The sequence below is a fragment of the Bidens hawaiensis genome, unplaced genomic scaffold (genome assembly GCF_021521415.1).
Source record: "Bidens hawaiensis isolate Kalapana, Puna unplaced genomic scaffold, B.hawaiensis_p1.1 tig00023454_1, whole genome shotgun sequence".
Lineage (NCBI taxonomy): Eukaryota > Viridiplantae > Streptophyta > Magnoliopsida > Asterales > Asteraceae > Bidens > Bidens hawaiensis.
In genome coordinates, this window is record NW_027493688.1 from 33566 (window position 1) to 105654 (window position 72089).

The 72089-nt window shown below is 36.1% G+C and overlaps 5 protein-coding genes across 7 annotated transcripts; 4 read left to right on the forward strand and 1 right to left on the reverse strand.

The window, feature by feature from the left end:
• The first annotated feature begins 1206 nt into the window (after positions 1-1206).
• On the forward strand, positions 1207-14142 carry LOC143567594 (histidine kinase 1-like). Its single transcript, XM_077053979.1, has 14 exons — positions 1207-1341; positions 1749-1919; positions 2333-2575; positions 6216-7010; positions 10497-10744; positions 10847-11006; positions 11103-11229; positions 11339-11428; positions 11583-11768; positions 11844-11913; positions 11986-12028; positions 12115-12255; positions 12892-13806; positions 13901-14142. The coding sequence occupies exons 1-14, from the start codon at positions 1207-1209 to the stop codon at positions 14114-14116; spliced, it is 3540 nt and encodes a 1179-aa protein (XP_076910094.1). The 3' UTR covers positions 14117-14142.
• Positions 7177-59921, reverse strand: LOC143567599 (protein MID1-COMPLEMENTING ACTIVITY 1-like). 3 transcript variants are annotated; one of them, XM_077053984.1, is made up of 8 exons: positions 59500-59921; positions 58242-58639; positions 58054-58169; positions 57816-57887; positions 57536-57642; positions 56910-57003; positions 56667-56751; positions 7177-7186 (listed from the first exon to the last, which is right to left on the reverse strand). In XM_077053984.1, exons 1-7 carry the CDS (start codon positions 59908-59910, stop codon positions 56699-56701), a joined length of 1251 nt encoding a protein of 416 aa, XP_076910099.1. In that variant the 5' UTR covers positions 59911-59921; the 3' UTR covers positions 7177-7186; positions 56667-56698. The 3 variants fall into 3 exon arrangements, with proteins under 3 accessions (XP_076910099.1, XP_076910098.1, XP_076910100.1); XM_077053983.1 differs by lacking the exon at positions 7177-7186 and having other exon boundaries at positions 56609-56751; XM_077053985.1 differs by lacking the exon at positions 7177-7186 and having other exon boundaries at positions 56664-56764; positions 56913-57003.
• On the forward strand, positions 28119-29875 carry LOC143567591 (proteasome subunit alpha type-7-like; the record flags this gene model as incomplete). The annotated part of the gene is made up of 2 exons (XM_077053977.1): positions 28119-28508; positions 29654-29875. Coding segments are annotated over 2 exons (549 nt in total), but the record flags the coding sequence as incomplete, so codon positions are not given.
• LOC143567595 (uncharacterized) lies at positions 29882-33972 on the forward strand. The gene is made up of 5 exons (XM_077053980.1): positions 29882-30137; positions 32436-32554; positions 32682-32739; positions 33271-33348; positions 33626-33972. Exons 1-5 carry the CDS (start codon positions 29882-29884, stop codon positions 33817-33819), a joined length of 705 nt encoding a protein of 234 aa, XP_076910095.1. The 3' UTR covers positions 33820-33972.
• On the forward strand, positions 50706-55238 carry LOC143567596 (la-related protein 1C-like). Its single transcript, XM_077053981.1, has 6 exons — positions 50706-50867; positions 51549-51942; positions 52014-52137; positions 52230-52320; positions 52561-52632; positions 54906-55238. Exons 1-6 carry the CDS (start codon positions 50706-50708, stop codon positions 55047-55049), a joined length of 987 nt encoding a protein of 328 aa, XP_076910096.1. The 3' UTR covers positions 55050-55238.
• Positions 59922-72089: the final 12168 nt, after the last annotated feature.

Consider the following 72089-nt stretch of genomic DNA (forward strand, 5'->3'; position numbering starts at 1 on the left):
AATTATTAATTTATATATTAATTAATATTTTATTAATTTATAGTAGAATACTTAGTTCACATTGAATAATTTCTTGTTGAGCTATGAGAAAACAACACCAGAAGTTCTTACCATGCTAAGGAAAATTAGAGACGAGATTCAGGGGGAAATTGATTTCAACAAAAAACAAAAGACAATTGAGTCATTTTTTAAGAAACCTTCATAAATCATTCATGTAATATGCTATATATAAGGAATTATTAATTTATATTTTATATGGGGTCTAAAGAAATTATCAAAAATGTATTATCTTATAATTTTAGCGAATTATTAATTTAGCACCCTATCCCCGAGTCGGGACCGGCAAAAAATATTATCTTAAAGAGTTTATTAAATAATCGAGTATTAATTTATCGAGTTTCTACTGTACTCGTTAATACACATAAAAAGATAAATTGAAAAATGCTTTTAAAAATGATAATGATAATAAAAGATAATAAAATGACAAAAAAAAAACAACAAAAATGTTTGAATCGTATTAATGTAAAACTTGAGAGAATTGTATGTTTAGTAAAAACTAATGAGAGCGGGGTACGATTAGCAACACCAAAAAGGGTAAGCATAATTTAGTGGATTTAGGATAGCAATTAACTCTAACGATATAAAAATACTTAGTGGTGGAATCACTAATTCTATCAAGATCTTAGCTTTATGAATGATGATCTCCATAATCCTTTAATTAGGTTTCACCGACAAGGTATTCTAGACGTATCAAAACATTATTATGATTTATAAATATGCATTGCGCACCAATGGTTTTTTGACTGTTGGGGACATAAAGAGAAAAGCTTTATAACCTTAAAAATAATCATGTGAAAATGATTTGCACATAGAAGGCAAACCGTACCCTCCTATAGGTTAGAGGCATGTTGTTTATTGAAAGGGCCTACCAACTAACAACAAAGGTCTCTAGTCATATCCTTTCTTTCGATAGATAAAAAAAAATAACTTTGGTAAAAATCATTGTTGATTGGTCAGTTACGACTTACGACGGCTCAACCATTTTGAAGGTCTTAAACGAAAAAAAAAATCCGTCTAGGTTAATCCCATAGCTATCCAGATTCGAAAAAAGTAGTTGTCGCATGTTTTGAAAATTAACTGGGTAACGCCTAGAAAAATCCAGTAGCAGCCTGGATGCGAAAATGTAGTTGCATGCTTCATTTTGAAATGACTGGGTGCCGCTGGCAACATTCTTGTCAGGCTGTCAAAAAAGCGGGCGACTCGCCAGGAACATTTTTGTCAGGTATCACACAAGCTAGCGTCGGTTGTTTATCGGTGTACAATAATCAGGCGGACCGAGTGGTTTTGCAAAGGACTAGATGAAACCGGATGGATTTTGATGATTATTTTGGGGATTGCTTCTCTTTTAATTTTATTATCTTGCTATTTTGTTTGGATCATACTCCAAACATAAACATGCGCCCATCATAATTAAGTCATCAATTCGTATCCGTATCCGTATCCGTAAGTTCAAAAGGTGGAAATATAAATATATATGACTAAAAAGAAACCCACCTTGTCCTATTATCCCCTTAGAAAATTCGATGGTGCCTTCCAATTAACACACCCAAATTATTAAATATATGTGCAAGTGTGTGTGCGTGCACAATCCACATCACCCCACTGATCATGTCACGTGTAAGATTCGATCCTTAATATTGAGACTAGTGATCAAATACCTTAGCAAACTACATGCATGATCACCCTAGCTAGTTGGCATGGCATCCGCTGTTACACGAATGCTCGGTCAAATTTCTGCAATTGCGAGTTCATCGGGAAGAAACCATGTGTCTGCTCGTCGGAGAAGAAGCTCAAATAGCAATATTAATCAAGAAGAGTTCCCATGCTACAGTGTTTGTGTAGCGCGCATAGCTATCATGGTAAAAAAAATAACTAGTTCATGTTTTGGATTAGTTGGTGGTTTGCGGTTCAGTTAACTACTTCTTTTGACATTTTTTAAAATTAGCTTATTTTACCTTTAACTACTTTTATGCGAACTCACGCAAATTCTTGCAATTTGTTTTAGAGTTTACTAATGTGGTAAATGAACTCGGCAAGTTTGTTTGGTGACAAGTGAGCTCTTTAAAGTTTTTCACCAAACTCTATAGGGTTCACTTGCCAACCAAGCAAGCTTGATAGTTCGCGCAAGGAGCGTAGCGAAGTGTCTAAAAGCACAAAAACTTCCATAAAATGCTTAGAAATATTTAGTTGAATCCTATATGAACCACTAATGAATGGTGTAAAAGCTTGTTAATTTTCATATATATGTATAATTTTTTTTTATAATTTTCAGGTGATGCTGGCAATTCTTATAGGTCTACTAACACTTCTCACGTGGCATTTCACCAAAGTTTACACAAGAACGTCACTAAATTCTTTGGCACATGGCCTTCGATACGAGCTTTTGCAGCGTCCCTTATTACGTATGTGGAAGATCTTGAACTCAACAGTTGAAATAACCACATCTCAAGTTAGACTTTCAGAATATGTGATCAGAAAATATGGCAAAGCTGAAAACCAAGCACAAGAAATAGAGGTTTGTAATCTAATATTCTAATATTACTAAAGTTTCTTGAGTGTCAAGAATTTATTACTATTATTTGGTTTGTAATTTGCTTTTAAGTTTGTATCATTGTTCTATCTCTAGTTTGAATATTAGAATAATTAACTTTTTATAATTATCAACAAATTAGTTGATAAGTCTTATCAAATTTGAATTTCAGTGATTCAAAAGTAAATATAAATAAATAAATAAATAAATATATATATATATATATATATATATAAGGAGAGATATTTTAAAAACCTTGTTGAGTTTTAAGAATTTAGAGCATTCTCAATGGATTCTCTAAATTATGTGAGGGGATTCTTCAATTTTTAGAGATAGTTAAAAGTGGTAGTAAGAATAGAAGAGAGAAAATGTTACTGTTTATGATTAAATTTGGAGAAGCACACTGTTCATCTCTATAATTTTTTAATGTTTTTAAAAGTGATTGTTAGTGAATGAGAGAAAAGGTAATAATAAAAGTATAAAAAAGTATTATTTAATTGAAAATAAGAGATAAAAGATGATGTTTTTAATGTAATTATAGAGATGGAGAACGGATTAAGAATGATCTTAAGAACTCTATTATTGGCCACACAATTAATTAAATGGATTAAATTATGTAGTTGAGATTAAATCTTATTACAAAAATTAAAGTAGGAGAGGGAATAAATATATAAGTGATTACACTAATTTTTGCGTTCGTTACAAATATGTAAAAAGTCGACTCGGTGCGTAAAAAATTCTGTAATTTTTTTTACGTATATATAACCTACATATATTACGCATGTGTAAAAAAAATTCAAAAAAAATTGTTACATTGAGTTTCTTAAAACTTAAAGTGGATCTCATTTGAAACCTCCACTATATATATATATATATATATATATATACTAGGTTTTGCAGACGCTTTTTAGCATATTAACAAAATTAAATTTTTTTTTTAGTTTGATGTTTTAAGTTGTAAATATATTTTCAAGAACCATTTAATAAAAATTTCACAATTTGGATGTTTTAATATAAATATGTCTTACTAAATGCTTTTTTCAATATTATCGTATGCTTTAACTAACAATTTATATCATATCTTAATCTTTTATTACTCAATTTGTCTTTACATGTTACTTTGGTTTAGAAAACACAGGAATTGTATGGATGTAGTTTCAATTTAAACTAATGCAATAGCCTTTTCATTAATATTCATATTAGTAATATCTTATAATTATTAAATTCAAAAGTACAAATTAATAAATTTTCATCTATGGTCATCTTTTTTTTTATTTTGATAGACTTATGTAAAATAATCCGTTTATTGAAAAACCAGTATCATTATATTTCTTCAAATAGTTATATAATGTGTGTGTGTGTGTTTTCAATTGACGAATTTTCTATTTTCACCTGTGTAGCACACGGGTTGGCTAGGATTCTATACTTGGTGAATATTTTATGTATATCATAAATACTTTTTTGTAAAGAAAAAACTTAGCCAAATTTATTAGGAGCTTAAAGGTTATCCAATCTTGAATATTAAATTTTATTTTTCATTTATTAGATTAGGAGAAAATTCTAAGAATGCATTCTTATTTATGAAAATTACTAAGATCACTCCAATAAGAATGTAGTAAAATGAATTGCTTTAATAGATATATAGATATATAGGATGAATATTAGAACTCTTAAATTATTTAAAAACCTGAATGAACTCTTAATAATTAAAGTTTTTTATAAAAAAAAATTGTAGTTATAATTCAAAACTTTGAATTTTTGAATAATATATCACATTTATTCATCCTTTATCTGCTTATTTTGCTTAATTTCTCTCAAACCTTAGAAACGTTAATCCCTCAAACTCTTTTAACTACAAAACTACAACCATATTTGTGTGATCTGATCCAATAAATATATATATATATAACCTGTTTGTTATTGAATATTGATATGTTTGTTATGTTAGTAAATAAAAATAACATATGTTTGACTAAAACGTTAATACGTTTTTGGATTGTAAAATGACTTTGATTTTTGTTCCTTTATGAACTCACTTGAATACATGTATAAACATATGTTAGTGACGTGTACAACAGAGGTCTCAATTAGATCTATTAATTATTCATTTTATTTTGTAACCATAACTGTATCATTATGAATAAATATTATCAAGATTGGTTCGGAAAAGAGATGTTGAACTTAAAGTATCTTCTAACTGTTAAAATATAATAATAAAGAATATTTATTTTTTGTTAAAGCAACCATAAGATGTAGCTAAACTTAATGGTGATATGCATAACTCCGATTATATACAAATAACATTATGCTTAGTGGATATATATATATATATATTTATTAAATAAATAAATAAATATCTTAAATATATATAAACGAAACCTTTAAAAGCTTTTTGGTTGTTCCCTACATTCTGTCAAACCACTAGATTGCTTAATTTGTAAATAGAGTCTTCTCATGCTTTTGACCTAAATTCACGGGTATGAGCCTCACCAAATCCAGATAGCCCTTAAACAGGTTATAACATCTCATTAAATTAAAAATTAATCTCACCAAATATTTGATATGAAAATTCTATAACATAGAGATATACTAAAAATTAATATCTTGTTTTTTTTAAAGATATAATTTATAACTAAGATACAATTATAGTAAAAAAAAATAACGGGTCATGGGTCTCACCAAACCTATAAAGCTTTTAAACCGGGTTATAACATCTCAGTTATTTATGAAATCCTTTCATTATCAAATATTACGTATATTATTAAATTACTTTATAATAAATTAAATTAAAATAAAAAAACATATAAATATTATAAATGAATAATGTAAAACAACCATGTAATACGGAGGATAAAAACTAATGTGTGTGTGTGTGTGTATAGGGGTGGGTTATAGTGAAAACTCCTCTTAAAGAGAAAACTTAAAAACTCCTAAAAACTTCTAAAAAACTATTTTTAACTTTTTAAAAAAAAAAATTTTGAAGTTTCTTTTTCCATTATTCTTATATGTTGTTATTGGTTCAAAAAAAAAACATTGTCGGTAACCTCGTCGGTATAGTGCGCATGTGTAATACTGTGCATTGCATATATGCAAAAATGTTTGTATTGCATAGAATACAACACTATTGCACATATTTGATACACACTATTGTATATATGCAATATAAGACTAATACACACATTGAATACACATTAGTACGTATGTGTAATACAACATTAACGCACATGTGCACCACATCGACTGTTATTTTATTATTATTTTTTTTTCCATATAATACAACACTATTACACATATATAATACACAAATATTGAATATATGCAATAAAACACTATTAAACTCAAAAATACATAGTAATACACATGTGTAATACAACGGTATCGCACAGTAATATGTATGTGCATTACAACAGTTTTTTTTTGTTTTTTTTTATTTTTTTATATTTTTCGAGTGAAATATAAGAATAATGGCTAAAACATAATTTTGAAAATATTTTTTTATTTTTAATTAAAAATAATTCTTTAGGAGTTTTTTAGTTTTCTCTCTAAAGATGAGTTTTCTCTTGATCCTCTCTCTATATATGTATGTGTGTGTATTCATCATGCTTATGTCTAAATCATGTTTCAGTTGTATGAAGTTATGAGGGATGTCACATGGGCACTTTTCTCAAGCCGCAAAGCTCTCAACTCAATGTCGATAAAGTACCGAAACGGGTTCGTTCAGGCATTTCATCGAGACCTAAGAGACAAGAACACATATTATATATACTCTAATTTAGATAACTACACCATGGTTGAACCTTATAGCATGAACAGATCTTCACCTCATGATCAAGGGTGGAATGATCAGATGATACACGGTAATGTATCTGCAGTCTGGTATCGAGAACCGTTGGATCCCGACACAGGTAGAAAGACAGGAAAACAGAAGGAGATCCCACCTGATGAGCTGATTAATATTGCAGGGATATCTCAGGTTCCTGATGGTGCAGCTTCTTGGCATGTGGCTGTGAGTAAATTTACAAACTCGCCCTTGCTTTCGGCTGCTTTGCCGGTCTGGGATGAGGATAGGGGAAGTATAGTAGCGGTTGTGGGTGTTACTACCGCTTTGTATAGCGTCGGTCAGTTAATGAAAGAGCTAGTGGATCTTCATGGTGGACATATTTATTTGACTTCTCAAAAGGGGTGGTTGCTTGCAACTTCTTCAAGTACACCCTTGTTGAGAAACTCATCAAGTGGGCCCACACTCACAATGGCTGAAGATTCTCAAGATGAAATCATACAGTCTGCAGCCAAGTGGTTGAACAAAACCTATCATGATAAGCTGCCACTGAATCATGAGGTTCTATCGGCTAACGCCATCCTTGGCGACCAACGCTATTATATAGATTCATTTTTCTTAAACTTAACAAGACTCCCAATGGTATGCCATTTCATTTTTTTGGCAAATTAGATTTTACTAATGCAAACTATATATAATTACCTATTTGACGGATAGTAATCCGTACCGGCAATGTGACTAATGACAATCCCGGTTTCACTGGCAAGGACAATCAATCAATCAATCATGCCCAGTACAATCCCACCGACAGCAAAGCTATAAGTAGGGTCTGGGGAGGGTGGGATGTAGGCACACTGTACCTCTATCCAAAGGAATAAAGAGGTGGCTTCCAGAGAGACCCTCGGCTCTAAGTACATGTGTATGAAGCAAAATAAAGGAAATCAAAGTTTAACAGTTATATAAAAACTACTACTAATTATAATAATATTAATAATAAGATCACAGTTTAACAGCTATATAAAAACTAATAATAATTATAATAATATATGTAAGGGAAATACCATTATGGTATGTGACCTAAATAAATTAAGTCTAAGCCCTAAGGTATTCAAATCTCTCTAAAAATCCTTAACTTTAATTCTACTTCTCCACGAATTCCTATCCTCAACCATGTCCTCGGAGAGGTTTAGGTCTATCAAATCATGTCTAATCCTCTCATCCCAAGTCAATTTCGGTCGTCCTCTACCCCTCCTCCCCTCTATAGTAATGTTTTCTACGGATCTAACAGGATTCGTCGTCTGTCTTCTCTTTACATGTCCAAACCATCTCAATCTCCACTCTCTTATCTTGTCTGCTATGTTCGCCACCCCTAATCTCTCGCGAAACACAACGTTTCTTATTCGGTCTAGCCTTGTGTGCCCACACATCCAACGTAGCATTCTCATTTCTACTACCTCCATCTTCCGCACTTGTGCCTTCTTGATGGCCCAACAATCTGTTCCATATAGCATTGCAGGTCTAACTGCCACCCTATAGAATTTTCCCTTTAGTTTAGTCGGGAAACTCTTGTCGCACAATATACCTGTGGCTGCTTTCCATCTACACCATCCTACCTGAACTCGGTGGGTCACATCACTGTCTAATTCCCCATCGCTCTGTACAAATGATCCTAAATACTTGAACTTCGTTACCTGCGGGACCACCTGCCCTTCAATTGTGATCTGTGCGTCTTCATTGTCGTTTATCCCACCAAAATCACAGTGGAGGTACTCCGTCTTAGATCGGCTAATCTTTAAACCTTTTGTCTCTAAGGTTGTTCGCCACTCCTCAAGCCTCATGTTTAGATCTTGTTTTTTCTCAGCAAGTAACACAATATCGTCTGCGAACATCATGCACCACGGGAGAGTCCCCTGAATCGACTTTGACAACTCATCCAAGACTACTGCAAAAAGAAACGGGCTCAACGCTAACCCCTGGTGAAGACCTACCTCTACAGGAAAGAAATCAGTATCCCCTACTGGCGCACGGACACTTGTTTCACTCCTAGTATACATATCCATAATTATCTCTATGTATTTCCTGGGCACTCTTCTACCCTCCAAGCACTCCCAGAGCACCTGTCGTGGCACACTGTCGTATGCCTTTTCTAGGTCAATAAACACCATATGTAGATCACGCTTCTTCTCCCTATACTTTTCCATCAATCTTCTTATAAGGTGTATTGCCTCTGTGGTGGAACGCCCCGGCATGAAGCCAAATTGGTTGACCGTAACCTGAGTTTCTCGTCTAAGTCTAACCTCAATCACTCTTTCCCATAGCTTCATAGTATGACTTAGTAGTTTGATTCCTCGGTAGTTACCACAACATTGGGCGTCTCCTTTGTTCTTATAGATAGGGACTACAACGCTCCTCCTCCACTGGTCTGGCATCTTACCTGATTTGAGAATACTATTGAACAGAGTAGTTAACCACATGACTCCTTCCTCCCCCAGACACTTCCACACCTCGATTGGTATGTTGTCTGGGCCAACCGCGTTAGACCTTCCCATCCTCCTAAGTGCATCCTTCACCTCTTCTCGTGTGATCCGTCGGCAGTAGCAGTTATTCGATTGTTGTCGTTGAAAGTTTGTGTTGTCATGTTCTTCTTGGTAAGCTCTCCCATTGTTAAAAAGATTGTGGAAGTAGGTTTGCCATCTTAGCTTGATGTCCTGCTCCTTGACCAGTACATGCCCATCTGTATCCTTTATGAACTTCACCGGTCCTAGATCTTGCCTTCTACGCTCCCTGGCTTTGGCAATCTTAAACATAGCATGTTCCCCCTCTTTTGTTTCTAGACTTTCATACATCCGTTTAAAGGCCGCCTTCTTTGCTTCCGCCACTGCCTTCTTCGCCTCTATCTTGGCCGTTTTGTAGTTGTCCCTCAATTCCACTCGCTCCTCCTCATTCGTGCACCTCATTAGCTCCCTAAAACATCCTTGTTTGTCCCTTATCTTGTCTTGCACTGCGTCATTCCACCACCAAGACTCCTTATGCCCACTTGTCTTTCCTGTTGTGACCCCGAGAGTCTCCTTTGCTACTTGGATGATCTTTGTCTCCATAGCTTCCCATATATGAGTTGAGTCCCCATTTAGTCGAGCCCGCGTATGCAGTATGAGTTTATCCTTAAACAGTAGGAGATTTTCGTCCTTCAAATTTCCCCATCGAATTCTCGGTGCACCTTTCTTCTCTCGAACAGTCAGCTTATTTCTGAAGGCTATATCTGTCACTAGTAGTCGATGTTGAGTCACAACTGCCTCCCCAGGTATGACTTTGCAGTCCTTCCACCAACGTCGGTCTCCTTGCCTCATCAAAAGGTAGTCAATTTACGTGTCGCGTCCGCCACTGCTAAAAGTGATTAAATGAGAATCTTGTTTCACTGGCAAGGACAATTCTACTAAAAACAAATCAACTTTGTTTGTTCTTAACTTTCAATTTTGTTGTTTCGAAACTTAACAATGCATAGCATGTATAGACTATATTTACTAATTTAATTAAGGGAGTGTATATGTATTTTTAAGGGAGCTAGTGCTACCTTTTCTTATATCTTTACTCTATAATCTTTCTAGTATAGTTTACTCACCACCTTATGATAGCTGTAACTACCATTATGGGTACTTCTATTTGGTTGTTCCTTTAACTATCTTAGCTTAGCTACATTTGTTGTTAAGTGGGTTGCTATATTGTACACATCAAAAAAGGCTTATGTAGTCGAGGGTCTCACAGGAACAACTTATCTATCCTATGAGATAAAGAAAACGTTTACCCTCATTTCACACTACCAATTATAGCTATGCTATTAGTAGGGTTTTGCTGGGTAAGTTTGTTTAATTGATTGAGATAAAATCAAACTATTGTTGAATAAAAGGCACGCCGCATGCGGAGTTACTTTTATAAAGTTATGTGAGATTGTCCTTGTCCACGAACATGAAAGTTAGGAGTGTCACTACATTGCTCATTTGCGAGTATGTATTATTTTTGGTTAATTGGTCATTTCTCGAATTATTAAAATTCAATTTTCCTAAATCATTTTATTCAAAATTTTGATCATTATTTCAATGATATTGCCCATATTTACAAGAGATTATGTAGGTGGGAGTTCTATGTATTCCACGGAAGAACATAATGGGGAAGGTGGATGCAAGGGAAATCAAAACATTCATCATATTAATATCTGCATCTGTGTGCATACTAGTTGTGGGATGCATTTGTATTTTTATATTAACAAATGGAGTATCAAAAGAAATGAAACTACGTGCAGAACTAATTAGCCATTTAGATGCTCGAAGGAAGGCAGAAGCATCAAGCAATTTCAAAAGTCAGTTTTTAGCCAACATGAGGTCTGCTCTACTTGTAATCTTTCAGTCTGTATGTTCTTCAAAACTTCATCCATGATGGTCAAATGATATGGACTCTAATATGAGCATTTGTGTTTGAAACAGTCATGAACTTAGAACACCAATGGCTGCCGTCATAGGATTGCTTGATATTCTTCTATGTGATGATTCTCTAACAAACGAACAATACGCTACAATCACTCAAATCCGTAGATGCTCAACAGCTCTCCTAAGACTTCTCAACAACATTTTGGATATTAGTAAGGTAAAAGTGTAAAACCACCTAACAAATTGCATGTTTTTCAGCTAATATAGCTTAAATTTTTATAGAAACTTTAGTTGATAGTTTAATAAATAACAGGTTGAATCTGGAAAACTGGTTCTAGAAGAAGCCGAGTATGATTTGGGGCGAGAACTTGAAGGACTTGTGGATATGTTTTCTGTGCAATGCAAGAACCGCAATGTGGAAGCCATCATAGATCTCTCCGGTACTAATTTAACAGTATCATAAAATCTAATACTAAAAAAGAATTTGGTAGATGAGTTCATTACGTTAATGGTTAATAATATGTTTTGATGTTTGTTGGATGCCATCAGATGATATGCCAAAAGTAGTTCGTGGAGACTCGGGTAGAGTTGTACAAATATTTGCAAATTTAATCAGTAACTCAATCAAGTTTACAACATGTAAGTGTAATTTTCAGTTTCAAGAATAGTTCTAATTAATTGTCACATATATAACCTTCAAGGGTTGGCTGAGTCAGATTTGAATCCAGCTTTCACTAGTTTTCTGCTTTTATCAGAAACATAAAAACGATTAATATTTGCATTTGACTTACAGCGGGATACATTATTCTGAGAGGATGGTGCGAGAATCTTAACTCTTTCAGTCCTAACGAGAACTTCTATGTCGATCAGAGAGCTTTATGGTCTGCATACCAAAAAAAGATAAAAAGGAATGAGAAAAAAAGCTGCAAGAATGACAACACAATGATTCTTTTCTTTGAAGTTGAAGATACTGGCTGTGGTATGAACCTTAATTCATACCAACCCACAAGACCATTTATATCCTTTGTTCTCATTCATCTTTATTGACATATAGGGATCGATCCGAGCAAATGGGAATCAGTATTTGAAAGTTTTGAACAGGCAGACCCCTCAACAACTAGACTGTAAGCAGCACCTGAATACACCTTTTTTTATAGTTCTACATACAAATTAATGAATCTACTTAACGATTTCAGGCATGGTGGAACGGGTCTTGGGTTATGCATAGTTCGAACCTTGGTGAGAAATATGCCACAATGAGATTGAACCTATTTGGTTTTGGTTTTAAAACTTAATATTTTTCACAAAGAGAATTGTATTAACAGGTTGACAAGATGGGTGGAGAAATAAGAGTTGTCAAGAAAAATGGATCAGGGACTCTGATGCAACTATATCTTCTACTCAACACACCGACAGATATACCAAGAGAAAGCTATAGACTTAAATTTGCACAGCATAACTTGAAGGTGAAGTACTTATCTTGTACAAAGTGGTATTATGTGAGAAGTGGTTCTATTAATCATGATTTCTCATATTTATTATCTTTCACGCTATAAAACCAACATATTCTCTTATTTTAGATGAAAGAGTTGTTCAATCTAATTTTATTTTATTAAAGTCTTTAAACTTGTCAAAAATGCATGAAAAAGTCACGTATGTTAAAGTCTCAAAATTGTCTAAAATACAAGTGATTTCTAAAGAAAAATTAAAATAATTACTTGTTTATTTCAGATTTCAAGTATGTAAAAACATGATATGTATGATTATTTTATTGTATAAGATGGCATAAACTTTTTTATAAAAAAATTTCAATGGTAAAAATTTTTTTACGCAAAAAGTTGAAGGGTATTTCATTAAAGTTTTTGGCCCCTAGAACACATTATTTTAATATTCTTTCACAAATGTTTAGGGAATTTAACATATCCATCAATATTGAGTTTAGTGACTTGTGTGTATATTTTTTTTACAAATTTGGCATAGGAAAAGTGGGCTCAAGAAAAACATGAACTTGCAATAACTACAACTTCATAGAACCATTAAACATAACTAACTAAAAGTGTGGGCTCTAAAGAAGATAATTTTTCATTGTAACTGAAACACAGGTGGTGCTAGCACTCAATGGAAAAACAAGTAGATCAATTCTTTCGTGCTGGCTACTTAAACACGAAGTGCCCATCTGGGAAGCAAACGAGTGGAATGAGCTGACACACGTACTTCAGGAACTCTTTAAACCCACATACACGCAAAACTTGACATACGAGCCTTTAGAAGCAGAATTCTTAAGAAAGGAAGGGGCAAAAATGGCAATTTTCATCATAGTAATTGATATTGGAATGCTTAACATTACCACAGACATATGGAAGGAACAGCTCAACTTCCTAGATGCAATCAACACAAGGGCAAAGTTTGCTTGGATACTAAACCACGACACTTCTAATACAATCAAGATTGAGCTTCGAAGACGAGGGCATTTGTTAATGGTAAATGGGCCATTATACAAGACAAAAATGACGCACATCATTGAAGCTGTTATTAAAGAAAGCAGCCTTGACCAGTCGAAAAAGAATATCATGTGGACTGATGCACACGCTACTATTCAAATCGATACTACACACACAAAGAGTTCAAATGATTCTGAAATACCAGAAACTAATTCAGTCGGAAGCTCGCATATTGAAGAAACAAACCAAGAAAACTTTGCAGTATATGGAGTGGTTAGCAATTTCTTCCCTGAGCTAACTGAAGTCGGGTCAGAGTGGGGCCGAGTGACATCTTTTCCAAATGATAACTCGAACTCTGAGCAACAAGTAGATCAGAAAGTCAAGACTGGTCAAAAGGATCTTGAAGGGTTATACATCTTGTTGGCAGAAGACCAACCAATACTGCAGAGAGTAGCAACTATGATGCTTGAGCAGATGGGTGCTAAGGTTGTGGTTGTCGGAGATGGTGTGCAGGCAGTTGAAGCTCTTAATACTCAGAAAGAAACGCGATATGACTTGATACTCATGGACTGTCAGGTACACGGGTCGTTGACTGCAATTGGATAAGCAAAATGTGGCTAGATTGGTGTTTTCTAAGTTCTAACTTGTGTTTATCTATTTGTCATGCCAGATGCCAAAGATGGACGGCTATGAAGCAACGAAAGCAATACGAAAAGCAGAAACGGAATCGGTATCACATATTCCCATCGTCGCGCTGACAGCACATGCCATGTCATCAGATGAAGCAAAGTGTTTAGAAGTGGGAATGGATGCATATCTAACAAAGCCAATAGACTGCAAGCTTATGGTTTCCACCATTTTGTCCTTAACTAAGTGTAGGACCTAGAAGCAGAAAACAATCAACAAGTGATGACACAATGTAGTAGAAAACAATCAACAAGCACTACTAGAAAAGAGACCTTTAATGGCACGCGAATTATGATACACACTGATTTTATTACATGTAAAAAATGTGTGTCATAAACAAATGTCATCTTTTATAAAACACGAAGAAACGATGACACACATTTTTGTGTGTCAATAATTTTGTGTCATAAGTATAAAAGAAAAAAAAAACATGGGCTACACTTAGAATATTTGTGTGTCATCCTTTTTGTGTCACTTTATAATTTAAAAAACACGCGATACCAATTAGGGAACGAGAATTGATTGATTGGAGACATAATCATCGATGCTCACTGATTTACGATTCATGATTTTTGGTCAACCTATGGACGATTCATGATTTTTCACCGATTGATGCCTTCGAATCAATTTGTTCAATCCTTTCAAAATTGTAAGGCCCCGAGCCCGGGTGCCCTGCTTTAGCATTGGATTTACTCACAAACTTAGTTTGTTATAGCGGAAGTTTATTCAAATTGCAGCGGAATTTAAAACTTTTACTTAACAACTTTCTTCTCTATCTATTCTTCAATATGGATAGCCTCGTACGCGCCTCGATCTTGCCACATCATCACAATACCTGCATGCATACTAAAAGCCAGCTATACGCTGAGTGAGCTCTAACATTTCTTTACTGTTCATAACATACGGTTTGTAAATACATCACATCATTTATATATTTATACATAACATAATGTTTATAGTCTTTGTTTACTTTCTCTATGTCTGTCTATCAATCATTGCATAACTATCTTCATATATGCTTGCTCATAACCGAGCCTCCTATTCTTGCTCATAACTGAGCCATCTTTCCTTGCTCATAGCCGAGCCGTCTATTCTTGCTCATAACCTAGCCATATAAGTTAGAGGGATTTGCTATCCTGACTTATTGTGCATGCATGAGGCCCGAAGGCTCTACGCATGAACATATACACATTCTTCTATGCATAGCATTCATACTCATTTATATTCATATAACATTCTACGCAAGCGTTAGTAGGGTTTGTTCCCTAACTCTTTGTATTCTATAAACTACCATTCAAACACTCAAATACATATTAATATATAATCACGTCCTTATAAGATATATATAATTAACTAAAATTACATATATCTATTCTTTCACATACGAGTATGCATACAGCCCCAAAAATGTTTAAAGGAAAAAGGGGGCTAGAACTCACCTGTAGACGATTCCTTTTTGAGTTAATCGTAATGCCTTTCTTCAACTGAGCTCGACTAACTTATGGATTTGGATATATTAGATCTTGTTTACTTTAAAATCTTAAACGAATCTTCTTAAATCTTGAATGAATGAAAAGGAATGTTGTAGGTATGTATGAGCAGGAGGTGTGTGTGTGTGTCTGTGTGATGGTGAAGATGATGAAATAAGGATGATTAGGGTTTTTGGTTTCTTTATATAGGCTAGGCCCAAAATCCCTCTTAAGCCCGTAATCGTTTCAAGCCCACTATCCACCTTAACATTATCCTTTCCCTAGTGTTATTTAATTTGATTAAATAACGATACACTACACTTATTTAAATAAAAATTATATTATTTTATTTAATAACTCAAAAATGAAAAGTGTGGACGTTACAAGTCTTCCCCCCTTAAAAGGGTTTCGTCCCCGAAACCTGCTTAATCCTTGCAAAACGAGCGCTCCTTGTATTCACACTTGTTCTTGAACCGCCCTAGCTTTCTAGCTTACCGGTTCATCCTTCTTACTCTTGAACTTGCAGTCACCGAGTGGTGTTCATGAGTGTTAGCTGTTCAAGGTAGCTTGTCCATGAAGCCCTTGATGATAGGCTTCTTGTCCTGACTTTACAAGTCTCGTCTTTTAACAAACATGGTATTATACGATTCTAACACTGCCACTCCCTTCAAATATTGGTCATTTAGCGTGATTATAGCGGTATTTAGGGTTTTCTATTTTTATTTCATTTAGCGTCATTTAGCGTGATTATAGTGCTATGCACTAAATATTGGTCATTTTATCGCTATTCGCTATTGACAGCTATGGGTGGGGACTATGTCTTGGTATTGATTTGGATCAGAAATGGAGTTGGAGACACTTCTATTTTTGGATTACCCGGTTGGTATTTTGATAGTTTGAATAATGGTTTAACTGATGTAGTTGTTGGAGCTTACTAGCTACTTAATAATGGTACCTTTTTGTTCTTTTCCTTGTAATGGCTTTTTTAAGAAACAAAAGGGTGAAAGGGAAAAGGTGACCCACAGAGACACGTGGAAGGGGAAAGGTGACTCACAAGGACACGTGGAAAGGTTGATATGTGTAACCAACAAATATGAAAGGCTCAATCCAAAGAAAAATGTACAACAACAAAATTAACCATAAGTACAACTTTTAGTTCATAATTCACTACATTAACAGCAAGAAGTACAACACTTTATGCACATAACAGTGAAAAGATGTTGCAAATTAATATATAACTAGGTTTTATAACCCGTGCGTTACGCAAGTTTGTGTTTAGTAAACCGCCACGGGTATTACGGCGGTTTCATTCTAACAACCTTACATTTTACCCATTTGACCCATAATCTCATTTAAATTACACCATTTGGACCCAAAATTATGTGTTGTTTTGACCAATAACTATAACCATTCAAGAAGTGTTTCTAGAAACTTCGAATTCCATGTAGTTTATTTTAAACTTGCTAGTTCATGAGATTTGTTAAGGATGCACAAAAGTTGGAATTTAGCTAATGTTTCGCTTAGTCTAACAACATCATTATCATATCAGGCACAACTTGCTGCCTTAGCTTCTTGTTAGAAGTCTGAACAGCCCTCTTTTACTTCTTTTTAAAATACGTAGCTCTTTGTTGTGTTTCGCCCCTCAAATCTGTGCATTTCTACAAAGAATAAAAAAGAAACCTTACCTAATTACAATTATGATCATTGTTGAATGTGTCACACCCCAACCTAAGGCGGAAATGCCGGGGCGTGATTCGATTGCTCACGGCTCGAAGATAATATCATACATAAAAGGTGACAATATCTAATTAATTATTTTATGACAAGATTACACACAATATCCAAATATTACAAACAATTTTAACACATGAGTGGAATCTCAAATAATGTTAGTCTTATTTATATCCTAAGGTCTTGTCTAAGTGTCCAACTTCAAAATTCAATTACAAGCAACCTGCATATGCGTAGAAAATGGAGTTTGTCAACAACACATGTTGAGTGAGATGATCACCAATTTTAACACAACAATAATATATATAATAGATAAATGATAAATGATAAGTGTTAATGCGCAAACCAATCTATGTGGTAATAATCAATCAAACCTTAACAAACCAAAATCAAGTTGTACTAGTGTGCCAATGAATCGTTGCCAAGCGAATCGGGCAATGATTACAATGACTAAAATTGTCGATTTACCTTCGCCAAACGAATCGGGCTCCGGTTACTAAAATGGTCGTATGATCATACTAATGAGATCCCTATACAAAAATGATATGTTGGACCTCTCCGAATGTTGTTGATATAGTCTAAAATATACATATTATTATATAAATATTTCTATACTATTAAATACTTTTGAGCCATGTTTTTATTGAATATTATTCTTAATTGGTTCATAGTAAAAATTCATTCTTAAATGTGTATTAATGGTCTTCAAAGAATTAATTCCATATATTTGAAAGTGTCGTATAATTCATGAATTAAAGTTTGGATGTTATTGTTAATTAATGGTTATTATTATTAATTATGAATTTAAATTGTTATAGAATGTCAAAATCAAATAATATGAGCACGTGAGCTGTTAAGGAGATTTTATGAATTAAATGGACTTTGGCCTCACCTATTTTATGATTGGTTGAATGAGTCGGTAAAGAAAATTTGAAGAAAAAGGAAATAAACATAATTAAAGGAAGGAACAACTATTTTTGGAGGATCCTTAAGACGCAAGAGAAGGAACGACTATAATATAAATATTATTATCTTTTGTGTTGAGGGATTATTATTGAAGGGGAGAGCAACCATGAACAATAGGAGGCCATAAGCAGTTTTGAAGGCTTGGAATCATACGGTGAAGTGCTTAATATTCAAGGACGAAGACTCCGGATTTTATCACCTTTATTCTTCCGTTCTTATTTATTGTCGCCATGATTTCGTCTATTATTGTTTTGTTTAATTATATGATGCTAGGCTAAACTTTATAGACTGCCTAGGTTATGATGAACTTACTTTGACGTTGTATTTTGATTTGGGATTCATTTATCGTTATGGTTTTATGAACTAGTAAAATGTTTAGTTATATTAAATTGATGCATATGGATATTTAGGATTGTTTGATTAATTATTATTATTCCATAGTTGCCTTGATTATTGTTTGTCATTATGATAGGTTGCTATTAGGTCAATTACTTTGTGTTTTTAGATATTGTTGTTTTTGTCGCTTCCATTCGTGTGTGAGAGAAAGGGATATTTGTTTGATGCGCACGTTCGGAGTTAGAGGGCAGCTTTGGAAGAAGACTTTAGCATCAATTTTCATGTGCATATTACCAGCTAAGTCTTTTCCATTATCTATCTTGCTTGTTTATTTTTATTTTTATTTTTTGTTTTTGTTTTTTTGTATTCCAATTTTATTTTTATTTTTCGTCCTTATCCTTGCATTGAGGACAATGCAAAATTTAAGTGTGGGGATAGGACATTTGAGTCATAACTAAAAAAAATGAAAAAATTTTGAAGTCCCTTGTTTTTGTTTCTTTTTGCAAATAAATGGGAGATGAGGATACTTATCGGGAATCGGTTTTTCAAACTACTAATAATATGAGATAATATAAAATAAAGAGTACTTAACTTGAGATGTATCGGTAGGCCCAACTAGTCTTGAAAGGTTTTTCAATGCATATTCTTAATAAACCTAATTAATCTTTGATTTTGTGGGTTCTCATCCTATGGGGGATAGTGAAGCTGAAATTCGATAAGGCATAGGGAGTATTACCATAGGATGATTACCTTAAGGTGACGAGAATTGAATGCACTATAAAATTAGCACGCCACTCCGTTTTATGAAAATAAATAAAGAGTGGTGGCGCCCGCAAATGTCCAATTTTATACGAGCTTTAGTCTATTAGTTATATATTTTTAGGTTAAAGATGCCTAAGTGCACACAAAAAAATAAATAATAAATAATAAATAAAAAGTAATCCAAACGTTGATCTGAAAAGAAAAAGTGAGAAAAGTTATGTAATGAAAAATGTCAAAGAAGCATTCTCAAAAATAGAAAAAGAGGCCAAAGTGCACATACTAGACGAGACTGAGAGTTTACGTGTTACCAAGGGGATGGCGACTCCGATGATACACTATTGGGGCTCGAAAGTTTCTAGTCAATAAATATTTTCTTAGGCATACATAGGACAAAGTCCAATAATATTTAGGGCATGCTCGTACGACCTCACTTGACCTATCATCAATTAATTCCATCTAAGTGCATTTTCTTCTTACCATTAAGGGGTTGTTATCTTACGGTGATATGTTGAACCAGTTTGCTTCAACTCGATTATTTTTAATAGCCTTTACTATGCTTGAGATGGGGTAGGTGGATCTTAACTCTAAGGATGTGAGACCCATAGGTTTTTGATATCACATGAACTTAAATGCTTAATGTGCGTGGGAGCTTGATAGGCTGGTGGCTGGGTTTAAGTGGACAACAATATCGGCAATCGTGATTTTTGCGTTGTTCTAAATTTTAAGATAACCTAATATGTTTTTAAGACCGTATTTCTCTGAACTCTGATCCCATTGCAATTAAACTTTTTCAGGGACGAAAAAAGATAAGTGTAGGGATATTTGATATAATCTAAAATATACATATTATTATATAAATATTTCTACACTATTAAATACTTTTGAGCCATGTTTTTATTGAATATTATTCTTAATTGGTTCATAGTAAAAATTCATTCTTAAATGTGTATTAATGGTCTTCAAAGAATTAATTCCATATATTTGAAAGTGTCGTATGATTCATGAATTAAAGTTTGGATGTTATTGTTAATTAATGGTTATTATTATTAATTATGAATTTAAATTGTTGTAGAATGTCAAAATCAAATAATATGAGCACGTGAGCTGTTAAGGAGATTTTATGAATTAAATGGACTTTGGCCTCACCTATTTTATGATTGGTTGAATGAGTCGGTAAAGAAAATTTGAAGAAAAAGGAAATAAACATAATTAAAGGAAGGAACAACTATTTTTGGAGGATCCTTAAGATGCAAGAGAAGGTACGACTATAATATAAATATTATTATCTTTTGTGTTGAGGGATTATTATCGAAGGGGAGAGCAACCGTGAACAATAGGAGGAGGCCATAAGCAGTTTTGAAGGCTTGGAATCATACGGTGAAGTGCTTAATATTCAAGGACAAAGACTCCGTATTTTATCACCTTTATTCTTCCGTTCTTATTTATTGTCGCCATGATTTCGTCTATTATTGTTTTGTTTGATTATATGATGCTAGGCTAAACTTTATAGACTGCCTAGGTTATGATGAACTTACTTTGACGTTGTATTTTGATTTGGGATTTATTTATCATTATGGTTTTATGAACTAGTAAAAGGTTTACTTATATTAAATTGATGCATATGGATATTTAGGATTGTTTGATTAATTATTATTATTCCATAGTTGCCTTGATTATTGTTTGTCTTTATGATAGGTTGCTATTAGGTCAATTACTTTGTGTTTTTGATTATTTTATGATTGATGTGCACTAAGATCATAGGAATAATACTTATTAATTAAATAAACCTAAGTGTGCTGCTAACCTAAATAGCTGTAAGGTGCTAGGTTATTGGTAGGTCTTTGTTGATCAGGATTACTAGATTTAGTTCTTCGTAAGGAGTCCGTCTAGGTTTGATTGGTTAACTTTGTCTATCAAATCAATTTGATATATTAAACCAATCAATTTGATTGGTTAAATTTGATTTCCGCAATGTAAGGTAGGATTTCGTATAAAGGAACTAAGTCATAAATAATTAGGTAACCGTAAGCGAACTTAATTTTTAATGCTGGTGTGCGTTAAAACTTATTAGAAATCCATAGGTTTTTCTTGAGAAGGGTCAGGAGTCCTATTCGGGTTTTCTTTTAAGTGTCTATTTTACAATCCCAGTCCATAACTAAATATTTTCCCGAGTCAATTCATTACTGAAATTTAGGGGAATCTAGCCTAGGTAGTTTTCTCATCATCATCTTATTTTCATAACAAACTTCGTTTTCGTTTAAATTACTTGTTTTCTTAATTAGTTTTTAATTATAGTATTAAATTAGTATTTTAAATCCCCCAAAAAAATATAATTAATAAGTCGTGTTTTGCAGTCGAGTCTAATTAGCTAATAAACGTAATTTAAAGAGTCTCGTGGGTTCTATATCCGGACTTACTTAGCTTTACTAGAGTCGATCGGTTCACTTGCCGGTTAGTAGTTTAGTCGAGTTTTAGAGAGTCTAGAGTATTACTTAGTGTTTATTTTTAGTTAATTTAGTTAATAAATATTAACTACTTCAAGCACATCAGTTGTAAGTAAATAATTAAACATGTAGCAACTAGCAAATAGCATTCAACTGACATTCACACAATGATTATGTTTGCGAGTTTGTGGATATATATAGGATAGAAAATATGAGTAGGTATGCATATGTCCCCAAAACATTTGAAAACAGTATATAAAAAGGGGAATGATCAAACTCACCTTAGATCAATATTAAGTGATTAGTAAATGCGATTAAACGAGCTATGGAATAATCGATTCGTCCACTACATGTCAAATGTTATAAATGATCAGAATATGAATCTGTGAGATATGATAATAGAATTAAAAACGAACTCGTGGCCGCTGGAATCAATCCAAACAGACGTTTAAAACTCAAGTTATGTTATATTTAAGATTTAAGCGAGCTGGTACTGACCAGAATCCGAACAGCGAGTCGGAAGTTGGGTTTTGGTCAGTAGCCTTAAAATTTCGTTACGAGAATAAATGTCTTCTAAACAGAATGTTGAATCCGACCAGAAGTATGAGAAAACTTAAAGTCAAACTTGTTGACTGTTTTGCTCTTTAACGGGTTTTAAAGCAATTGACCAGCCAATACCCTTCAATCTCAGAAATTGATTATATGCTTGATAATGTCGTTACACCAATAAACAAAACCCCTAAACTAATTGAAACGAACATGGAACAGATTCCTCAATTGAATAATTAGGGTTCATGTTCTTATGATGAAGAAGATGAATCTTAAATACTACATTTATATATATTTTCTTATACCTAAAATGAATTGATCAACTGGTTAAGGCTGTGATGTTGTAAACACCAGACCCGGGTCAAGCGTCCTTTCTCTTATTTTTGGTAACTGCATATATTATTATTAATATTATTGGAAACCTTTAGAAATTAATACTATATATATATTATTAAAACCAGAACATTAACGAATGATTCACCTGGACCCGTTGGTAACACTCCGAGCTGCTAATGTCAAGACCTGGGTTCGAAACCCCGGGTCAGAGCGTTTTTTATATATATATATATATAATTTATTAGTTTAATTATTATCTATTAATTTACTTTAAATCATTTAAAAATCATAATAAATTTATAAAAACCTTTTTAAATTAAATAAAAATTTTCTAAATTAAATATAAAATATAACTCACCATTTCACACTTAGAAACCAAGTTTTTCATTCTCGTAAGCCGTAACTAAAAATCGTATATTAATTGCGACGTAAACTTTAATATATCAAAAATCTTTTCGTTAAAACAAAATTTATATTTTTTCGACTTGTAAACATTAGTTCAAGTATTTCAAATGTACAAACTTCGTATCCCCGCCGTTAAAATACTTAAATCATGTTAATAACCGATTTTTCGTTAAGACTTAAATAATAATATTATAATCAAAGAATAGAAAATAATATAAAATGTTCATTACAAGTTTTACAATAAATACAATCACGTAAGGTTATCGATTGAGTCTTGTTTCTATCTATTTTATTTGGTATTGATCACACGCTTCGGCTTTCGTGACGTATTCAGTTGTTGCATTCTTCAACGCTTACAAGCCTCTTTTATTACCTTAATCATAAAGTGAGTTTTTCACAACCCCTTTTTAAATGTTTTAATGTTTTGGGGTGGCATATATATCCTTTATAAAATTCAAGTGTTATTACTTCGATTGCTTACAAACTACAATTCAATCATGGACTTGTGTGCTTATTTGCTTAATTGTTATATACGTGGAATTCAAGTGGTTGCGTCATTAAGTATGATCATACGCCCCCCTTTGCACTCAGGTCCATTTGTATCGAGTGGAAAAGGGACCTCATATCCAAGTACGTTGGTATCCCCAACTGGAAAGGACCTTCGTTTGTTATTTACGCTCAGGTCCATTGCATAGAGTGTAAAGAACCCTTATGTGCTTTTCACAAGTTTTCATGGAATTGTATGGTTTTTTTTACGTAGTATTTAAACTGTGGAAATCTCACCAGCTATATTTATAGCTGACCATATTTTATACATATGTTACATGTACCGTGATTAGAGGATGAAAGGCTAGAAGACGCTTAGAAAAACTAGCTTATTTAATAAACGAGACATTTGTTTTTGTTATGATTTGATTTCAATTTGTATTTTTATTTGAACTTGTGTTACATGATACTTTAATAATTAATGTTATTATGGTCACCAAATAGTGCCACGTGTGTTTGAACAATCTGTACGTCACACTCGGGCGTTTCCGCTTTAGCCGGGGTGTTACATATGATCATACTAATGAGAACCCTATAAAAAGGGGATATGTTGGACCTCTCCGAATGTTGTCAAGTAAATAATTAAACAAGTAGCAACTAGCAAATAACATTCAACTGATATTTACACAATGACTATGTTTGCGAGTTTGTGGATATATATAGGATAGAAAATATGAGTGGGTACGCATATGTACCCAAAACATTTGAAAACATTGTGTAAAAAGGGGAATGATCAAACTCGCCTTAGATCAATGATAAGTGATTAGTAAATGCGATTAAACGAGCTATGGAATAAGCGAGTCGTCCACTACAGGTCAAATGTTATAAATGATCAGAATATGAATCTATGAGATATGATAATAGAATTAAAAGGAACTCGTGGCCGCTGGAATCAATCCAAACAGACGTTTAAAACTCAAGTTATGTTATATTTAAGATTTAAGCGAGCTGGTACTGACCAGAATCTAAACAGCGATTCGGAAATCGGGTTTTGGTCAGTAGCCTTAAAATTTCGTTACGAGAATAAATGTCTTCTAAACAGAATGTTGAATTCGACCAGAAGTATGAGAAAACTTAAAGTCAAACTTGTTGACTGTTTTGCCCTTTAACGGGTTTTAAAGCAATTGACCAGCCAATACCCTTTGATCTCAGAAATTGATTGAAGGTTATTGACTAGGGAATGTTTATGAACAAAAACTCAGTTTACAACTTACCCGAAAAGTGAACGAATAAAGAATTATGACGAGTCAAAGGTCCTTAAACTTGCAAAGTCAACCAGTTCTAAACGGTTCTTCAACAAAAAAACACCAAAAACGAGCAGAATATGAGATGGCAGGGGCTAGTGATGGCTGAGGGATGTTCCTTAGGGTTTATGTAAAGTTTTGTGGCAGAGGTTTAGGTTCGTTTATATAGAAAAAAGCTAAACCGAACTAATTATGGCCTTTTTGGCCCGTTTAAGCAAGTAAATATGATTTTTAAGGAATGAATCACTAAAATAATCAAAAAGATTTGTTCTTGGATTATAATAAACGATATTATACTTATGTTTCAGTTATAAGATGATGTCTTGGCTTTTAATTCTCTCAAGCGGGCTTAAAATAACCGATTTCATGCCATAAAACGAGCTAACGACCTAAAACGAACTAAGATTTCTTGCGAACTGACTGTGCAGCATCACCATAGCGCTGCGTGGCCGGCTTCTAGACCCTCATCGCGCGGCGCTCCAGCCACTGGAGGGGGTGTTTGAGTTTTGTGCAATAATGGTCCCTCTAGTTTGGTAATTGAGCAATATTTGAACTTGTTTTGTTATAATTAATGAATAAACAATGTCTAAAAACATGGAGGGCTTAACATGAACATTAGGAACTAGATGACTCATAAATGCAAATTATTATTAAAGATTTAGGATCCGAATAACGTTCGTACAACGGTAAAACGAAAATAAAACAAATACGGAAAACCCGAAATGTTACAGAATACACATCATAACCCTTCAAAGATACATATAAACACATGACCAATTAGTATTACCTCAACAATTCAGCCCTTAGAATCATCCCAAAATAATGTTTTTGTGATGCTGCAATCAGCTCTATATACAACAGGGGAAGAATACTGCAATTACGCAGTTTACGAACTCTTAATGGTAAAAAGATAACTCAACACCTACTCAACAATATATCTGGCAAGACAGTCCTTAGGTTGCGGTATATAACATGTACAACTTTTAAACAAAACTTTGAACCTACAGTTGCTGGGTATGGCAGGGTTAACTGCAAGAAGTTAAGGCCCACTTAAAATCAAGTATGTTGGCATATGAATTGGGTTTATAATCTACAAACAAAATATGAAGAGAATAATGTATATCAATTTACAATATATAAGATCCAAATATCCAAATGTAATTAAGTTCATAATACCAATGTATGAGATTTCTAAATCAAGTGAACTTAAGGGCATCATCATTAACGCAGGCCATCAAATTTCATCATCGACTCAAACCCATAAACATCTACTCAAAACACAAATGCAATAGAAAAATATACAACCAAATTATAAAAAACTCAAAATGTAAATTAAATTACTAAGGCTCAAATCGCTATGGCTGCAACATAGCTTGCCACACCAAATAACGGACTGTCATCATAGCCTAGAAACAACATAAAACACCAACCTATAGGCTCATATACACAATTTCTCATTATCATTATGAACAAAGTTTGGCTCAATGTCGCCACGGCTGCAACCAACATAAGCCACCGAACCACCGTCGCCTAGGCTTTCGTAATAAAAGAAACAGTAAGAGGCCACCGGACCGCCACCGCTACGTAGGGTATCAAAAGACAACATGGCAATGGGTGGCTAATAAACCCATGAAGCAGTTAGGTGTAAAGTCGTAGACATGCGAAAGAGCCAAACATGAAAGAAAATGGAAGACACAAACATTTAAAGCATTAGTCTAACAAACAGTGAGAAGTGGAGTTATAAATGACCAGCGCTGCCTAGCGTTTGGAAATAGAACCCGGCAACAACGTTGGTCAACTACCTCTACCATTGTCTTCCGTTGCAGCACCACGAAACATCAAAACAATGCCACGCCGCTGCCATAAAACCGGCCACCGGGCAACCTCCGTCAACGAATGACCGCGCTTTTCCATATCCAGCCCCTTTCGACTGTGTCCACCCCAAAAGGCCACCGGACCAAGGCTGCACCACCACGAAGTGTTAAACCCGAGGATGACCATGGTGGAAATCACCGCCGATGAGACAGTGGAACTGCTAAATAGGAAGCTAGAACTGATAGAATAATAGCAAGAAAGAGAGGTGGCAGTGAAACCGGTTGGGGAGAGAGGGTACGGCTGTGGAATATCTGTGTACAGGTGTAAAGTAAAGCCATAGACACGCCATAACTCAAAGAAAATGTACAACATACAATGCAAGACATACAACCATTTAGAGCGTAAAATCAAGCAAACTGTGATTTAGTGTGTGTTCAGAATGTTGCAATTTAAAATATATTATAGTAATAATAATAATAATAATAATAATAATAATGTGTTCAGCGTTGAGGGCCCTTCTACTTTTTTTGACAAGCGACTTGTAGTCGGTGTACGGACTTGGTCGGATCATTAAATGATTTTTGGTTTTTCTTTTACGGAATTTTAACACCATCCACATCTTTTATTGCTACACTAAAAATCATTATTTTACGGGCCGGCTGGAGAGTAGTGCCGGTCGGATTGTTAGCCAGGACACGTAATTTTAGGGGTCAAAATTTTTGTATCTATAATTTATATATATAAAATTTACAAATATGAATTGCTCTTTCTCATCTTATAATTATTAGGCCCAAAATTCTTTTTATTCATAATTCATTTAATCAAGTTTAAATTATTAGACCCAAACTAAAACTAAAAAAATTAAATAAAAACCTGATGCAAAATAAAAGAAATAGCGGTCGATCGAAATTTCTATTTGATTCCATCCTTCTTTGCGAATGTTGAACAACGACCAGCCCAACCGACCATCACTGTTGGTTCAATGTTAACCACCAGGCTCCTCACGGTTGATCAAGCTAGCCACCATGGTCCAAGCTATTTTTTCTCCAATGTTAGGAGAGTTTTACAAATCATTGGTTAATGGTTAGTTATTATGGTATTTGATTTTAATAATATATTTTTCTATGTTTATTGTTATAACATTAAACCTCGTTTAAAAAATTAACTTATATATTTCTTTACTCGTTAAGTCTATAGGCGCCTTTTTATTTCAGCTCGACGAGGTATTTTCTCATTTTCTCTTTTCTCCACTTACAACCACGTCTTACAATATGCAAAACCACGTCTTCTCAAACACTTCCCATATCACAAACCACTTTTTATTTTCTGTTGTTCACGTCAGAGCTACATTATTTTATCCCGCAACCATCTCATTCCATCCCAAAACCCTTGCAATTATCTAAAAAACATTTTATTTTTAAATTAACTAACTTATTTTTAAATTAAAAACATAAATATAATAAAATTAGAAATAACATTCTGCTAATATGAAAAACTACAAGACTTTGAAAAAAAAAACATAATTAAAATAAATAAACAAAATTCTAAAATATAAAAATAAAACACTAAAAGTCGATGGCCCCTCACAATAAATCACGATACTAAACATTGCATTAGCCTGTGCCGGACTCAAAGCGGACGCCCGAGTGCTTATAAACCGCGCACGAATCGAGTGCCAAAGCCATCGCCTCACTGTCGAGGACCCGGTGACCGTAGAGTACATCACCCGCTACATTGCAGGCCTTCAACAAAAGTACACACAAAGTGGTGGTGTCAGGCCATTTGGGCTTTCAACTTTGATTGTAGGCTTTGATCCTTATACTGGTGTTCCATCACTCTATCAAACCGACCCGTCTGGTACGTTTTCAGCCTGGAAAGCGAATGCTACTGGTAGAAACTCTAATTCCATGAGGGAGTTTCTTGAAAAGAATTACAAAGAAACCTCGGGCCAAGAGACTGTTAAACTCGCCATTCGGGCTTTGCTGGAAGTAAGTACTTATAGCCCGTCTTGCTATTTATTCTTTGGTGTTCATAGTTTTGGTTGGTCGGCTTTGAAGAATATTTGGGCTGAACTGTTAACTACGCTTATGTAAAACGACAAATCAAACCCGGCTGGTTGGGTGCGTTTACCAGGCCAGCTGGTTTTAGCGGTTTGATCCAATTTCTTTAGGCCTGTTAACGAATACATAGGGTGCATGTTCATGTAATTTTAACCGAGCACAAACATTTAAACTAAGTGAGTATTCTTGTTAGTGTTTGTTTGTTAAAATAAGGAATGCGTTTGCTTTCGTTCATGTTGGTTCGTTAACAGTATAAACGAACGAACGATAAATGATTGAACATAACTGAGCGAACATCAATTAAAAGTAAGCATGAGCTTCAATATGCTGGGACTAAAATTTAGTAAAACTATATTGATTTGTAAAGGGCGATATTTTCATAGAATTAAACTAAATTGTTATGAATCTAGAAGGTTTAACGAAAAATATATTAACGAAAGAACTTAAATAAACATAAACTAACGAGAGTAAATTAACCAACTTAAATAAACAGCTGTTCAAAACATAAATGAACGAATGAGACATGTTTGTTCGTTTAACTAAAGAACAAAAAATGTTGTTCGTGTTTTCACAAAATGGTTCACGAATAGTTCATTGAACGTTTGGTTCGTTTGCAGGCGTAATTTTTTTTATATTCAAACTCGTTAATTTGTATTAAAAAGGTTTAAAATGATAAAATTTGTCAATATTACCATATACTTAACTAGGAACCGACTTTTTAGCCTTTCAACATTGTAATTTGTATTAAAATATTTAAAAAATATTCAAAAAATATAATACATATACATATAACTGGATATTCCGAAAATGAAGAAAAGTTTTGAGGAATAAAGGCTAAGGGCGGCTTCCAAACCTTAGCCAGACTGTTAAATCTAAAACCGGCCAACTTGCTTTTGTTCAGGCCCTTGGATCGTGTTCAACGGTTTATGAACAAATATTTGTTATTTACATTTTTGCCATCTTCCGCGGGTAAATAATAGTATTATATTTCATCATATCATGATCACACATGATATAGGATTTAGGGATTGAAAATGTTACCTTTTTGATAATTTTGTGTATAATAATGAAAGGTTGTTGAGAGTGGGGGGAAGAACATTGAAGTTGGTGTGATGACAAAGGAGGGATTGAAGCAACTTGAGGAAAGTGAGATTGATGCAATTGTTGCAGAGATTGAAGCTGAAAAGGCTGCTGCTGAGGCTGCAAAGAAGCCGCCTACTAAACAAACATAATTTCATTTGTCACCTCATTAATCCCAAATAATTGTTATTTTAGATGTTCAGTTAAAAGTTATTTGAGACATGGTTATGGCTTTTGGCATTGCTTATGAAACTGGATTATTTAAGACAGTCACCAGGGTAGGGAGAGCTACTCAAAGTCAGAGACTTTTAGGGTTTCATGGCGTTGGCACTTGCTCATCATCCAAACATCACTCTATAATAACCTCTTCCTTTTCAATTTCCCCAAGATTATCATTATCAACGTCTTCTTCTTCCATCACCCGCCTGTCTCGAAAGCTGTCGATTATTCCAAACCCACCAAGAATTGACCGCACAGGTATTCTTTAGTTTTCACTCAAATTTGTTCTTCGACTCTTGCTTTGACTTGTTGACCCAAACCAATACTTTTATTAATTAATAAGATTTTTAATACTTTTTAATTACTTTTATTTATAATCTTATCATATGGATTCTTTAAGCAATATTAGGAACTACGATAAATTGGTTGGGCTTAATACTTACTAGTGAAAGGAAGGGGTTTCAAACCTCATTACCACCAATTTATATGGGAGGGTTCGAGTCCTATCTCACCCGGTTTTACCAGCTCCTTACTGTCGTGCCGTTTGGCGGGCGTGGGGTCGGGTTTTATCCGGGGAATCCCTCAATAGGTGGACCGCTAGGGGCTCCGTCCATCCGTACTCGGGCCGGCTCGGGCAACCTTTAGCCATTGGGGGCCAAGTACGGAGTATCCGGCGTTACTTAGTTGGTCGTTCCAAAAAAAAATAATATTAGTAACTACAAAACATAATAAATATATATGAGTATCATGTGATTTAAGTTATGCATAAAGCCAACATACGGATATGAATGCTAAAAGCACCAACAAAAACTTGGTAGCCCGACTCATTCGTTTTGCACTAACCATTTTCGGATAGCTAAATTATGTAAAACAATGTTTGTGTTCATTTATATTGTAGTTATCAAAATCGACCGCTTAAGGCGCTTAAGCGCATTAAATGCAATTTCAATGCATCGATATAAAAAGATGTTCTTGTTCTCAAATGGCATGTGTATTATTTATTAAATGACATGTTACCCATCTCTTCCTATTCTCAAGTAAAACTAAAACACTCACTATTTAAGGGATCAACTAGTTTATTATTTAATATTTAATATTTAATTTATATTGATTTTAATTCTTTTTTCCTATATTTATTATTTAATTTTTTTTAATAACACAATACATGCTGTTTAGTATTTAGTCATGTTTATCATAATTTGATATATAAAATAATAATAAATATATATAAGTGTAAATATACACTTATATATATTTATTATTATTTTATATATCAAATTATGATAAACATGACTAAATACTATGAACTGTCTCAAGAATGAATCTTTGTTTTCTTATTAAGATGTTCTACTTTAGTTAAAATTTTGTTATATAACTGTATATTTAATATATACTTATAAACTATTATTATGTTATAAATATACACTTATATATATTTATTATTATTTTATATATCAAATTATGATAAACATGACTAAATACTATGAACTGTCTCAAGAATGAATCTTTGTTTTCTTATTAAGATGTTCTACTTTAGTTAAAATTTTGTTATATAAGTGTATATTTAATATATACTTATATAACTATTATTATGTTATATATCAATTTATGATAAACATGACTAAATACTAAGAATGAATCTTTGTTTTCTTATTAAGATGTTCTACTTTAGTTAAAATTTTGTTATATAAGTGTATATTTAATATATACTTACATAACTATTATTATTTTATATATCAATTTATGATAAACATGACTAAATACTATGAACTGTTTCAAGAATGAATCTTTGTTTTCTTATTAAGATGTTCTACTTTAGTTAAAATTTTGTTTTTTTAATGCGCGTTTTTTTTTTATTTTTTGCGCTTTTATTCCGGGCGCTAAGCGAAGCCTCAACGCTTTCGAGCGCTTATGGCATTTGATAACTATGATTTATATATTTTCGTTTGTGTTCGTCAACTGTTCATGAACAAGTTAATTTCCCTAATGGACTAGCACGAACAAGAAATTCGGTTAGTTGTTTGTGAACAAGGATTTGTCCGGTTCCTTTACAGCCTTACCCATCTCCCACTATAATCAATTTAACACCATATTCTCATGTAAATAAATGAATTTTAACCCAAATGTAAAAAGATTTACCGATTATATACAACACTTAACATTTTATCACTTGATTTTACAAAACCGCAAACATGCATTCATACTTCAAATATCAAGCAAAGAGTTTTGTGAGTTCTAACCCTTAATTTTAATTTTTTTCAGATATGAGGTTCTTTTAAAATAAGGTTATGATTTGACTTTTTGACCTAAATGAGCACTTATTCGATATTCAAAACATTGAGTTTTACACGTAGTAAACATAACCTTTCTTGATCATCAGATTTCTCTCAATACAACAATTCCAAATGTCTCTCTAACTAAACAATATTAAAATAAGAACTCTTTATAATACATATATTCATTCTTGATGATATCAAGTTTTTGTTGGATTATTTCATTTTGCTATTTATGATTTTATGGCCATGAATTTTTATTCTTTGATCTAAATGATTTCAGCTGCAGTTAAAGCACAAGCTGTTGCAGACAATTCAGTTGCTGAGGCCTTCACTGAATTCAGACACCTTCTTCTACCAATAACAGACAGAAATCCTTATCTGTCTGAAGGAACTAGACAGGTTATTAACTTATTATTTAATTTCTTTTAGCTTTTTTTCGTAAACAAAGTCTGGTGGAATAATAGACCAACTTCAATGGCGTTTGCTAATTAATTATCTTTACTGGTTTTGTTAACTCTGTTTAAAGGCTGCAGCAACCACCGCTGCTTTAGCTAAGAAGTATGGTGCTGATATAACTGTTGTGGGTATGTTTTCTTATACACACTTACTTGGTTTAAGTGCTAAAAAATGGTAAATGTATATTGAAGCTATTTATAAATATTCTATAATAAAAATAACTACATACTTTTTATAAAGTATTTTTTGTCCATTTAAGTGTTTGGCTAGTAATCGTAACAGTGACTATTCTATAAAAGTGACTGAATAGTACACATAGAAATTGATTAGTGACTAATTTTTATTTTAATTGTTTTCTTTTCTTTTGTCCTTTTCTTGCATAATAAGAGTTTCGATTTTATCTTTTACTATTTTTGTCTTTGATTTGGTAATTTGTATCTAATTTTTTTTGTTATATATCTTTTGTTAGTTGAAGTACTACAAAATGGTAAACATATATTGAAATTATTTATGAATATTTGATAATATATGGCGCCTCGCATGTGTGAAGCTCTCGCCCGATTTTCAAGGCCTAAACGCTTTGCATCCTTATAAGCATTAAAACATTTCTGAAACTAGAACACAAAGGTTTATGAAATATATTTATATTCTTTTTGTAGTCATTGATGAAAAGCTGAAAGAGTCATTGCCGGAGCATGACACTCAGCTTTCGAGTATTCGCTGGCATTTGTCTGAAGGTTAGCTTACTCTTTTGTGTATTCATTTATTTTCTTTGTAGCGCGTTTCAAAAGCTATATCAGTAAGATGATAATCTAATTCTTTTTAGTAGAGTGATTTAGGAGTTTGCATCTAGGGCTGTAAACGAACCGAACGTTCAACGGACGGTTCGTTTATGTTCGTTTGTTTAATAAATGAACAAGGAATCTCGTTCGATTATTCAAATGAACAGAGGCCGGTCTCGTTCGTTTCCTTTACAACCCTATCTGCATCATCTTGCTTTGTTATTGTTGATAGGCGGGTTTCAAGAATTCAAGCTTTTAGAACGACTGGGTGAAGGTAGCAAACCGACAGCTATTATAGGGGAGATTGCAGATGATATGAATTTGGATTTGGTGATTATGAGTATGGAAGCCATACATTCAAAGCATGTTGATGCAAATCTGCTTGCTGAGTTCATTCCTTGCCCTGTTATTCTTCTTCCATTGTAGGACCCACATTCCATAAAACTCTGTTTTTTAGGTACCTTTTATGTCTCAAGTAACATGTCTTTAATGGGTCTGAGTTGTAGAGTGTTCTGTTGATTGAACCCGCAACCCTGAGGGATCATGACTTTGAGATAATCAATGAGGTTGTGCTAGTATGTGTGCCTGTGCATGTATAGAATCATCGTCATCGTCGTACTCAGTAATCCCACTAATAGCAAAGCTATGGGTAGGGTCTGAGGACGGTAAGATGTAGACAACCTTACCTCTACCCCGTAGGAATAGAGAGGCTGCTTCCGGTGAGACCCCTAACTCGATAGTAGTTTTGCATCAAGCTTTGGACATAAGGCACATAACACTCAATCATCGGCACACCGGCCGATTGGTGCATGTACCCTTGTCTTTCGGCTATCAACGCCACCACATGATGCCTGATTAACCTTCCGCCAGTTTTAACGTTATTTTCACGAGATTAGTAAAATAACGTCAAAATTAGTGCACTTTCACTTTTGTCCACCCGAGGGTTCACACATATATACATTATATGCGCGCACCGCATCGCAAGCAGGGCAGAAACATACATTTATTCATATAACATGGTATAGGTAGTAACTGAAAATTTGAAGAAAATGGAAAACTGATACAGAGATAATAACTGAACCAAACTAAACTCTTAATTGTAGTCTAAATGAGTTTGGTATCTTTGAGATAATATAGATTTTAGTATGTATGTATGTATGTATTAAATTTTTAACATTTGTTATGTCTAAATCTGTATTGATTGAAGCCTAGTAAAGCCTAGCCTAGAAATAAAGCCCCGCGGTTGGTTAATGGCTTTTATACAATTATCTGAAACGTAATAATTAACCGAATTGCGGAGTTTTATAGTTCCCTAAATGGCGGAACGGTTATATTCATGGATTAAGTGCTGTTCGGGATTCCTTATTTTACCTCACTCTTTGTCAAAAGTTGGTAAGTTAGAATATCATGACGTTGGTAAGTTAGAATATCATGACTTACTAACTTATTACTCACAATATATCGACTTACCAAACACTTTATTAACTTATTAACTTTTCTGAAAAATTAATATGTTAAAAAGGCACTTAAATTATCAATCCCAAACATTCCCTAAATTTCAAATATTTAGATAATTGATATATGATTTCAAAGAAAGTTCTAAATCATAATTATAATGATACCAAAGGTTTAAACTGTGAACGCGAATGTATAAATCCCACGCCGGTCAAACATGCTAATTTGTCTGGGTTTGGTTGATTTGGACGGTCTGTTTTCGCTTGGTTAGTTTCAACAGGTTATGAACTCGCTAATGAAAGGATAGGAGGGAAGGATTCATGAAATGGGAGAAATAAAAATATTGGATCTCAGTCATAGATTAATATCAAATAATTAAAACTATCTTGTTTTACTTTCTAAATACTTATTTGCTCAAACATGAACCTCCCACTTAACCATGCAACCATCAATGCACTTGTGTTAACTTAAGAATCGATATTACACTACTTGGAAATTAAGTATCACATATGTTAAATAACTGGCGGGAACATTCCTTAGTGGGTGTTTGGCCTAGCTTATTTAACTAAGCATATAGCTTTTTTAGCTTTTTTTTTACAAAATAAGTTTAACTTGGTGTTTGGTTTAGCTTTTCAAGATTATGCTTATAAGCTTATATAAGCTAATTTGAAGAAGCTTGTTTGAAGATGGTTTTTTAGTTTATTTGATGAATATTATTTGTGTAGGGGTGTAACTTACTCATTTGCCCCAAATGATGGTGGATTAATAATTATTGAAGCAACTTATTACTCTAACAAATCAAAGAATGGTGGATTTAACAACTTATTATCAACTTGTAGAATATAAGCTAATCCAAACACTTAAAAAGAGCTTATCAAATAATAGAAAATAAGCTATAAGCTACTTTAAAATATAAGCATAAGCCAAAAAATAAAAGCTAGGCCAAACACCCCCTTAGCAACGGATAACCTGAACCACGATATACGGGCTTTCACCAATGTTAAAATATGTTTTTCATAGACGTATCAAGACGAAAAAGTTTTATGATTAATAATCCGTTAAAGATACGATTTTGGATCATATTTATTTTTTTTCAGGATCTTGGATTTTAATAATCCAAAGTTTGACTTTTTGACTGGGATTAATCCCAACTCAAAAATGTACGAAGATAGTGTAAACCTTGAACATATTTCCTGTTATGGGTCAAATTCTTAGTTAGGATCCTGACTAGGATCTTGAATAATATCCTAACAATCGGGATCCTCGGCAGCTTCGGAATCCTAAGCCTTATCCTGTGTAAACTAGCTAATATACTTGCTGATTACTCTTTGATTAATAAGCTGGAACGGCTAGTAGACTGAGTCTAGCTAGTATTTCGGAGTTCCAGTTGAAAAGCGCGTGGAAAGCAGAAGAACAAGTCTACAACGGTCATATGAGTGCAGCTCAAGTGAAGACCGAGTAAATAGGTTAGTTTTTAGGAATATTTGTTAATTTTTCTTGCTATAAAAGGAGGCTGATTGAAACGTTTAGAAGACATACCTCTCTGCACTCACAACACTCACAGTTGTACTTAGCTCTCGTTCTCATACAGTTCTCGAATTGTAATCGATTTTACCTTGTTAATAAATTGGGATAGAAGAGAGAGATAAATATTGGCTTAGAGTTTATACATAGTTATTTTATAACTTAAAACATGCGTATTGGGTTATAAATTTCCATTTTAAGAGTATTAGATGAAAAGCCATATTGTGTCAATCATGAAAACGCATATTATGCTCGAGTTCATGTTTCTGACATATATCATTTGGTTTAATAGTGTATAAGATGTTTATATTCGTAAAAAATGTAGTGTCATAACAACTTTTGCATTCACAATATGAAAAAAGATGTTCTGTTTTGAAATACTCTAAATTTTAAATGTAGTGTTTAATTATTAACTAAAGAAGGCGTTCGTTTGTATAATGTTTGGGTCAATTAGTTTTAAACTATTGTGAAATATGTGACTAGAAATTGAATAGAAGTCAACCGCTTCGTCTAAAATGATAGAAAGGATCAAAGACTGCCTAAAATAATAGAAATAGAAGGATCAAAGGATAAGATGTGACACAAAAGTCTTACGTCTTTTATAACTTGTGTGCTAGGATGTTCATCGGATCGGATAACGGGTTATTCGGTTTATTCGATTCGGATTATTCGGATTTGAAAATTTTGGAACCCTATCCGAAATCCGATCCGATCCGAATAATCCGTAAAACATACATACAAACTTAAGTTTTACTAAATAAACATACAAAACTATAAAATAAAAATAAAACACTACAAGAACAAGAAAGTTAAAGTAGTGTTAGGGAGTATTAAGACCACATTTTTGTCTATGGTGTGTTAGGTTGATTGAACGAATAATGAAATTATGATTATAAAGTTATTGTAAATGTTAATGGACTTGGCTATATACACTAATAACATGTTATATGTTCGAATTATTCGGATATCCGAATAACCCGATCTATCCGGAATTTTTTGAGATCCATATCCGAATCCGATCCGAATTAGTTATTAGGATATTAGGATCGATTCAATCCGAATATCTAAATAAGAATTCGGATCGGATTATTCGGGTTTCGGTTTCGGTTTGGATTTAGGTTTTTTTTCGGATTTCTTGAACACCCCTATTATGTGCGAAACTCAATGAACTCTACACCATGAATGGTAACCTCTCCCCCTAACTTGGAGACTCAAACCTCCTAACATCATGATAGATCTCCTTGTTGTGTACATCATATTTTTAATATAAAAAACAAAAAAACGTAATTTTAGCATAAGATACACACATGCTCTATTCTAGAATATGTTAAAACGACAACCTTAGTCATTGTAATCAATGCCCGATTCGCTTGGCAACGATTTCATTGGCACACACGATTTGGTTATATGCATGTTTGTTATGATTCGATTGATTATTATTACATGGTTGGTTTGCGCATTTATCATTTATCAACTATATATATATATATATATGCTATTATTTAATATTGTGTCAAATTGGTGATCATCTCACTCAACATATTTGTTGACAAAAACTCCATTTTCTACGCATATGCAGGTTGCTTAGATTGAAGTATGGATATGTAGTCAAGACCATAGGTTATATTGAAGACAAACTTAAATTTAATTGATTGTATTTATTTATTTGAATTGTTTTGTTGTATTTGATTATTGTGTGTACATTTGAATTAAAATAATTAATTAAATATTGTCACATTTTATTGTATCTTCGAGCTGTGGGCAATCGGATCACGCCCCGACATTTCTGCCTTAGGTTGGGGTGTGACAGATTGGTATCAGAGTCGAAGGTTATAAGATAAGTCGTTAGAAATGCAACAATATGTTAGGAACCCTATACGTGCTTATCTAAACTGCCTTATGTGCTATTTCATAAATTGTTTACAACTTGCTTAGCTTAATTATTTAAAATGTATTTATCTTGTTTATTTGTTGCACACACACACAAATTCCGAGGTTATGCCTCAACTTTCAAAATATTTTTAAATTCTCTTAAATTTTTGGTAGATTATATTTTATTGTGTGAAATTTCTTAAGAATTCCCGTGTTTGTTTTGTTTCTTCACCTTGAAGCGTGGGAGTATGACAAATCTCGTACAACCATAACTTCAAGTGGTACCCGTAATCGGCTAATCGGTTACGTGGTAAACATAACCGGCTAAACGGTTATACTTCCAAATTATGTTTTTAAATTATTTTAAATGCTTAGTTGGGTGAAAAATCCATGGAAATCCATGGGCACTCCAACTATTCATTTCTTAAACCATTTTCGATTTAATTTTTGGTTGGAACGTATCGTCCGGGGTGGTTCCCGAGATACACCAACTACTTATATTCGATTCGTTGATTCAATATTTAGTTGAGTCGGTTAAATGTCATGTAACGCTCATGGTCCGAACAACTACATTGATTCGATAATTCGTTAATTAGTTGGGTCAGTTAAATGCCATGTACATGCTCATGGGCTGAACAACTCAATTGTTTATTTCTCGCCATTTGAATTGGGTCATCAAAATGCCATGGAATGCTCATGGGAGGTTAATTCACAAACTTTATGTTGTTTATTTAGTTGGGCCATTCAAATTGCCATGGAAATCTCATGGGAGGTCAATTCGTTTGATACACTTAGTTATTTTATTTGTAGAAAAATTTATAAAACATTATTTACTTAAATGCTTCCAACTCATATATAAGCTTGTGTTATCTCATTCCTTATGGGGAAAAAAAGACAAACATTCATACAATATGTTATGTAAGTGTGACTTAATATCACAAAAACTACGACGACAATAGAACTTCTCACAACTTACTATCAATATGTAAAAGAACGCATGCACATCAAATGCATCTATATATGTAAATACTATAAACACCACCATGTTTAACTATTCTTTTTAACTGCTAAACACACTATTGTTTTTTGTTAAATCATATGAACAGTTTGAACCTAGATCTTTACTGAAGAGGTAGGTCCCAGCAGAGGTGGTTAGGACCCGCAAGACTCCCTTAAAAGGAGACGTCTGCGCAGTTGAACTCGCAAGACTCCTTAAACGGACGTCTGCGCAGTTGAACCCGCAGACTTCACCATAGGGACGTCTGCGCCGCGACCTACCAAACCCGCAGGACCCACCACGCTCAGAGTTGTGACGACCTCACATGCGGTACGCAAGCTGGTCCCGCAGGAAATGCCTCCCTATGGTTTCCAAGTATCCGCCTGTTCCCGCAGGTGCGGATACCCGCCATTAGGGACTGGCCACCCGCGCAGCATGGCTACACGCATAAGGCTCAAACTCGTAATAATTCAGTAGTCACCTGAAGAAGGAATGAGCAAAGCCGGGAACATTCCCGCATAAAGGCGGGAGGGGGAAAACTCCCGCCTAAATGAGCCAGTCCGTATAATAATGGAGGATCTTTTGTGTGATACCTGACGAGGTATGGACAAAAGATCTGACCAACGATACGACAGCTCACTGACAGCAGCATGGCAGACAACACGCCACAGCACTGTGACCAATAGCCGCCGCCTGCTCACCAACTCCTGCCATACCACGTGCCTAGCCTGTAGTTGGTGGAAAAGGAAAAGTGAACAGCACGCCTGGTCACTGTCAACCGCTGCCTATCCACCAATTACCAGCAGAGCACGTGTGTAGGCCACAGTTGGCAGAGTAGTAGGCCGGCTAAACCTCCTTGGAAACCCACCTTCGGCTATAAAAGACATCAAATGGTATTATCATTTCATCATCTAATATCTTGTATAATTTACCTGATAACTGCTCTAGTATTAATAATATACTTTTATATTCAAAGAGTAATATAGACTGATTCTCACGCCGGAGGGTGGTCACAAGGAGGAACCCCCCCCCTTTCTTAGTGACGAGCTCACGGTGTCTGTTTTGCAGGTTATCGGAAGAACCATCTTGCCGGAATTAACCCCTCGTGGGAAACGTCTATCTAACCCTCAGGTTACTCGTAATCTGTCGGGGTTCGACTGGTGTTTCTTCATTGGCGCCATCCGTGGGACCCGCAAGACTCCCTTAAAAGGAGACGTCTGTGCAGTTGAACACGCAAGACTCCTTAAACGGACGTCTGCGCAGTTGAACCCGCAGACTTCACCATAGGGACGTCTGCGCCGCGACCTACCAAACCCGCAGGACCCACCACGCTCAGAGTTGTGACGACCTCACATGCGGTACGCAAGTTGGTCCCGCAGGAAATGCCTCCCTATGGTTTCCAAGTATCCGCCTGTTCCCGCAGGTGCGGATACCCGCCATTAGGGACTGGCCACCCGCGCAGCATGGCTACACGCATAAGGCTCAAACTCGTAATAATTCAGTAGTCACCTGAAGAAGGAATGAGCAAAGCCGGGAACATTCCCGCATAAAGGCGGGAGGGGGAAAACTCCCGCCTAAATGAGCCAGTCCGTATAATAATGGAGGATCTTTTGTGTGACACCTGACGAGGTATGGACAAAAGATCTGACCAACGATATGACAGCTCACTGACAGCAGCATGGCAGACAACACGCCACAGCACTGTGACCAATAGCCGCCGCCTGCTCACCAACTCCTGCCATACCACGTGCCTAGCCTGTAGTTGGTGGAAAAGGAAAAGTGAACAGCACGCCTGGTCACTGTCAGCCGCTGCCTATCCACCAATTACCAGCAGAGCACGTGTGTAGGCCACAGTTGGCAGAGTAGTAGGCCGGTTAAACCTCCTTGGAAACCCACCTTCGGCTATAAAAGACATCAAATGGTATTATCATTTCATCATCTAATATCTTGTATAATTTACCTGATAACTGCTCTAGTATTAATAATATACTTTTATATTCAAAGAGTAATATAGACTGATTCTCACGCCGGAGGGTGGTCACAAGGAGGAACCCCCCCCCCCTTTCTTAGTGACGAGCTCACGGTGTCTGTTTTGCAGGTTATCGGAAGAACCATCTTGCCGGAATTAACCTCTCGTGGGAAACGTCTATCTAACCCTCAGGTTACTCGTAATCTGTCGGGGTTCGACTGGTGTTTCTTCATTGGCGCCATCCGTGCATAAAGCTAGAACTTTATTTTTCTCCAGTTTTTTCAAAATTTCTGGAAAGATGGTTAAGGATACTCCGGTCCCAAAACCGAGTAACCAAGAGACTCCGGTAATTATGACCCCAGCTATAAGGGGGAATACCGAGTACACAAACTTTACGAACACTACCCCAGCTACCCAAGCCGGGGCAAGTGAAGTAAATAATCAGACACTGGGATTCACCGATACCCAGTTAGAAAATCAACAGACGAGGCTCCCCTGCCAAACACTCGATGAGGTTAAAGCGTGGGCCGAAGCACGTCAAAAAGAGTTCCAAGCCGAGTTGGATGAACGTTTACGTTCACTCCAACAAGTGGAAGAATTCGAATACGACGATGATTCGGAGGAATCCGAGGAAGACGCGAACCCTCGTCATAGGGCGAAAGGGAAGCGTAAAGAAACGGATTCCCAACCGAGAAGGCCTTTTGGAGAAGCATTCAGTCCAATAAACGTGGGCAACAGCCCACGGGACTTCTCCAAAACATTCACGCCAACTGCGGCAAGGGCGGGAACGTCCAAATTCGCAAGGGACATTGCGGAAGCAATCGCCCCAAGAAGTGCCAAACAAATGTCCAACATAGGCACGTACGATGGTATTTCTGACCCTGACGATCACTTGAACAGATTCATCGCGGGGGCGACCGTCAGTAACTGGACGGAACCCACGTGGTGTTATATGTTCCAAATGACGCTGGTCGGGGCAGCTAGAGCGTGGTTCGACCGTCTGCCGGTCCACCACATCTACGATTGGGCAGACTTCCAACAGAAGTTCAGCCAACACTTTAGTCAGCAAAGAAAGTACACTGAGGAGCAGTGGACAATCCTCAAGTGCGTCCGAGAGGAGGAAGAATCTTTGCCTGACTTCATCACTCGCTTCAACTCGAAGAAGCTAAGCCTGGGCAACGTTAGCGAAGATCTCGTTCGCGCCGCTTTCATCCAGGGCGCAAACGACCCGGAACTCATCCGCACCCTGACGGGCAAAGATGGCATGCCATCCACATGGGATGCCATCATGACCGCAGCTAAACGCTTTGCGGAAACCGAGAGGCAACTGGGTAGAGATCTTCCACAGAGCACGAACCTCTACACCCAGAAGACGAGGGAAAACAACGTCCTTACCGCCCGATTAAACAAAAAGCGGAAGCTGGGCATTTGGCAGTCAAGGGTAAACTTTGACACCCCGTCCGGTTTCCAACATCGGTTGGGCGGAAGAGATAACGTGAGACCGGAGAAGAACTCCAGGTGGACGCCACTCACAAAGAGTGTGACCGAGATATTCGCCACGGAGGAGCTCCCGTGGCCAAAGGCTCCGTTTATCCGGCATCGCCACAACGCGGATCGGAGAAAGTATTGTGATTTTCACAAAACCAAAGGCCACAACACTGAAGAATGCTTAGACGTAAAGGACTTGGTCGAAGCATTTGTCAAGGATGGGACACTCGCGCACCTTGTGGCGAAGTGAGCGTCGAGCAGGCTGATGCGTGAACCCCAGCTGGGGAAACGCACGAATAAAAATCGCAGCTTCAACGGAGACTACATACTGCGTAAACAACGAGATCCCGAACAAGATACATGTTGGCTCGATGGTGCTCCCATCCAAGCCACGCCTAATGGGAGCTCAATTACACAGTTTGTATGTAGATCAATTCCAAATTTGTAAAGAAAAGGCCTAGAGCCACTTCTAATGGAAACGATTCTCCTTCAAATTGAAGCTGATGATTTTACATTTATATTTTATGAACTTTGCACATGGAGATGCCGGTATCCGCCGCATCAAGTGAAGAATCGTTGCGCAGGGAAGGCGGCAAAACCCGCACAAACCCAAAAGCATCAAACCTTCACGCAGGTCAGTTAAAGGGGAAAGGTTCAGCCATCCCACTATGTGAAAGTGCCGGTATATCCGCATGAATCCTGGTAGAGGAAGCTGAACACTAACCTATTAACAACCACGCGTTGAACGGTCGATTCGAACACTAATGCCGGTAGTCATCGCATCAAGAAGAGTCATTGCGTGGGAAAGGCGGCAAAACCCGCATAAACCCAAAAAACGACAGAACCTTCACGCAGGTCAGTTAAAGGGGAAAGGTTCAGCCATCCCACTATGTGAAAGTGCCGGTATATCCGCATGAATCCTGGTAGAGGAAAGCTGAACACTAACCTATTAACAACCACGCGTTAGACGGTCGATTCGAACACTAATGCCGGTATTCACCGCATCAAGTGAAGAATCGTTGCGTAGGGAAGGCGGCAAAACCCGCATAAACCCAGAAAATGACTAGACCTTCACGCAGGACAGTTAAAGGGGAAGAGTTTAGCCATCCTACCAAGTGCAAGTGCCGGTCCTATCCGCACACTCACAAAGGGGGAAGCAAAACTTCAACCTACTGTCAACCACATTCAAGGTTAACTTATTCTAAACACTTGGGAAATCGCTAATTTAAACTAAGTATGCAAGTCATATAAGGTTTATAAAGCAATGAACCCAAAGGAAATAACAGTATTATCCACAAAAAGATTTGTATTTCACAAGATATATTACAAGAATGGCCGGGTAACTACCCGCCTACAAAACAAAATCTAGTCTATCCTAGCAGCGGGAAGGGATCTTCAGAATCAAGCTTCAGGACCACTTCCACTTGGACCCGCCCCATCAGTAGAGCGTGGCGGTTCAAGGAAAGCCTTGAGGATAGCAAGTCCATCATCAGCAGCAGCGACTTCCTTCACCTTCTCCACCACCGGATGCGGGAAGGCGGCATATTGGTTCACCGCTTGGTCATATGCAGCTTCGGTGTCCACATCGAACAAAGGGAAGTTGGAAGGCGGGACGCCTTTCTCAACGAACCCTAGACCAAGCAGGAAGCCGGCCTTTTCCCCATCCTCATGAGAAGCGTTGAGGGCTGCGCTCATGGCATCATCGTAAGTAGTCTCTGAGAAGACCCGATGCACAACCTACAAAGAAAATACAAGTGTCAAACACCTTTTCTATGTACAAAGGAAAGCGTGAAGACGTAAAGCTAAACATACCTGAGACAACGCTTCTCGAAGAAGCCATTCCTTGGCAACCAGAGCTTCTTGGAGGGCGGCTTGAGCTTGGGTGCGGGCGCGTTCGGCTTCGCTTTTGTTAAGGTTGGCAAGTAGCACTTCCTTTGCAGCAGCCTCTTCAACGCCCTTAAGCTTCCGCTCGGTGTGGTCAAGCACGCCCCTCTGGTCCAGGATCTCTTGGAGCTTCTTGGCATCTTCCATCGCCAAGGCATCATGAGCACGTTGGAGAGCCTCTAATTTGGCCTTGAGCTCCTCGTTCTCCACGCGTAAAGGCTCAGCAACGGCTTCAGCCTTGGTGGCCCTCTCGGTTGCGTTCCTCGCAGTCTCCTTAGCCAGCCGAAGCTGTTCGTTAACAGCTTGGGCAGCCTTGGAGCGGGCCTCGAGTCGCGCTTGAACCTCAACCTCGAGGGCCTTGAAGGCCTTCTCCTTCTCCGCAGCAGCTGCGGCCAACTGTTGGTTCTCCTCCCGAAGAGCCCGCGCTTGAGATACTTCCTTGGCGCGAGCTGCTTTCAACTTGTCGTTTTCACGACAAAGCAGCTCGACGCGTGGCTGCATCCGGGCCTGGAGAACCCGAAGCTCATTGGTTAGCCTACCCTCCTGGTAACTAGCCATGGCTTCCCCCAACGCACCATGGGGAGCAGCGTGGCGAGCCCATTCCACGCACTCCACAGGGGTACGAAGGGTTGTTCCTCGGCGGATGTTCCATCGCGGAACATACACTTCATTGGAATCCGACACTGCAAAAGAAACAAAGCAGTTAGGAAAAAGATGAAGAGATATATAAGAAAGGCCAAAAGAACCCAACGCACCTGTAGGGTCGATCACAGGCCGATAGCCACCAAACCCATCGCCTGAACCTAAGGGAAATTCATCCAAAAGGTCGGGCAGATGGGAAGGTGACAAAGATTGGCGAGAAGCCCCGCGCGTACCTGATGGGCCGGCCGTCGTTGCCGGTGGCGGAGGCATAGTAGCGGCCGCCGTGGTCGCCGCCGCGGTCGCCACCGCAGAATCCGCAGCAATCGTAACCGCCGGCTCGGTGAAAGATGCTGTAAAAATCGCACTTACCACCGGCGGTGACGTCATCTCAGCTGGAACAGTCGGCTCAAGGGAGTGAGCAACTGATCCAGCGGAAGCAGGCGCAGGCGCCTGGGTCGTCGCCTCAGGTAGGCTGACCGAGCCTACCGTCATCGGCGGAGGGGTACTCCTCTGTGCTCCACCCTGGAATGCGTCAACATCCACGCCTACACAAGAAGATAAGTGTTTCAATAAATTTATAAAGTGAAATCTACAAAGATAAGGATGTTTGTACTTACGGGTTTTCTTGAGCCTGAACGTACGGACGGGCGGGGACGAGCCCGATGGAGCCGGTCTCTTGATGCCGGTCACCGTCGTCGTCGTTGGTTCTCCGGAGGTAACAGTCGTAGCCTCCGGAGCAGTGGTCTTCTCACCACCGGGGTTCCCCGCCACCTCTTCACTATCTGACTCGGTGTCAGATAGAAGCACCGGATCAGCTGTGGAGGCCACCTTCTCCTTCCCTTTCCCGCTGGCAGCCCTCTTCTTCCGCACCAACGGAGGACCATCTGCGGATTCCTCAGAAGAAGACAGGATGTCAGGAATTCCAGCAGCGGGTACAGCATTGAGGGGTGGAGGATAGAATAACGCCTTACCTGGCCGCCGGTGGCTCAGGATCTCGTGGCCCAGCGGATAGACCTCCACAAACCGATCCGCCGTTTGTTCCAAGATGGGCAACTCGTTCTCGTCTAGAGCACGAGTACCCACCCGCACGGGACCGTCAGCTTCCCGCGGGTACAGGAGCGACTCCAAATCTTTCCCCTCTGAAAGAAAAGAAACAGTTAGAAGACAAACTCATATCAGCAAGAAAGACAAGACATACCATAAGGAATAGAGTTCAAACCGTATTCGAGAAGGATGGGAAACCGAGACGCCTCCTTCCATACCCGGCTCATCCCCAACATCACCATCCCGGACTCCGCAAACCGGTAAACCGGAGATTGGACCCGAGATATCTTCGCGAACCATTCCGCCTCCTGGTAGTTGGAAGCGTGAAGGCTCGGAAGCGCTTGCCCCTTCTTAAACTTCATGGCAATGGGGATGGCACGGGCAGAAATGTAGAAGAACTCCCGCTTCCACGATCGGAGACTGCGCTCGGTCGCGCAAATCTTCAAACCCTTGATCCGGGTTGTCAGGGTGTACCACCCCTGGATGCACCTCCAAGTATAGAAGGTCATCAGGCGGTCCACATAGGGCTCAATGCCCAGAATTCGGCACACCCACTCGAAGTGCCGAATCTTGGCAATCGCCATCGAATGCACCTCGGTCAGGTGCACACCGTGCTTCTCCAGGACACGGTACACAAACTTTGTCAATGGGAACCTGAGGTTCCCATAAACAAAAAATGCAGCATATACCCCGATCTTGCCACTGGGGGCATCGTACACAGTCTGCTGGGGTTCAGGAAACTCAGGCTCAAGAGACTCAAGCATGAATTTCCTGACGACGTACTGGTACAGATCGACAGGTAGAGCACACTGGCACTCGCCAGCAGTACTCCTATCGTCGGCTACAGCTTCAGCATCATGGGAAGACATATTGCAGAGGAAGAAGAAACGATTTCGGAGGAATGCTCAACTAAATAAGGGAGTATTCACCAGAAATCGCCTTAGAGATGAAGAGAAGAAGTGAAGGTGTGAATTACAAAGGACCCTCTTCCCCTTTATATAGTGATCGCAATTAATGCGATGAATTTAATGCGGAGGAGAGAGAAATTGAAGGTGCAATGAAACCGTGACATGTGGCACCAGGCAAGCTGGCAACAGCTGTTGAAAGGACGAGTGCCATTAATTTTGCGGCCACGCGCCCGAAAAATCGCGCCCACGCGCCGTAAAAAGCGTCTGGAATGACCATATAATGTCACGTCGCCATAACTTCCAGCACGTCCTGACACAGTCAGAAGAAACCGTCGCACGACGACTGTTCTTATCCTTTCACCAATTCAAATTTCAAAGATTCAAAAAGATTCGAAAAGTAAGCGGGAAAAACCCCTTACCCCGGCTATCCAGTTGACCGTAAGTCGGCTGCGGGTACAGTGTTAAGGCAAAACCCTTCACATACCTAGCACCCGCAGGGAACAGAAGCCAAGAAAACCCAACTATGAAGCCGGGTGCGGGTATAGTGTAAAGGCAAAACCCTTCACATACCTAGCACCCGCAGGGCACGAAAACCGGAAAAACCCAACTATGAAGTCGGGTGCGGGTACAGTGTTAAGGCAAAACCCTTCACATACCTAGCACCCGCAGGGCACGGAAACCTGAAAAACCCAACTATGAAGTCGGGTGCGGGTACAGTGTTAAGGCAAAACCCTTCACATACCTAGCACCCGCAGGGAACGGAAACCGGAAAAAACCCGACTATAAAGCCGGGTGCGGGTACAGTGTTAAGGCAAAACCCTTCACATACCTAGCACCCACAGGGAAGTGAAGCCGAGAAAATCTTGGCATTCCACCCAACTACAAAACGGGCACAGGTACAGTGTTAAGGCAAAACCCTTCACATACCTAGCACCCACAGGGAAGTGAAGCCGAGAAAATCTTGGCATTCCACCCAACTACAAAACGGGCACAGGTACAGTGTTAAGGCAAAACCCTCCACATACCTAACACCCGTAAAAAGTCATACCTCGGCACCCAATTGTAAGTCGGGCGCGGGTACAGTGTTAAGGCAAAACCCTTCACATACCTAGCGCCCGCAGGGGATTAAACGCCAGGAACACCTCGGCAACCATAAGTCAGGTGCGGGTACAGTGTTAAGGCAAAACCCTTCACGCACCTAGCCCTGCAGGGATTTAACGCCAGGGATACCTTGGGAGTAAAGTAACTAATAAGACGAAGTGCGGGTACAGCGTCAAGGCAAAACCCTTCGCATACCGAGCACTCCATGGGAATTGAAACCAAGAAGGATCTTCTGGGCCATGCTTGCAGAAACGGGATTAACATCCCCGCATAGCGGGAACGTCAAGAACTAGATTGTTTGAAACTTCAGGATGCAATTGGTGGTTATAACATGATTGATCACTATGTTCAAAACCACCAAGACCTCATGGAGAATCTACACAAAAGGTTCTAAACGCTCCTGACTTGCGGGGAGGTTACAGACCTATCCGCATCATCCCAGAGATCAAGCAGAACATTGGGAAATTCTGCGTGACATTGGGAAACCCGTGGGTAAGACTTCCCGCGGAAAACCCATAAAACTAAACCCTTTTCAAAAACCTCTTGCTTAAGTCCAAAAGTTCACCTCACTTTATTAAACATTCATGAGAAGAACATTGGACTGGGGGGACTTGAAGAGGTAGGTCCCAGCAGAGGTGGTTAGGACCCGCAAGACTCCCTTAAAAGGAGACGTCTGCGCAGTTGAACACGCAAGACTCCTTAAACGGACGTCTGCGCAGTTGAACCCCCGCGACCTACCAAACCCGCAGGACCCACCACGCTCAGAGTTGTGACGACCTCACATGCGGTACGCAAGCTGGTCCCGCAGGAAATGCCTCCCTATGGTTTCCAAGTATGCGCCTGTTCCCGCAGGTGCGGATACCCGCCATTAGGGACTGGCCACTCCGCGCAGCATGGCTACACGCATAAGGCTCAAACTCGTAATAATTCAGTAGTCACCTGAAGAAGGAATGAGCAAAGCCGGGAACATTCCCGCATAAAGGCGGGAGGGGGAAAACTCCCGCCTAAATGAGCCAGTCCGTATAATAATGGAGGATCTTTTGTGTGATACCTGACGAGGTATGGACAAAAGATCTGACCAACGATACGACAGCTCACTGACAGCAGCATGGCAGACAACACGCTACAGCACTGTGACCAATAGCCGCCGCATGCTCACCAACTCCTGCCATACCACGTGCCTAGCCTGTAGTTGGTGGAAAAGGAAAAGTGAACAGCACGCCTGGTCACTGTCAGCCGCTTCCTATCCACCAATTACCAGCAGAGCACGTGTGTAGGCCACAGTTGGCAGAGTAGTAGACTGGCTAAACCTCCTTGGAAACCCACCTTCGGCTATAAAAGACATCAAATGGTATTATCATTTCATCATCTAATATCTTGTATAATTTACCTGATAACTGCTCTAGTATTAATAATATACTTTTATATTCAAAGAGTAATATAGACTGATTCTCACGCCGGAGGGTGGTCACAAGGAGGAACCCCCCCCCCCCCCCTTTCTTAGTGACGAGCTCACGGTGTCTGTTTTGCAGGTTATCGGAAGAACCATCTTGCCGGAATTAACCCCTCGTGGGAAACGTCTATCTAACCCTCAGGTTACTCGTAATCTGTCGGGGTTCGACTGGTGTTTCTTCATTTACCTAAAAAAAAAAGATTTGTCTCTTACCAGTGGACTAAAACTCAATTGGCTGGCTTGCCGGCTTACCATTGGGTCTTCACTAAAATTATATTTTGTGTATCATTACTATGGATGTTTGTACCCTTTTGTACATTGACATATAGGCTAGCTATCTGTAGATACTTTCATCTGTCATGATATGCTGTTGTTCCTTAAATCAAACCTCTTGCTTTGATCATTTTTCATGTTATCATTATTCCCTTATGCATTTGACTCGATCACATTTTCTTTTTTCACAACATGTTTTTCAAGTCATCCTGGAATAGACTTTTATTTGTATAATAAAAGCAACCAATAACTCAACTTGTTTTATAGAAAACAATAAGATTTTCTTAACAACGTTTGAAAGTACTCCCGATGCCTAAGTAAGTCTTCCTGAGACAAGATATCAGCCGTTCATAATAATTTATCAGCTGTCCATAATAATTTTGATGGTTCAAAGCTGGGTAGATCAATCAACAAACCACAACAGAAGAAAAGTTCACATAAGGTTGAGGTTGAGTAGTAGTACGCCCGGTTCAACTTCAAACACTTTGGACTTGAGGTCAACAAAGGTCAATTTGGTCATTTCACATTCATTACCGGGTAATTACACACCTTCCTTCCTTCCTTCCTGGTTTTCTTGTGTTTGTGTTTGAAAAATCAAAATCAAAATCCGCCGGAATATTCGCCGTCCGGCAGACTCTAAACCTGCATTCTCCATCCATCATCCTTTGCTTATCTTATCTTCTCAACACACCACTAATTTCAATGGATTCGATATCCAACGACGGTTGTAGGTCACCGATCGTAGCCGAAGAGAACTCTCCGCCGGTGTGGAGTAGACCGTTTAACGAGGCGGTTACTTCGGTTATGGTTGCTGTTTCATGGCCTCCTTTACGAGACACTCTTTCTGATGGATCATTGCTGCAGGTATTTTTATTTTTATTTTTTTACAATCCAAAACTTGAAAACCTAAAAAGTACCAAAATGAAATCAAGTTTGTTTCTTTCTTTGAAGTTATCTTATTAATACATATATGTTTGTTATATTGGTTTTTAATAATCCTAACTATTGCCTTTTGGTCACTGCTGGTATCAACTAATGAATTGGGTCCCAACTTTTAAAGTATTTGTTCCTAACGGTCCATGACTAACAGAATCCTAACGTTGTTAGTTTCAGGTCGCCGGAAAAATGGTTTTGGCCGGAAAACTCAATTTTTTTTTCCGAAAACTCAACATTTTCGTCCCAAACATCTTGGTAGAACCTTTTTCTAGTGAGACCCCAATTATTGAGGTCGCCGGAAACCTTAGAACCATCGTCGGAATCGGTTGATGGTGCTCAAGTGGTGGTAGTTGGTTAGCGGTGAGTCAATTGGCGGTGGTTCCGGTGTTTAAGTGGTGTTTTCTGGAAACAAATTTGAATTTTCCGGCCAAAAACGTTTTCCCGACAACCTGAAACTAACGGCGTTAGGATTTTGTTAGTCGCGGATCATGGGGAACAAATACTTTAAAAGTTGGGATCATCAGTAGCCAATTCATTAGTTGGGACCAGCAGTGACCAAAAGACAATAGTTGGTATCATTAAAAACCAATATGCCTATATGTTTGTTAGGTCACTGCAAATTCACCTTCTTCATCCATTAAACCAGCAACTCTGAATCCTGTTTCAACTCCAAACCATGTAACACATTCGGGTCAGGGGTCTGCGAAGCGTGGTGGCGGGAGTTCGGGCGCGCCTTCATCATCAAACGGAGCGGCTTCAAAGCCTGATCCTGCTGGAACAGATTCCATCCCAACGGAATCACCAAGAACGGATTCATATAGGCGAGGCAACGGTGGGCCATACTCGCGTGCTCAGGGGAATCAACATAGAAACTTTAACAGCAATATGCAATCTCAGAGGGGTGGTTACCGCAGGGGCGGTTACGTACGGCACCCTGCGCATAATTCAACCCCATTTATGCATCCACCGATGCGCCCGTTTGTCAATAATGTTATGTACCCTGGCGAGTTTCTGTTAGTAAAGTTTTGTGCTATGTTTATTTCACTTTGTGTCATGGTTTATGTGTTCTGGTAGATGCTGCACCTGGTATGGTTTATTATCAAGGTCTGGTTCCACCGATGGTTCCAGGTCCACTGTTCTTTCCTTTTCCAGATCCTCTGCACGGGACGATAGTGAAACAAATTGAATATTATTTCAGGTTCTTCGTCTTCCAAATTTGAAAATTTTAAGGTCACTCACTTGGTGATATTTTACAGCGCTAAGCGTTAAGTTTCTTGCTTTTTATTGCAGTAATGAGAATTTGGTTAAAGATACATTTTTGAGACAAAACATGGATGAACAAGGATGGGTTTCTGCTAATTTAATAGCAGGCTTCAGGAAAGTACGCATTTTTTTTTACACAAATTGTTTGACTGGCATCATATTTGGTCAATTGTTAATATTGATGTTTTTGTTATAAAGCTCACTTCATCATCGTAAACATGTATAATTTGCATCAATAATAAAACCTGACTCATGAATTGACTGACCTCTTATTATAGATATTTCTTGAATAACTTTGCAGTTTTGTAATTTTTTCAAGTTTTTGTAAGAACATATTAATAATCATTATATATTGCAGGTTTCGTGTCTGACCGACATTGCTCAACTAATACTTGATGTAATGCGGCAATCAACTCTCATGGTAGTGCAGGTGCGCATTATTAATTTATTATGGTTTATTATAATTAAACTTCTGGTACAATAGTACCTCTATAATTTAACACTCGATAAATTAATAATTTGTCCGGTCCCAACTTGGGACCAATACAAAATTGGACCCCAATCGATAAAATAATAAAGTAATAATTTTTTTGAAATCTCAGTGTAAATATATTGGTACAAGCGAAACTATAAATTTATAATTACTAAAATATTCCAAAATTATAGGATTGTTTAGTAAAAAATGAATCTATAGTCACTTGTTTTTTTGTGAACTCCAAATCTATATTGAGTTCATCTTAGGATTGTCTAGTAAAAAATGAATATATAGTCACGTGTTTTTTTGAGAACTTCAAATCTATATTAAGCTCAGCTTTAAATCTCCTCATTGCACTTAAGAGTTGAGCCACTGTATTCTCATATTACAACAAAAAGTTGTGAAGAGATGTTGATGCTTGCAATGCTTCTTTCCGAGTGACTGGTTCCAAAGGTACTGAATCATCATCAACTTCATCATCAATCGGATTTTGAATGATATCCGCCATAATTTCTTCAATGCTTTGAACCTTTCATAGCATTTATTAATTTGAGAGTTGCTCACGAATATAAGCCAACTCTTTTAATTAATAATTTATTAATTTATCGATATAATAATATCTCGCTAAATTAACAAAATATCCCGGTCCCAACATTATTAATTTATAGAGGTTTTACTGTAAATGATTAAAAGAATTTATATATATTATCATTTGTGTTTGTATCTAGAGACTAGTGGTGACCGATGAATTATTAAAGCATCTAGCTATAAAGAAAATGGGTTAAAATTCGTTTTAAGGCGTATTTTAATGCACAAAACCTTTTAAAATATATTATTAAAAAAGTTAAATTATTAGTGAAATAATATAATAATCACAATCATGTTTGGCACAATTTATAAAAAGAGATAATTACATAAATGGTCCCTGATTCCCTGTGGCTTGGCCAAAGTAACAAGTTTTTATACTAACTTTAAAAAGTTGCATGTTTAGGGTTTTTAGTTTCAATTTTGTATGAAGTTTGGATTATAAGGCCAACTTCTGTTATATTTAGATAAATGACAAAAATACCCTTGAATAAAAAGTAGAATGAATTACACAAACGGTTCATGGTTCTAAGGCTTGCTTATTTTACGGTTTCTATCAAGTCTAGATAAAATGGCAAAAATATCCTTGAAGAAAACATAGTGTTAATTACACATATGGTCCCCATGGTTTCAACTTTGTATCTAGTTTGGGCTCTAGATGGGTTAAGGACCTTTATGGGAGTGTACACCTTAGGCAGACTTTGCTTGCAACTGTTGTCTACCATTGTCCGTCTGTTGTTCTATGATGTTGTGTGTATATTAGTGGTAACCTTTTGTTTTGATAGTCTGGAAACCAGCGCTAGCACACTAGCACTATATTGTTTTTGGTGTTATGTTTGGTATACAGCCATGCAGGTGGTGTTTTGAGCCGAGGGTCTTACTAGAAGCCACATCTCTATCTCTTGGGATAGAGGCATGGTTTGCCTACATCTCACCCATACCAAGAGCTTTGCTATGATTGGGATTTTACTGCGTATGGTTGTTGTAGACTTGTAGATAGTTTGGGCTCTAAGACTAAGTTAATTTTTTATTCGAGGGTAAGTTTGTTATTTTGCTCAAACTTAACTTAACAGGAAAGTTAATAGAAGTCGGTGTTAGAGCATTCCCAGCCCATTCCCTACCGTATATCAATATATATCATATAATTACACTAAAAAACACTGTTTTTTCTCTCTCATGTTTAATTAAATAATACTTTTTATATCTTTATCATTATCTTTTCTCCTTCCTCCACTTACAACCACTTTTAGAAAATATTAAAATATTATACGGTATGAACAGTAAAACCCCAAATTTAACTTTCGCATATAACATTATCTCTCTCCTCTACCCACAATCACTCATAGCCATATCACATAATTTACAAATCCCCCTCACATATTTTTAGGGAATGGGTTGTGAATGCTCTTAATACCCAAACTTGTTACAAGATTAAAACCACTAGTCCCAGACATGCAACTTTTCAAAGTTAGTACCCAAACCTGTTACTTTGGCCAAACCACAGGGACCATCAATGTAAATAAGTTTGGCTTCTAACTCTAAGGCTAATATATGTTAATTTTTTGTTAAGTTTAGATAAAATGACAAAAATACCCTTGAATAAAAATTAAGAATTGAAGGTTTTTAGGATTTGGAAATTGCAGGGTGAGAAGATGAGGAGGCGAAATGACTGGACGAGGTGGCTTATGCCGCCTGCTGTTGAAGATTCATTGGCATCGCGGTTTCAGAGTGTCGGGTTGGGTGGCAGGTCGGCTTCAGGTGGCGGTGAACGGGCTGCAGTGGCTTAAATCTCACATGAGAATAAATATATGCGGAAAATGTAATACATGACTACAAAAGACAATGTTTTTGAACAGGAGACGACCCCGATGATGGTGTGGGCTATCTAGGGTTTCTATAGAGATTCACTGATAGATGGAAATGATGGATTGAGAGGTACATTATTAAAACACACAAAAAAAACCAAAAAAACAAAAAAAAAAGTTAAAAAGAAAAAAGAAAATTTAAAACATAAAAGAGGGTAGAGTTATTAGTTATTGTTACTTTGGAGATGCAACTATGGATTTGTTGGATCTTGATTTTTTTTTTTCAATTGGACTTATCTAAAAAAAATTATATAATGTTTCTATGGTGGTTGCTTGTTTTTGAGGGAGAATTTTGTGCTTTTCTTCTTCAAACTTGTGCAGGTCTGTTTTTAATTTCAGTGTGGTGCGGGTTGCAATCTTATTGCCTTGTGGTTGGTTTTAAATAGGGTGTTCACAGTTTGGTTTAACCTGTTTTGAAAAAATTCTGGTCGAGTTGCTAACTCTAGGTTTGAGAAACGATAAACTAAACAGGTTGGTTTGGCAGTTTCACGGTTTGGGGTTGGCAGTTTGAATCTAGTTTACAATTAAACGATAAAAATGGTTTACGATGATTATATATAATGGTTAAAACAACTATTTTAATTTATACGTATGTCACAAGGCACAAAAAGCCTGAATAACCAACATGGTATCCTTTTTTCGGTCCCAAAAGCGCTTCCACAATATGTGTCTAATAACCCTTCGATTATCGAGCCAGGCAATGCTTTGGTTGGTGGACAAGGCAATGCTCCGGTTGTAGAACCAGGCAACGCTTTAGTTATAGAAGCTGGTCAAGCAGATGACAAGTCGAATTATGATACCTATTTAATACATATGAAGACGAGACGGATTTAGACTGATCAAATAACGATTACCTTTTTGAAGTAATCAACCGTCTAATTTATGTAATATTCTATTTATGCAATGTTTATTTTTCATGTACTCTTTTATTTTTATAAATGTAATTTTTTATTTTTTTTACACGTACCTTTTTTTTTTATTTTTGTTCAATTTAAAATTTTATTTTATTATATATATATATATATATATATATGGTATATAGAAAATAATATATTATCAAAAAGTAATTTAGTTAAATAAAAATTAAATATAGAAGTAGATGATGATGTGACAGGTTGTAAAAAAAAAATAAAAGTTTTAAAAGAAAGCTTTCAATCTGATACGAAGGAGGACGATTTGTTGTAGCAGGTGCCCACGGGTATTAAACAACAAACTCGGTACCTGAATCTAGTAGCTAAAAATAAGAGTTTGACAGATTCTAAAATAAGCTTATCGAATTATATTTATATTCTAGGACTTAATAGAATCCAATACTTAGTCATTATCAAATCTAAACCAATTACTTCTGTGACATACATATAAATTATTAAGTATCAATACTACAGAAAACACAAATAGCATATGGATTTATTTCTCTAAGCTTGGGAATTATGTGAGACCAATATTAAAAAAAGAAAATAGTTCACTTTTCACAAATTAAGTGCATATGCTTTAAAGTAAAAATCATATGAAAAGAGTATTGACAGTGATAGCAAAGCCATATATACAAAATTTCATGTTTTAACTTAACTTTAGGATTCCATGAACTGACAGGGTGGAGGAACTGTTTTTGTCTTCTCGGGACCTGCAAGTTTCATTTCAATCACATTAATAATGCCTATTTACTCACTTTATAAACATAACTCAAACTAAATTAATATTAAATACAAGCAATATATACAAATGCATTATGCAATTCTAGCGGTTTTGATATATAAAACTCGAGCTGAAAAGGTGGCATACCATGAATTCCACGCATCTCAACTTCGCGCAGTTCTTGAACAAGGGCACAACAGCAGCACATGACATGTGAAAGAAAATCATCACACCACCCACCCTGGAAATGCATTAATCATCTTATTCTAATGAACAATATTTCAAAATCATATTTGGCACACTAATGATTACTAATATTTAAAAGGCATTCGCTCAATACTATTGAAAAGTGCTTGAAACACTTTAGAGTTTTGTACAAGTCAAAGCACCCGTTTTTAAGTTTCAAATCCGCACCTTATATTATAGATATACATAACACACGACTTTAGCCCATTTAATTTTTTACTAATTTTATTTCTCTAATAACTTGCATTCAACAAGTTAAAAATAAAAAAAAAAAAGCCTAAATACGCGGTTGTGATTAGTTCTTTTTTTCTCAACATTCGGATATAAATCTAATTAAAAACAGAGTTGTAATCGAAATAAAGCATCTTTCAGGTATCGTGCTATCGTAAACTATACCGAGTGCTGGTACCGTGACGAGCCGAACCAATACCGACCAAAATCGGTACCGGTGTCGGTATCATCGGAACTGGAACATGTGGTAGCATATAAACTAGTTTATAACAAAGTTCAAAGCCGAGATGCATTACCGTGATACCGAAGGTCTTTCGAAGCTTCCCCCTAATGCAACAAGTATAGCAACAGCAAGATAATATTAATGAATAAGCCATCAACTCATTGCAGGCCTCTCCCGAAGCTGTAAAATACAAAAAGCACAAAAAAAACATGATAGTGTCATCCAAGATATGCTTGTCATCCATAATGTTACAAGATATGGACATAATAAAAATATAATATATAACAAAAACTAGAAAAAGAAAAAAAAGGAGCATCTAAAATTTTATTAGGAAAATGTATAGAGAATCTTACTCATGTGCCTGTTTGTGGCAACACTTGCAATCCTTGAAAATGTCCCACAAGGAAAAAAGAAAGTCTTTAGGCCTACAATTAGACACAACAACTTCATCTTTTATTATTAATAATCATAAATTCATAATAATGATTATTATTATTATTATTATTATTATTATTATTACTATTATTACTATTATTATCATATAAATATTAATAAAGAGTGCAAATTCAGATGAGTTATAGTAGAACGTACACATCTTAGGCTCCGAACAACAACCGAGTAGATCCGAATGCCATTCTCCACCGCCATAAGAAGATTGGGTTTGGGCCGACTCAAAGTCAAGTCCATACACAACCATGGAAGTGTTTCTGCAAGACCATAAATAGATAAATAAAGATTACTCAACCAAGCAAAACAATTTTATATAAAAAGATATCAACTTTGAAGTTGAGTGTGACATCTTTTCTGAATTATTCTCATCTTCAACTTCTTTATCATTGATGGCATGAGCCTTCTTGGAACTCTTTTTAGGTGAATCTTGCTCGTGTTGAGATTTTGAAGCAACGACTTCAGTAACCTCAATCAAATGTTGAATGACTTCACATTGGCCTACATCATAATTAGCTTGTGACCGTTGTAGTTCCAAATGAAGCTTTTCATTTTCTTTTTTGATAACTTCTTTAAAAGGTAAGTTCGGGTAGCTACATGAAAGTGTTTTCTTTAAAACAACTGTATCAGCGTGTGATGGGTCAGGTTTCATTATTACGTCTTGCACCTTTCTGTCTTCATCGTCTAATGTGTATTCGCGCCGATCGCATTCGATATATTCCAATCTTTCCTGTTCAAAATAATATTTTTATTTTAAATTACTCAAAACTAGAATATAAACAAAGTCAATTATGTTTCAAAAGAGAAAAAGAAATTAAATTAACTAAAAAAAAATACATAGAATCCAGCTTCCATTGGTTTTCTGTCTTAAAGGGCCGAATCGAGATAACCAAACCCAACCCAAAAACTGACAGATTGGTTTTATCCTTTTTCAAAAACCGAAAAGAACCGAACTGAATCATAAACACCAACTTTTATTATCAAATATATGGATTATATTTTTCTTTCTGAATGCTGATTAATTTATTAAATTATAATAAGTGGTGTAGCACAAAAAGTTTAGGCTCAATGTATAATAATCAACTAATCATTAACCAACAAACAAATTTAGAAATTTGGTCCGGTATTCATTTATTTGGGTTCAAGGCCAAATGGCAAAGAGAGAAAAAATTAGCAGTTTTGAGACTGAAAAAACTGAACCAACTTTTATAACCAAACCAACCCGGGAAAAACCAACTTTTATTATTGAACTAATAGATTATAATTTTTTCTATATTGAATGTTAATTAATTTATTAAATTATAATAAATGGTGTAACCCAAAACTTTAGGCTCAAATGCATAATAATTAATTACAAAAAAAAAAGAAATTTAGGCCCACATTCATTATTTCGGACCACTTTCTTTTTGACCAAAAATTTCAAGCCCACATGGCAAAACCGACCTGAACCGAAGCCAAGACCGAAAAACGAAAACAAACATTTTCACGAATACTTAAAAAGCGAATTTTCAGTTTGGGTTCCGTTTGGTAGCAGGGTATTAGTAGGGTCCACATGGTTAGAAAAAACAAATACAAAGATCAAATTCATACCCTGACTCGAGCATTATCGACGAGAGTAATAAGCGGAATAATCTTCAAATACCGATCGATCTCATTTTGCGCCTTTCTAAACTGATAAACAATATTCCATCCCATTGCAAGCAAATACAAATAGCTTCGGTCTTGACAACTGTTGACCAAAATGTAAGAGCGCCTTAACGCATCCTCAAGTTGCTCCAACGGTTCGCGGGTCTCGGGATAGCGTTTCAGCTCACTGATCTTAAGTTGCTTTAAAAGGTTTCCGATTAACTTCAAATGCATGGCAAATTGCTTGCAGTTTTTCTTGTGCATACGAGCGGTGCTTGCAGCTTGAACAATCATCCCTATGAGTCTTACGGCATCTAGCCCGGTTAATTGGGCCACATTTGCTATTTCCCCAAAATGATCCCATGCTCCTTCCATTATTCCCTAATTTTCTTGAATTGTGATTGGTGTCTAATTGATCAAATCCATCTCAATTTGCCCTAAGTGCTGTTTTCTCAATGATTATTTTTACAGATTCTAAAATAACCGAATAATCCACAGCAGAATCTGGTAAAAAAAAGAACTAAAATTATTATTGCTTAATAATAATAATAATAATAACCAATTCTTTGAAAAACCCTAATTTTCTAGAATTGTGATCTGTGTCTAATTGATCAAATCCATTTCAATTTGCCCTAATTGCTGTTTTTTCAAAGACTTTTTATTTTTTATTTATTTTTTTTTTTGCAGATTCTCAAATAATTGAATTAGCAACAGCAGAATCTGGGGTAAAAAGAGAAAAAAAACTAAAAATATTATTTCCCAGTAATAATAATAATAATAATAATAATAATAATAAGAAAAGGGAAAATCTGTTAGAAGATCTGATAAAGAGATTCTGTGTTAAAGAAAGCTTTCACTTTCATTGAGTGATGAAAGTGAAAGATTTACCGACAAAGAGTAAAAATTATCAGTAAAATGATTAATATTAATAATAATAATAAGAAAAGGGAAAATCTGTTAGAAGATCTGATAAAGAGATTCTGTGTTAAAGAAAGCTTTCACTTTCATTGAGTGATGAAAGTGAAAGATTTACCGACAAAGAGTAAAAATTATCAGTAAAATGATTAATAATAATAATAATAATTCTGGAGATGAAGTGAATAGAGGAAAGGCAACAAATGCACAGAATGATACCTTTTGCGGTTTGGGGGTTTAGGGTTTCTTAGGATGCAATGCGTGTAGTTGTAGTGAAGATGGTTATTATAGAGTTACGCGTTTAATTGATGGATGAATTGATTGCACAAATGCTGTGTCTTGCAGGTGATTGATTGATGAAATTGAATTAAGTGTCTCTCTCTCTCTCTCTCTCTGGTTTCTTTCTTTGTGTGCAGAGAGAGTGTGTATGCGTGAGAGAGAGTGGAGAGGCTGTGACAGGGAAGCAAAGAAAGCAGTAGGATAGTGTGTGTTTCTTGTGTTGGACTATTATTATTATTATTATTATTATTATTATTATTATTATTATTATTATGTCCTTGAAGTTTGAACAATCACTTTATTGCATAAGAGTACAACAATAAGTCCTATTTACACAAACCAACCCTATATATTTATTTCTTAACTTAACTCAAAAGTGTTTGGGTGAGCTTTTAAAATTATTTTTTTTCTTATTTGCTTTTTGAAAAGCAAAAATAACTTTCGAAAAGCTTAATTTGAAGTTTTTGGAGGAGCTTTGTCAAACACATTTTGCTTTTCAACAAGCAAATAGGTAAGTTTTAAAAGCTCACCCAAACACCCCTTTTCGGTTATACTGTTCTTTTCTCACCCAGCATATGTAATCTCTCTTTCTCTCCCCCTTCCTCTCTCTATAAATAAGGCATTACTAAAATTATTATTTTAAATTACAATTTAACATTTTTTTCAATTAGCTTCTACTTCAGAATTTACTTGACGCTGTCTAAAGTCAAATCTTTGATCCTATATGAAAGGGTGGTATTAGAACGGAAAATCTATAGACATCAAGGGGTTTTTCTATAAAGCCTCTTAATACGTCGCGTATAAAGCTATACGCAACATATTAATGGGGTTTCTAGAAAAACCCATCAAATTTTATCTTATTATGTTTTTTTTCTTTGTTTTCTTTTCTTTTTATTCTATTTTATAATAAATTTATAAAATAAATAAGTTGTTTTTATTTAATATTAATAAATAATTGCTATTAACAGTCAGCTTGTTTTATAAGAGTTCAGTCAAAACAATAATCACACATATACATCAAAATGTCACACCCCAACCTAAGGCGGAAATGCCGGGGCGTGATCCGATTGCTCACAGCTCGAAAATACTATCATACATAAAATGTGACAATATCTAATTAATTATTTTATTCAAATAATACAAACATTATCCAATTATAACAAACAATTCACATATATGAATATAAGCTCAAATAATATTTATCTTGATCATATCCTAAGGTCTTGTCTAAATGTCCAAACTTCAATCTTCAATACAAGCAACCTGCATATGCATAGAAAATGGAGTTTTGTCAACATAAAGTTGAGTGAGAATATCACCAGTTTTGACACAACAATATAAATAAGCATAACGTGAAAAGTGCGGTAAATATAATCAAACCATAAACAAGTATGTAGACCGTTGCCAAGCGAACCGAGCGTTGGTCACCAGCAGGAACACCCGATATATGATTGATTGAATAGTAATCCCAATATACGAGTGATTTAATGGTAACACAAGTAAGCAAGTAGCACGTATGTTTGATTAAATCACTCACAATAACACGTATGCATTTGTTTGAATATATATATATATATATATATATATATATAGTATGAAATAAGGATACATATGCATATGTCCCCAAAACATTTAGAAAATTGAGTAAAATAGGGGAATGATAAACTCACCTTAGATTAATGACGAACGAATATAAATATGAATAAGCGAGCTAACGAATAAGTGAGTCGTCCGCTACATGTCAAACGATATAACCAATTCAGAATCTGATATTTTTTTATATGATAACATAACTAAAAATGAACTCGTTGCCATTGGAATCACTCTAAACGGACGATTAGAACTCAAGTTATGTTTGTTTCAAGATTTAAGTGAGCTGGTACCGACCAGAATTCGAACAGCGAGTCAGAAGTCAGGTTTTGGGCAGTAGCCTTAAAATTACATTAAAAGAATAAAAGTCTTCTGGACCAAACGTTGAATCCGACCAGAAGCATGAGAAAACGCAAAGTCAAACTTGTTGACTGTTTTGCCCTTAAACGGGTTTTAAGTGAATTGACCAGTCAACACCCTTTAATCACCGAAATTGTGACATTTGAGCCAAAACGAGGTACACCTCAGCTCATATTTACCGATTAAGCAAATAAACGCCTTTTACGTAACAAACGAACGATTAACCGAACGGGTCGGGTTATGACCCAGATATCTCAGAGGGCCATTTATAAGTGATATACGATCTATACAGGCTAAAATATTAGAAATATGGCCTTAGTTTGATAGCAAACAAGTTAAACGAAAATATGCTCGTTTAACCACCCGCTATAGATTTAAACGCGAAAGATAGTTACAAACCAAGCATTGTATCATCCGTTAAGCCGAAAAAGACTTACCAAACACTTATTTGAAATGTTTTAAGCGATCCGTGAAAATATTTTGATTTTTACAAACGTATAGTATGTTTTTATAATTTTACACAAAACTAGCCGAAAAACACTTGTTTTCGCGTTGTTTAACGCACCCGATAAGTTTTTCGCGCCAAAAACCGAACCCTAACTAAATTTGGACCTGGCTTTTCGTATTTGGGCTTGAGAAATCAGAAACTTGGGCCAAAATGGGCCCAAAAATGGGCCCATGGATTCCGGCCGCAGCCGCCACCCCACCCCCTTCATTTCCTTTTCACATGTAAACTAGATCCAAGCCATTTTTTCACATAATTTCTTGAAGACTCTAGATACAACTCTGCTCCAGCCAAAAACAGCAAGAAAACCTAAGGTAAGGAGCTTAAATAAGTAGCTTTTTACTTGTTTAATACCATAAAAACATGTATTGGTTACTAAAAATCATTCCTAACCGTGTAAAAATCCTAAAAATGGTCCATAAACATTTTTTGATCATACACATGGTAAGGAACCTGTTTTGATAAATTTTTTGGCCATAAACACGGATTAAAGGGTTGAAACGACGTTTTTACGGTTCAAAAGTTCGTTTTTGTGCACTAGCCGAAACCCTAACTTAAGGGCTGTTATGTTGATGAAATATTTCTTGGTTTGTGATATATGACTTGTACCTAGCTTTCTTAGAAGCACAATAACCTGAAAACTTGATTAAAAGGTCGGAAACGAGCCAAACCCGCTAAGGTAATGCCGAAACACTCGCTTACTGGCTATTTAGGTTAAGGTTGTGATGTGCATATTTTTAGGACTTGAAATTTTGCAGGGACATCAGGGACCATGTAAATGAGTCCCTGTTCAAATTTAGTAATTTATCGACCATCCAAGAATATTTGACGAATTTATTACCGAATTGGGACGTTTATTTGGGAAAAATAGCTAAAATACTTCAAAAATTATAAACTCTTTCTGGGAACTCATATTTGATGTATTTTGATCACATATGAATTTTGGGATCATTTGGAGAAGTTTAAAGGTGTTTTGTTTATTTGCGTTCGTGTGAATTTTTACAGCCGAAAAGAATATCGCACGAGCTTTTTACATTCTGGAATTGATACAGGTTGTTTTGGGACATGATTTGAGTATTCAGGAATTTTTGGTGAATTTTTGGAAATTGTTTGGGGTAAACGGATGATTTTCAGACGAAATATAGCTGATAAAATGAATTTTTATAAATTAATAAATCAGTAAATAAATTCCAGAAATATTTTTATAAAAATCTAAATATTTTAATTGATAAGTGGTTAAATTTTCATAATTTAATAATTAACGGTTAATTAATTATGCTAATATGAATATTAAACAAATTCAGTTTTTATAAAAACCGGCAAGTTCGCGACTAGTGAATCTGCGGAAATATCAAAACACCAAGAGTGATCAAAAATCATATGTTTGGACTAATTAAGTAAAAATGAAATTTTCTATGAGAAACCTGGACAATCCGGGTGGATTGTGTGCGTTTCTTCTCCAATCAAACTGAATAAGCGGAAACGGGCCCCGTGGCTAATCCGGGACCCCAGTATGTGATCTTTCTTTATAACTTAATCATTTTTTTAACCAATGCATTTACCCAAGCTTATTTTCCCATAACTGTTTTCTGAACGCGTAAACGAACAACTTGGCCCAGCTGGGAAAACGGGAATCTGAGCCAAGTTCAGTTTTAAGTATTAGACATTGAACAACATCACAACCTAAGCCTATTGCCACTTTCTGGGCGTGCCAGCTACACCCAGATTAGTTATACAGCCCAGTTTAGTATTTAGATTATAATAATACTAAAATATTAATATTATTATAATATTAATTATAGGAACTACTGATAGCGGACTGAACAAACCACGAGTTGATACAGTTCGGAATATCTACAAAACCGTGAGTTTCATGACCCCACTTTTAAACTGCTTTACGAACTTTTGGGGTGAAAAGCATGTTTGCTTATATCTATATACATACCTGAAACATGTGATGATGTGAATTATCTAAGTGCTAACACATGAAAGTCCACACTAACACAGTGATTAACTTCGAGCCGGTGGCTTGTGAATAGTACTATTGGTTTGACAAACCCAGGCGGGGCCAGCACGGTTGCTGAGACATTATCCCGTTTGCACATATCCATATTTTTACGAACCCGCTATGTAGTGTTAGACATAGCTACCGGGGCATGTTGTGGGCGGAAGGGGGCCACAGTAGTTGATTGAGCGTGGGAAATGGATGCACGCAGCACAGACAGTCAAGGCTTCACTGTAGCTTAGCATAATTACATCATAAACATACAAACAAAGGCACTTGTGAACGTACATACATACATACATACATACATACATACTTATTTCATGATTAAAAGTGTTGACTTGCGAATACTCATTACTGTTTTCTTGAAACTCGTGAAACTCACCAACTCCAGTAGTTGACCCGTTTTAAACTGCTTTTCAGGTGTACCTAAATTGGAATGATTTGGTGACCTGTTACTTGACTGAAGTGTGTGGTTGATACTACGTGAATAGAAGCAAGGACTATAGTAGTAAGAACGTTTAGTTAACGAACTAGTTTTGTTTGTATCGCTTAGACTGTTAAACAATGATAGAACAAAGAAATGTAATATATTGTAAATTAGTTTGTAATGTTTCTTTATAAACAATGTATTGATATCAGAGGTGTCTGTTACATTCCCGTTTTACGCTTCCGCATTGTGCTAGTCGGGGTGTGACAGAAGTTGGTATCAGAGCCATTGGTTATAAAGGATTAGGTCATCCCTTAGGGTACCTAAAATATAACCGTAGGCTCGATTAACTCTGGGATATAATTAAATAATAAATTAATATTATATACTGATGGATGTCGGGATGAACTTGTAGGGCAAGTGAGTTATTGTGGTCCGGAACATAATAACATACTTGCTTGTACGAGGGAATTCGAGGAGAAATCGCGGAACGTGTGGTTAGGTAAAAGTGGCAACATATGTGTATAAGAAGTAAAGTGAATATATATATATATATATATATATATATATATATATATATATATATATATATGTAACACTCATACGTGCTTATGTGGAATAAAGTGTATGAATACGTGTACGTACGATACTGTTGATGACGGTAAATTTTACTATGAATATTATATTCATTTATATTCAATATTGATTTAAATAATAATAATAATAATTAAAATCTTGATAAAGCTAATATTATATTCTAATATAATTAATATTAACTTTGGTTTAATTAATTAATCTCCTCGACAATAGTTAACGATAGCAATAGTTATCATTCTTATAACTAACCTCTGTGCAGACTCATGTCAAGGAATAACGACTACATACCGGAAGAAGAACCGGTAATATCTGTTGAGGAGGATCCCGAAGAAGAATCAGAGGAGGATCCAGAAGAAGAAGACCCAGAAGAAGAGCCGGAGGAGGAAGAGGAAGAGGTGGAAGAAGAAGTTATTTGTAGAGAGCTACCCAGGAATGTGCCTGATCTATCTTGGCTCGTTGCTTGGCTCGTTTACAACCGAACCGAACGGCTGAAATTCAAACCAAGCGAAAAACGAAACGAGCCAAAATCGAACCGAGCATTTTTTGATCGAAAATCGAGCGATTTCGAGCATTTTTTATTTATTTTTAACTTTAAAATTTTCAATAAAAAACAAGTTTGAAGGCCGTAAATAATATATTTTGTAAACAAATTAGTAGTTTTTAGAAAAACGTATAATAGGTTGTAAATTTTTAAAAGAAAAAAGTTTGAAATGAGATATAATGAACACGTAAACAAACTTTTAGTCTTCTGAAAACTTGAATCGAACAATAAAACTAAAAAATTGACGGAATAGGAAAAATTTTAAAGGGTTTAAAAAATTGTTTACTTATATTTTATGTGTTTTGTCTATATATTTATATATTTGCCCATATATAATTATATATAAAATAAATTAAAAATATTCGAGCTGAACCGAACCGAGCAGACCTTTGCTCGTTGCTTGGCTCGTTTACAAACTGAACCGAGCCGAGCGGCTCGTTTACAATCGAGCGAGCATTTTCCGAGCAAATTAAGAGCGAGTTCGAGCGTCGAACGGTTTGGACGGCCGTAAACCCACTAGTACTACTTAAATTTCCCCGCGATCCCATCCTAACGGTTCAAGGTATGTAAGGACTTTAAATGATATGAGGGCATCTAGTATACACTTGCGATGTAACGCCTGTAAATTTTCGTTAAAAGGATTTACGCCTTGTAAAGTTTGCATTTTAACCAAGACCCGATCTGTCATCTCTGGGGACCATCTAGTCGTTCCTGTAAGCCCATTCATTTAAATTTTGGTCCAAGATAATTCATTTTGAAAGTTGAGGGACTTTGATGTAAAAATATCTTAACATAAACCCTAGTTATCCCCTTCCCTCACTCCTGCCGATCAGAACTCCAAGTGCAGCCCCCATCTAGAAATTCATGCAGCTTTAGCCACTTTCCATCCCTCCCGAGTTTAATTCGGTTCTATCATAATATAACTCGTTTTCACCATTAAACCCTTTGTTGAACACGTTATGGTTGAGTTTTGATTATAACAGTTTCTGACATATTCGTACTCGTTTATTGTTTGGTTAGTAACTCGATGAAAATTTATTGTTTTTGATAGATTATTGTTTCCATGACGTTCTGCTTTGAGTCTAGTTTTCAGAAAGGTATAATATATAATTTTTAGAGGAGATTTGAATGGTTTTTATGATTTTATAATATTGTGTGTCAAAGCTGATGCGGGGTGATGGATTCTGGTCTGTCTTCCCGACATCATAACTCTTTTTTTGAAAAGTCCAAATTTGTTGGTTACAATTCTAGAACTTCATATTTTGAGTTAGGATTACAAACCAATTGGAATCGTTTAATTTGGTTTGGTTATGATTTTAAACAAATAAAACCGTTTTGCTGTGCACTGAAATAGCTGCACATACTTTTCTGTGTTGGAGGAATTTTTATGATTTTTCTGTGCACTAGAATAATATAATAAAAATATCTTTATAAACCTAAGACATTTATTAAACTCTGGTAAAAATTTCATAATTTATCTCTATGGTTTTCTTAAGTAATAATATACATCTTTGCATGCTAAAATTTGCATGTTATACTCGTTATTGATCGATACGTTCGTTTTAGGCTTAACCGGTGGTTGTCCAATTGTGTTCTTTTCGGGGCTGTTTAAAGTGAGGTTTTGCTCCGTTATCTTCCTAGGTATGTCATATGTGTTATACTTTAGTATCATGAGCTATGAAGCTCGTTTGATTGATCAATTGTCGATAGATTGGAAAACTAAGATTTCGGTTGTCTAGTTTGTTGATTGTTGCATTTAGCGCGTTGTTTGAGGGGATTAACAACCAATTCATATTTTGTAGCCTCGGTATTCTATACGGGCTTCGAAAAACTTGATTTTTATGTTAATGGGGCTGAATTGGTTGTCGGTTCCTCAAACAGGTCGGTACAATGCAAATTCGCGTTTAATCGGTTGTTTGTGTGTTGTACAAGTGAATTGCCGACGCATTCAACTCGTGAGGTGTCGTGTGGGCTTGTTGTCTGTGATTATGTTGATTTTTGTTCACACGGGGCTGATTTGGTTGCTATGTTCATACACAACTCGTGAACGCGCATATTCAATACAATTAACAACTTTCGGGTGCAGTTTGGTAACCTTTTGTCCCCAGAATTAACTAAGGGTGGTTTGGTAAATACAAGGCCCCGGGTGCTGATGTAATTGGAATTGGTATGGAGGATACTTTAGGTCTATAAAATCATGTTAGAACGCCTCGTAGGATAAGCGAATCGGTACGGTTTAGTTAGTAATCTTTATGTGCAATCCGACAGGCTTTTGATTGTGGGTTTTCTTAGAGGTTCTCTAGCTCGTTGGAATTTGCATTACTCGTGTCAGGTGAGTTCATGATGCCCCTTTTTAACTTTTTTTATGTTTTGGGCTAGCATACACACTCAATCATAATTTTACCCGATTTTATTCGTTAAAACAATTTGAAGGACATTGTATAGCCTTGTTATTATTTATGCATTTATGAAATCAGGTATGGATTATATTCTATGCCTTAGGACATTTTAGACTTGTTTTGGTCATAAATTCCTTAAGGTTATATATATATATATATTGTTTATGGTCTAGACTCGAAGATGTTATTAGGCTTGGTGTTGAATACGAGTAGACCTACTTACTTTGGTTCTTATTTTGGACTGACTTATATATATTACCTTATAGCCTACGATTGTTGATGTTATTTAGTTCCTTGTGACTAAGATTTATGTGATTAGGCTTATTGATGTGTGTGTGCATGGTGATTATGGCCAGGTCAAATATATTACTCGCGTTTTTAAATCCTTTGGTGTGTGGCGTAATCATCATTTAGGCGGGTCAAATATATTACTCAGATCCTTGACTTTGAGTCTCGTGATTCGTGGTGTAGAGGCCCGTCATTTGCTAAACCATGATCGGGTCAAATATATTACTCGGGTTATACTCGTGGTGGAGAGGCCTGTATCACGTGTTTAGGTTTGTAAGCCGTGACCGAGTCAAATACATTACTCGGGTTTGACTCGTGGTGGAGAGGCTCGTGTCACGTGCTTATGTCTTATCGCGTCCGGGTCAAATATATTACTTGAATCTTGGCTTGTGGTGGAGAGGCCCGTGTACGCGTGTTCGACCGATGGAAACTTATTTGGTATTTGAGTATTTAATTGCTTATTATTTCCTATACTGTTTTATATCTTGAACTTTTGAAATGACTTATGAATGTTGTTTATGAAAACTTGAACTAACTCAGCTCTAGCTGACTTTGTGTGTATGTTAGTTTGATTTGCAGGGTAAGGATTTAGGATTATCGCTTGGACATGCTAGAGACTGCTCGGACGGTTGAAGGCATTCCTAGTCGAGACCTTATAATAAAAAGAACATTTTACCTTATATTTGGCCATGGGATTATAATACTTAATTTTTCCATTGTTTATCGTTTGGTATTTTTCCCCGTTTTGGGGAATTTTTTATACTTATGAATTTTCTGCTGTTTGTTTACTCTAAACTTATTTTAAATAAAATGAATTGTTATTTACATTTGATTTTTGGGCACTTGTACCTGGGGTTTAGGATTTTTAATACTTAACCTTTTTCTGCTGCTTATTGTTTGGAACCTAATTCCCGGTTTTAGGAATTTTGATACCCATTATTCCGCTGTTTATTACTCTGAAATGGTTTTAATAAAATGGACTTGCTTTTGGTTTTAAATTTTTGTGAATTTTGGATATGATTACCAACTGTAAGATTCCCGGGATTCGGGGTCTTACATGTGATATATAAGAAATGCATAAATCCAAAACGTGTCACTGCGTTTTCCTCTAGAAAACCAGTATATAAGTATGCCCGTGTTTTCAATCCAGAAAACAAGTATAGGAAAATGTTTTGTGTTTTCAATCTAGAACAGGTAAGGAAAATGTTTCGTCGTTTTCAATCCAAAAAACAAGGAAAATGCTTTGTTGTTTTCAATCCAGAAAACAAGTATACGAAAATAGTTTTGTTGTTTTCAATCCATAAAGCAAATAGAAAAAAGTATGAACTCACCTGGTGACACATGCAATAGACTTTCCTCTAAACCAAATGCATGCACTTGACTCCCTTGCATTTACCTAGTACAATCGTTTAAGTTATGAGAATGAGTTTATGCAACTAGAAAACTCAAGTGTTCAACAACACACAGTCTTATGGTTCATGCCATGACTCACAATGCAACAAGTTTGACCCGACAACCCGTTGGTGATTATATAAATGTCAATAGTAACAAAGTGTCCTAAAAAGTATCATACGTCAAGTATTGACCAAATAATCAAGCATCTCATCATATAACACATGAACAGATTCTGGATTTATAAGACAGATTTTAGCATGCAAAGATGTATTTTATTACATAGGAAAATCATAGAAATAAATTATGAAAATTTTATCAGAGTTGTATAAATGTCTTACGTTTCTGAATCTATTTTTGTTTATATTTTTTCATTACACACAAAAATCATAAAAATTCATCCAACACAGAAGGTACATGTAGCTATTTCAGTGCGCAACAAAAGGGTTTTATTTGTTTAAAAATTAATACTAAATCAAATTAAAATATTTCGATTGAATTAGAATCTTAACTCAAAATGTGAAGTTCTAGAAGTGGAACCAAACCATTTGGACCTGTCATAAAAGAGTTATGATGTCCAAACAAATCCTATTTCAAAAGAATGATTGTTATTAGAAAGAGTAGTAGGATAGTCATATCATGTCTTAAGGGATATTTAAAATTGAGAAGAGCTAAATGTTATTGAAACTCTTTATGATGTAAAACTTATATTATGTTTTAATATTAGAGTGAATGATTTGGATGAGATAGTTATTTATAGAAGAAAATATAGTGAGTAATGTTATGAGATATTAAAATAATACAGATAAAAATTTATGATAATTAGATTAATGAAGGATCATTAATGTGAGGATCATTATATTTTATTGAATATGTGATATGTTTATTATCAACATTAACGTAATAGACTATAATTAAAAGTTCTATTTAAACAAAAACTAAATCACCTTTGGGAAGAATTAAAATTTATTTAAGTATGTGTGTCAAACGATTGTAACACGTCACCTTCGGACAGAAGTGAGAACTCTTTTAATTATGCACGGGCTAGTTTTGCTAGATAAAAATATAACACATAACCTTTGTGCAGAACTGAGACATTCGTATCATGTTAGGCAAAAACTAACAAAAGCTTTCAATTAGACTTGAATGATATGTTAAAAGTAACAAATCACTTTTGGGCAGAAGTGATACATCAAAATTCACTCAAGTTAAGTTTTTTATGTTTTGTAAAATTTTATAAGATTTAACTGTTT

What these genes read in the sequence shown, in the direction of transcription:
- LOC143567594 (XM_077053979.1), top strand. Translation starts at nt 1,207, where the DNA reads ATGACTGGGTGCCGCTGGCAACATTCTTGTCAGGCTGTCAAAAAAGCG. An exon ending in CAGTTTTTAGCCAACATGAG is followed by an intron (nt 10,745 to 10,846) that starts GTCTGCTCTACT and finishes TGTTTGAAACAG; the next exon opens with TCATGAACTTAGAACACCAA. An exon ending in GACCCCTCAACAACTAGACT is followed by an intron (nt 11,914 to 11,985) that starts GTAAGCAGCACC and finishes TAACGATTTCAG; the next exon opens with GCATGGTGGAACGGGTCTTG.
- LOC143567595 (XM_077053980.1), top strand. Translation starts at nt 29,882, where the DNA reads ATGGTTATGGCTTTTGGCATTGCTTATGAAACTGGATTATTTAAGACA. An exon ending in ACCAAGAATTGACCGCACAG is followed by an intron (nt 30,138 to 32,435) that starts GTATTCTTTAGT and finishes AAATGATTTCAG; the next exon opens with CTGCAGTTAAAGCACAAGCT. An exon ending in TCGCTGGCATTTGTCTGAAG is followed by an intron (nt 33,349 to 33,625) that starts GTTAGCTTACTC and finishes TATTGTTGATAG; the next exon opens with GCGGGTTTCAAGAATTCAAG.
- LOC143567596 (XM_077053981.1), top strand. Translation starts at nt 50,706, where the DNA reads ATGGATTCGATATCCAACGACGGTTGTAGGTCACCGATCGTAGCCGAA. An exon ending in TAATAGCAGGCTTCAGGAAA is followed by an intron (nt 52,321 to 52,560) that starts GTACGCATTTTT and finishes TATATATTGCAG; the next exon opens with GTTTCGTGTCTGACCGACAT. An exon ending in CAACTCTCATGGTAGTGCAG is followed by an intron (nt 52,633 to 54,905) that starts GTGCGCATTATT and finishes TGGAAATTGCAG; the next exon opens with GGTGAGAAGATGAGGAGGCG.
- LOC143567599 (XM_077053985.1), bottom strand. Translation starts at nt 59,910, where the DNA reads ATGGAAGGAGCATGGGATCATTTTGGGGAAATAGCAAATGTGGCCCAA. An exon ending in TCGATAATGCTCGAGTCAGG is followed by an intron (nt 58,640 to 59,499) that starts GTATGAATTTGA and finishes TATTTTGAACAG; the next exon opens with GAAAGATTGGAATATATCGA. An exon ending in AGTTGAGATGCGTGGAATTC is followed by an intron (nt 56,765 to 56,912) that starts ATGGTATGCCAC and finishes AATGTGATTGAA; the next exon opens with ATGAAACTTGCAGGTCCCGA.